Source organism: Anolis carolinensis, chromosome 5 (genome assembly GCF_035594765.1).
Source record: "Anolis carolinensis isolate JA03-04 chromosome 5, rAnoCar3.1.pri, whole genome shotgun sequence".
NCBI lineage: Eukaryota > Metazoa > Chordata > Lepidosauria > Squamata > Dactyloidae > Anolis > Anolis carolinensis.
This window is the reverse complement of record NC_085845.1, coordinates 151,751,752-151,823,840: the sequence shown is the minus strand read 5'-3', so window position 1 is coordinate 151,823,840 and position 72,089 is coordinate 151,751,752. Positions and strand designations below refer to the sequence as shown.

The window sequence follows — 72,089 nt, the reverse complement described above, 5'->3', positions numbered from 1 at the left end:
GTTTCTCCCACATCTATTGCAGGCATCCTCAGAGGTTTTGAGGTCTGTTGGAAACTGACAACACATTGAATGTATAGTAATTTGCTTTAATTTATGTATGATTCTGCAAAATAGAGTTCATTGGTCTAAATCAAATGCCATTATCTGTAAATTTCCATTAATGCTAAGAGTACTGAATTTTCAAGATTTACTACTTATGTTTTGGAATTTCCATGTTCTGATGGGATACTTTGTCCAAGTATCAGGGAAATGATTCCACAAAATAAATTTTCATGTGTTGCTATCTATCGACTCATCTACCTATCTGCATAGACACCTGTATGCCTTCCTTTTATTATATTCCTTTTTATAGTCTGTGATTTAAATGAAAACTTACACAGCACTTTCCCATCGCAGCTCATGTATATTAATGATTATTTTAAAAATTCAGCTGTTCCTTCTGATAGATCCATACAGGGTCGATTCATTTAAATGCTCAAGATGTCAGATGACGCTCTACATTTTTGCCTGTGCTGGGATACGTTGGAAGTAGGTGGATTTAGCACAGTCTTCCTCAATCCGAGAACTTTACCATTGTGTTGGAATACCTCCCATCATGAATGACCTTAAGGATTGGTACTTCTGGGGGAAACCCATTTGGGAATAGCTGATTCAGTGGGTGCTCTGAATCCACGAATGTTTTGGGCTGTGGGGGGAATCGTACCATTCCACATACGTATTTCTATTGATGGTTTGAGGCTAGAGAATTAGACAGATTAGATAAGTTTATGCTATTTATATGCCACGTTTGAGCTGACAAACCTTCAGTGCATGTGACTTACATGAACAAGTATACTAAATAAAAAGAATAATAGTAATCAGGAAAGCATAAGGCAGGCTATGGGAATGCTAAAAGCTGTTGTCTAAAAGAGTAGCATTTCCACATTATGGGATAAATCTGTCAACAATGAAAGAAACCATGGGGGAGGGATGTTTCCTCCTGACCTACGCGGAGTTGTCTGCCCAGCTGGTACTGGAAACAGGATGTTACATTAAATAGACCTTTGTTCTGATCCAGCTGGATCAGCAATATGTTGGTATTTTCTTCCTGGGAAAATGCAACTCTCCCAGTATGAGAAATTTGTGTGAATGGGATGTACACATGGTAGCAGTCCCAACTCAGCAATACATGATATATTACGAGTGCTAACATCCCAGTTATTTTCTCTTTGCTCATAATATCGGTGTTCATTTTCACCTTATATAATTTAAAATGTAAGTGCCATGTGTAAGAAGATGCTGCCGTGTGGAAAGTGCTGATTTTCAGGATTTCAACCCACAAGTCGTCTTTTTTAATCTACTCCATCTACCAGAAACAGTGAAGACATTTGCCCTTGCGCTTTGCTACTCTACTGCTGAATATGCATGTCCAGTGTGGAATACATCTCACCACGTTAAAACAGTGGATGTGGCTCTTAATGAAAGATGCAACATTATCACAGGATGTCTATGCCCTACACCACTGGAGAAATTATACTGTTTAGCTGGTATTGCATGACATGACATCCGTCGGGAAGTAGCACCCTGTAATGAAAGGACAAAGGCATTGACATCTCTGTCCCATCTCTTAAGACAATGCCTTAAATCAAGAAATAGCTTCCTAAGATCTACAGAGACACTTGCTGGAACACCTCAGCAAGCAAGAGTCCAAAAGTGTCAGGTAAAAACCCAGAACCTCAATCTGTGGCTGAGACCAGATGAGAAACTCCCTCCTGGGCGCACAGAAGACTGGCAACTTGGAAGGTGCTGAACAGACTGCGCTCTGATACCACGAGATGCAGAGTCAATCTTAGGAAATGGGATATAAAATGGAGTCCATAACATGCGAGTGTGGAGAAGAGCAAACCACAGACCACTTACTACAATGCAGTCTGAGCCCTGCCACATGCACAATGAAGGACCTTCTCATAGTGACACCAGAGGCACCCCAAGTGGCCAGCTTCTGGTCAAAGGAAATTTAGCATAAGGCCAAGTTTTTAACTTTGTGTTTTTAAAAATACATTATAGCTGTATCCTCAATTTGCTTTTGACACAATAAATAAATAAATCTACTCCATGTCTCCACCAACAGTTTCCTGTCCTCCACTTACCATGCAGTCAATTCTCAGTCCTCACTGAGTGCTTTGAAGACACACTATTCTTCTTTAAACCTGGGTTATGCCTTAGGCCTCTATTTATGTAGAGTGGGTCCTTTGTATTTGCTGAGGTTTGGTTCCAGGAACCCTTATGGATATCAAAATTCATGGATGCTCAAATCCCATAATATACAATGGCTTAGTAAAATAGTGTTCCTTATATAAAACAGAAAAATCAAGGTTTTTAAAATTTAAAACATATTTTTAAGCTTTGGATAGTTGCATCCATGGGTGCAGAATCTGTAGATACAGAAGGCAAACTGTACTGGATAGCTCATAAAGCAACATAACTGACACCCTTTAGCAGTGATGTTGATACTGAGTCTTCTTTTCTTTTAAATTGATTGTAATCAACTTATCAGATTCATTTTGTCCTTTGAAACAGCCTTGTCAATTTCCTCCTCTCCTTTTGACAGACAGGCATGCAGGGCCGGCCCTAGGTAATTTTCAAGTGTAAGCAAACAGTATTTTGGTGCCCCCTCCCAAACCAATCACTGAAAAATAAAAGGTAGAAGGTAGAGTTTCCAACAGACTTCAACCTCTGAGGATGCCTGCCATAGATGTGGGCAAAATGTCAGGAGAGAATGCTTCTGGAACATGGTCAAACAGCCTGGAAAACTCACAGTTACCCAGTGATTCCGACCATGAAAGCCTTCGACAACACATCCAGTCTTTGTTTAAAAACCTTGGGGAAAAGCAATTTTTAAAACATCTAAAGGGATGTTCCTTTTAAGAAGGGAAATTGCGCTCTGAGCCCCGCAGGTCGACTCCTTCGGCCCTCCTCCTCCTTCCAAAAGTTTCTCCAGCATGTTGTCCTAAATGACAACATTCCTATCACCCTTTCTCTCCAGCTTTTAAACATGACTGTTTCTCAGTATACAAAAGCATTTTTAAACTTCAGATATTGCAAAGTTAAGCCACATTTCTGTAGTGGGCATTTTAGCATGAATAAATGGCAGTGAGAATAATGGTTTCATTCAGATTTTGGCCCATATTGTAGATCCTAAGTACAAGAGCAGGAGGTACATTTTACAGGGGATATCTATAGAACTACATTTTAAAGGTAAGGGGTTCAAGCTTTCTTGAGAAATGATCAAACACAAGAGGATCTTGCACTGAACCTTGCAAAGAACATAGGAATTTGTCTTGCATCTGTTACCTGCACACCCCAATTTTCTTGAAATATGTTCACATTGTACCAGTAGTATCAGACTAGTCATGAACATCCATAGTAGTAGCTGTATGTTGCTGTCAAGATAAGTGCAAATCATATTGAGAATGTACAGTTACACAAGAGACTCCATGTAAGTGATTGACAGATGGTTTTAGGTTTCATGAGTGCAGTAGATTTTGTAATAAGAAGAAATTGTAAATCTGTAAAACAAATAGTTATCTGTGAGAAGAACAACCTCTATCTTTTTATTACATGGATGTTAAAGTATTCTTCTTTATATATTATAAACTTAATACATTGCATTTATTTCAGTGGAAGCTTGTAGCTTGCATGTCATGGGGTGGTGAATCCACATTGTAGCCTATACTTCAAACACCCCGACTTTTAGCTTTTAGCTCACGCATCACTGGTGTTAAATCCAATTGCTGAAATAGTTTCATCACCTTACATAGCACCTTTTAAATTCAAGATAAAACCCGAATTGCATTCCCTGCCCTTCTGACATTGAGGTCAACAGCTTCCACTGCATATGCTTCTGTTCCACTGAATGAGAAATTGACTGGAACTATATGCTGTTTTCAGGCACCATGCATGACAATATATTACCTAATAAAGAGATATTCTTAGAAAGCACTAGGTAATGTTTGTAGTGACTGTTTAATTTATTTCAGCTTGATAAATGTTTCCTCATACGACAGTCAATTAGTAGTAGTGAAAAAAATGCTTTTTCCATCTTCTGGAAACCATTCTGTTTCTCTACAATATTGTGACATGACAGTGTCTATATTTTTTTTTTCGTGTCAGGAGCAACTTGCACCAAGTCACTTCTGGTGTGAGAGAATTGGCCGTCTGCAAGGATGTTGCCCAGGGGACACCCGGATGTTTTGATGTTTTACCATCCTTGTGGGAGGCTTCTCTCATGTCCCCGCATGGAGCTGGAGCTGATAGAGGGAGCTCATCCGCGCTCTCCCCGGGTGGGATTCGAACCTGGCAGCCTTCAGGTCAGCAACCCAACCTTCAAATCACGAGGCTTTTATCCCCTAGGCCACTGGAGGCACCCAATAGATTCCATGGTCAAGCAGGAATTTGAATCCAGTACAACACTGAAACCACTACACCATGCTGTCTCTGCTCTGGCTGGAAGTAAACAACAGAATTCAGTCCATAAGCATTAGCAAGGGATTGCTTGCTAACTTTGTTTGATTATTCTTTTTTGTTGCAGGGAATACATTTAAATATTTGAAGATTGGATGACTATTTCACTTTTAATTGACTGACTTCAGGATTCAAATATTTCATCCCTCTCCCAGTAGTGACACGAGAGTACCAAAGTTATTAACAAAAACACTGATAACACCTATTGATGTCCAGTCTGAAAACTCAGTTGCCCTTATGTTCATGAACTGTAAAACAGATTGCTAGATTCTTTTGGGAAAATCAACAAAAGAAGTTCACTTGAAAGAAGTAATTGAAATAGCATGGTTGTTTTATTGCCTAAAGAAGGGTATGAAATCTGGTCTCTAAACTGTGGAGGAGCATGAATGCTGTCCTCCATAGCCACAGGCTCCATGGATTGAACCAATCATGGCTCAAAGATAATTGGGAATAATTCCAAAAAGCAAACCTTGCTTTTGCCATTTTCCAAGCATTACACTGATGTGAAGGCATACCCTGTGGTAGCCTCCTGCCGTTTCACAGCTCTTCAGAATCTCACTAGCACGACTTTGGATTGTTCATCATTTTATATAAAGGACTTCATTTTATTAAGCTTGAGCATCCACAAATTTTGGAATCTATGTCCTGGAATCAAAGAGCTCACTGTATAACATTTCATAATCACTTTTTGTTTATGGATATAAGTATATTGATTTGGTACAAGGATGATTATTGTCATTCAAAAGTCAAGTGAGGACCTTTGAACTTTTACCATTGACTATAGCAGCATGAAGCTTGCAAGCAAGTAAGATCAAAGGGTCATAAAGGGAAGAGATCTATTAAGAAATTAATCATTTCCACAGCAGAGCAGAATTAGGATCCATTATTGAGTTCCCAGGCAAGTTATTTAAAATAAAAGCTTGTATTCATAAACCTGCTTTGATTAGATTCAGTGGCGGTCCAGAGGGGTTCCTCACCATGTTACAAAGCAAGTGTCTAATTGACTTAAGAATAATTGCCTTAGGCAAACCCAGTGTTTTCATATGTGCACAAAAGAGTCATCTGGGAAAATGAATAAATTCTGTGACTGGGTGTATTTTCAGTGACTGGTTCGTTAAAGTCACTATCCATTTTATCTTGACAGTTTCCAGGTCATAGTTGAAAATCAAAATCTGTTTAAGAAAGAAAACAATTTTGTATGACTAGGTATGACTCCTGCCTTCCATAGAACTTCATGGCTTGAAGAAATATTTGCACCTGGTTGTCTTTTACAATGTGTCACTGATCTAGATAGTTATAACACTTTAGGACATTTTGGGCAGTTGTCACAGAAGGAAGGGGAAATGAACAAAAATGATAGGGAGACAGACACCTTTCCATTGCTGGGCCCACCCCGCAGCCCTTCTTTGGACCTTGACACCTGTGATGCAAGATTCTTGCCTTCTATGTCTAAGTCCTGATTCTTTAATATTATTTATATTGGAGTAAAAATATAAATTTCCCTCTGAAGCTGCAGAATATATTATGTAAAAATTAGTTACAAATTAGTTCCTATTTTGAATGTAGGAATGTCAGAAACACCTCTCTTTATCTGAACTTTATAGTGTAGCCTTTGCCCATACCAAACTGGGATATACTTTGTTGTTGTTTTTATTTATTTATCATTATTTTTAATGTTACAATTTAAATTAATAGTGAAATACTACTCTCTTGTTCAAATATCGTCCTTCATAATAAGTGTCACGTACTTCTGATTTTTGTTTTAAAAAATAGCACAACTTGGTGGGCTTTGATACATTGCTAAATCTGAAGCTTGGGGAATAAATGGACTCTATGCTTTTGCAAAGTTATCTTTTGTTGTTGCTCATAGTTTTAACATCAGTTTTTTTAGCTAGAGCAGTCCATTAATACTGTCCAGTTAACATCAGAGGGATAGTTTGAGATAAAATCTTTATGGGGCAATTCTGTATGTTCCTTATCAAAAATAGACAACAAAGAGATCAAGAAAACATTCTTTTGTTTTATTGTTCTATTTAACTACTTACAGTAGAGTCTCACTTATCCAACGCTCATTTATCCAACATTCTGGATTATCCAACACATTTTTGTAGTCAATGTTTTCAATATATCGTAATATTTTGGTGCTAAATTCGTAAATACAGTAATTACTACATAGCATTACTCCATATTGAACTACTTTTTCTGTCAAATTTGTTGTATAACCTGATGCTTTGGTGCTTAATTTGTAAAATCATAATCTAATTTGATGTTTAATAGGCTTTTCCTTAATGCCTCCTTATTATCCAACATATTTGCTTACCCAACGTTCTGCTGGCCTGTTTATGTTGGATAAGTGAGACTCTACTGTAATTCTTTTCCCCAGAAGTCCATAACTTTAGGGCAGAAAACTCAAAGTGCCTACACCTCTATGCTGTCTCCAATTTTTTGAATTTGCATTATTACGGTAATTAACAATCACATTGCTGTTGTCTCTTGCATTTCTTATAGCTTGTTGCCGTGCTGTGGATGGCATATGGTCATCACACTGAGTTCTTCACCATGGTTTGGCATCATAGATGGGCCTGGAGCAGGGATAGAAATCTTTTATGGCATGATGACACTCACGTTTTCCAGTCTAGGTAACGTCCTTAGTCCTATCTAACATTCTCCAGGCAGTCATGAAAGTCTGTGGTTGTAAGCTGAAGACATACAAGAAGGGTGATTTCGAGTCCTTTCTCTGTGCACTCATGACTGCTTCTTCTTTAAAAAGAAAAGGAGGGAGTGGGATGGTGAATATGGGACCTTATCCCATTAGGAAATACTCAATTTCTGGGACTGTTTGAGAATGATTTCATACGGGTCCCATCACATGACATTTGCCCCATCCCGTCAGTATTCTGTCGGAATCCGTCGCAGAAATCGATTATTTGCAGATGGAATTCTCATTGTGTTTTTTGAAATACTAAAGCACCGTTTTTATGTGTGATAGGAAATCTATATGCATCCCATCAGCAACGATACTTTTTAAAAGGCCATAGAGTGATGTAGGAGGAGTTTTGGATGGACTGGGAGGAGCCAGCTTTCCGTGGCATGATGAGTCAAAGCGCAGTATTTTCAAATCATAAGAATCATAATAATCAGGTATGATGAGGAGTGTATGCATCCCGTCTCAATATAGTATTAAAAAATATGGGATGCATACTGATATAAATGGATTATATCCCAACGTAATAAGGTCCATGGTTAATCCCACTCCAAAGAAATACTTCAACTCATTATTTAATATTCCTGGAATGGCTTTTCATGTTCTAAAACATGTAGGTTTATTTACAGTTTTATCTACTGTGGTCTTGAAAAGCAAGTGTTGGAAAATATGTCAATCACAGAGGCACAATTAGCAGAAAGAAACGTTGCTTATGATTCCCTTTTGATGAAGCCGCTGCAGTGTGTGAAACAACAGCACTTATTTTAGCCTCAAGCACACAAGAGTGTTTCCCCCCCAAGTTTGCCAACACTCCTTCAGACATTTTAAAAAGAAAAACAGGATTTCTTTTTGCAGCATTCTGTTTACCAGGGAGAGCTGTCTTCTCAAGCAAAAACTGAACAGATTTGACAGCAGCTGTGCGGAGGACACAACTAGCCGTTCTATGGTGGGGGAGGATGTACAACTTGATAAACAGCCCTAGAAATCCAGTCACCCACACCAGAAGAGAATATGAAATGTCAGTGGCAAAAAATGTGAACAAAGAGCAATTCTGAGATGCTGCTGGTTGCTGCTGTTGCGCCTTGCACCATTATGAGTGAGAGAGACACCACCATCTGAACCAAGGCTCTTCTGTGGAGAGCTGGCTTTTCTGGGAATAACTCTTGAGAAGCTTTCTTTGCCTTTTTCAGTTAATGTGCATCATGGTTTCAGGAGGGAAAAGGGTTTGGGATAAACTCTTTCTCTCAAAATATGTACTGTAATTTGAGGAACCAGAAATCACTCTTTTAAATAATGTGGTGTGGAAAAAACTTTAAGCATGCAGAATTGAAGTTGTTGTTGTTTTCAGTATTATTTTTTATTTGTATGGAATCATTGCAGTAAAAATATTAAAATAGGAGCATGTGCATTTACTTATTTCTCCCTTTTGTCCAAATTCAGAGTCTTGATGAGCAACTTTAAAAAAATATTTGATACCATTTAGGACTTTATATCTTGAGTTAAGCATGTAGAACTGAGGTTTATTATTACTGTTTTATTGACATTTATGGATTTATATTCACTGTACATAAAAACCACTGGAAGTGGGTCCTGGCATGCTATTTAAAATACACAGATGCAGAGGGGAGGAATAATAATATAAAACTATATGGTGATGCAGCGGGTTAAACCACTGAGCTGCTAAACTTGCTGACCAGAAGGCTGACAGTTTGAATCTGCGGGGCGGGGTGAGCTCCTGCTGTTAGCCTCAGCTTCTGTCAACCTAGCAGTTTGAAAACATGCAAGTGTGAGTAGATCAATAGGTACTGCCACAGCTGCCCTCCAAGCAAACATGCCAGCCATATGACCTTGGAGGTGTCTACGGACAACACTGGCTCTTTGGCATAGAAACAGAGATGAGCACCAACCCCCAGAGTCGGACTCGACTCAACTTAATGTCAAGGGGAAACCTTTACCTTTTATACAACTGTAAAACAAATTATCAATATCTAAAAATATAAAGCAAATTGATTAGTACCTGTAATTACAATATAGTATATTGTAAAACAGTATTAAACTAAAATTTCAAAAGTTTTGAAAAACAAGGATGATTTAATCAAGATTTTAAATTAACAGGAGCAATTCAGAAATGGGAATTCCATGAGTGAAAAATGATGAAACCAAGGAAGAGAAAACGCTTGAATGGGTAAGAAGCTTAGAATTCCCAGAACACAGATCTTGAGCAGGCTGGTAAAAAGAAATAAGAGCTGAAAGACAGAGAGGCACAAGGTTGTGTATGGCTTGGAAACAAAAAGCTTGCACTGAATCCTAGAAGGAACGGGTAACGTATCAAATGTGTGGTAATATGATTTAAATCCTCACTTGACCATGAAACCCATTGGGTGACCTTAGGCAAATGGCCACCCAGCCTCTGTTTAAAAGCCTTCAAGGAAGGAGTTTCCACCACACTCCAAGGCAGAGAGTTCCACTGTTGAACAACTCGTATAGTTAGGAAGTTCTTCCTAATGTTCAGGTGGAATCTCTTTTCATGTAATTTGAACCTATTGCTCTGAGTCCGTGTCTCCAGGGCATAATGGGTATTAAATCCCCATAAACCAGAAATAAGCTGAAGGCACACCACCACAACAAGCAGCAGAATGTTGAATGGAATTCAAAGGACTATGGAGAAGACCAATCGAAAGAAGATTACAATCATCAAGGTGAGAAATGACCAATACTTGAACTAAGCAGAGGAAGCAGAAAGAAAAGCTCTGATGTTGGCAGTGTATAACACTGTCAAACAATCAGCATGACTTTGTCACAACCTCAATGTAAGAAACAAAACACAAAAGAGTACAGAATAAAACCAAAATTACTGTGTCAACATATAAATATTCAATACATTTCAGCAGTCCAGTGAGTTTTAATATTTACCCTTCTGTTTGCATGGTAGCTCCATTAGAGATTCCCTAGTCAACATACTGGACGTTTTGGATGTCATGGAAAGTCACAGCACATCTTTAATAAAATGAAAATATGTAACTGAGCATGGGCATCTGGGAAAAGGTTAAAACCGCTAATAGTTTGAGGGTCATTCATGACACAGTTTAGGACAACTTGCTCAGATGGGATTAATTGTGTGTATTCAAAGCAGTTAACAACACTGACATTCAAGTGAAAAATAAATATAATTAAAATTACACCAGGTTAAAATGCAATTAAAAACAGATCAATAAAAGAAACAAAACCCCCTTCAATTAAAATCCATCCTACTACCAATGTTCTACCTAAATCACAGTTTCTGTCTGCCAATAAAAAGCCAACAGGAAAAAGAGGGGTTGCAATGTGCCACCATCTGCTTTCTTTTGGATGTCTCCCATCGCTGTTTGCGTCATGAGGGGACTTTTAATGCAATTATGGCTCATAAGAGAAATGGAAATCATCATCTCTCCACCTGTTGTGGTCCTATTAAAAATAGATGCATTGAATATTGCTAAATGAGCCTTCTGTAGGTTTTTCATCCACTGCTTACCATGGCTATTCCATCAAGCTTCAGAATAAGGAAGGGAAGGGCAGATCCTGTCTATCAATTTGAGAGACCGGCAACTGCTGTCTTCTTTTCTCTTGAACTAGATTTAATTCTACCCCACTGCTATGATGACTCCCTCCAAACCCCTTCCTTTAGGTTGTGGGTGCATCTACATTGCAGAATTAATGCAATCTTATGCTGCTTTAACTGCCATGGTTCAATACTACGAAATCCTGGGCTTTGTTGTTTGCTGAAGCATTAGCATTCTTTGGAAGAGAAGGCTAAATATCTTCTAAATCTACAAGTCCCATTTTTAATCATGTCAGAAGTGACTTGAGAACATATTGCAAGTTGCTTCTGGTATGAGAGAATAAGCTGTCTACAGAGATGTTGCCCAGGGGACGCCTGGATGTGTTACCATCCTGCTGGGAGACTTCTCTCGTGTCCCCACAAGCTAGAACTACAGACAGGAGCTCATCCCATCTCGCAGATTCAAACCGGCAACCTTCAGGTCAGTAACCCAACCTTCAGATCAGCAGTCCAGCTGGCACAAGGGTTTAACCCACTGCGCCACTGGCAGCTCCATGATTCCATACCACTGAGCTATGGCAGTCATAGTGGTATCAGACTACATTAGAAAAGAATAGAATAGAGTAGAATAGATGTTATTGATTAGCCTCTAGGCCGTATCACAATACCAAACCAAACACCAAGGCTTGATAGGACCTGATGACACTCTATATAGAAAGTTAAAATAAGACACTTATAACAATACAGTAAATAAATATGATAAAACTGAATATATACATGGTATTTCTTTATCACAACTACAATTTACCCAGATCAGCCCCACATATGTGATTCTCAAACGCATTGTTTTGCTTAAATACAGAGCTGTTCTATATGTTATTTTTGGGTCTTGGCCACACATAAAATATGTTGTTCTGATGTGACATTCCCAGTACATGGTCCGTTTGATATATAAACTAAAGTAGAAGTCTCCCGCCTTCTGGTACAATTCACAGTCAAATAACATGTGTACTACATCCTCAATTTCAGATGCTCTGCAGATACAAATCCATTCATTATTGGGGATGCTATTAAATCTCCCATAGTTGACTATTGTCTCAACCTGATCAAATCTAGCTCGAGTGAATACCTCCCTAAAATGTTTTGCCATTTGCATTTTTAGATAGTTGGCAATTTGGAAGGTACATTTATATTGACTCAGCCATTTTAGGTTGGCAACATTACTGTATATCTTTTTGTGCTTCAATGTCCAAAATTCTTTGTATAACACTCTTTTTTACTTGATCATTAAAAAGGCAGGAAGGCCACAACTTCTTATAGAATTTGTCAGTTGCATAATCCAAGAAGTCTGTAGTTGGGATCTTACATAGAATTAATGTAGCTTTATAGTGGTATCAAGCTACATTAAATCTATAATGGAGATGCATGCTGTGAACCTAAAAACACGAATTGTTTTATTTCCTTTTGTAAGTTTTTTTTAGTTGAATTGTAAACACCCTTCAATGAATTAAACTGGGCTGAAGCTTGGTATCCATGCTGTGTGGAAGTGTTTGTGATGTGTTTGAATTAAACCCCGGCAGATACCAAAGACTCACTGTAAAATATTTGTGCTGTCTATGAATTTCTGAACATTATGCTTGTCCCAGATGTAGATGTGTGGTGGATGTCCCTTCTTTTACAAATAAAGCAAATGAAATTGCTGAAAAAGCATAGTCAACTTTTGTTTCCCTGCTGCCATACTCTGCTTTGGGAAATAAGGAAACCATTTCAGCAAGAGAATCCACATAAGAGAAAAACAGCAAGCAGAGATGGCATTTCATTGTCCACCCCCATTTTCCCTGCCACTTTTTCAGCTTTGTTTTGCCTTGAAAATGCTACTTAACACTTTTTGATATGTGCATATGAAGGAGGAGAAGGAGAAGGAATCAAGTGGGCTGTTCGCAGAAAGAAAGACTATTCTGAGGAACAAAAGGAAAACTGGAGGGAAACTTTCAAAAGCAGCAACAAACAACACAGCAGTGTTTGTCCTGGCATGAAGGAGGGTGTGATGCTAGTAAGAGAAACTATTACTCAGTGTTAACAAAATCTATCATGTATCAATCATGTGTATATTTATGTGGGAGTCCCATAAAATCAACACCTGTTTCAGTTTCCAATGCAAAATGTTCTTTTGGGCATCAAAAGCAGACCCAGTTGCAGTTAATTTAAAGTTGTCAGAAAGACATTGAACTTTAAATCTGCAAATTCATTCTGGGTATAGACTACCAGTGCCCGTAATTCCCATTAATTTCCAGGGGAAGGATAATTAAACACATGCTTCTCTGTCTCATTAAAATTAATGGAATGTAATGGCTAAGTTTGGCTGGAGTGTGACCTCCATCTAAGCCAATTTAGACAGACGGAGCAGATGCAAGCATATTTATGTCTTTCACGCAGGACGCTGATTCAATAAAACATGAACTGAATCACATTATTGTGGATTTCCAGTGGCATAAAAAGTAAAGTTGTATCGATTTGTTCTCAGATGCTCATCTCATTCACCAATATGTGACAATGCACTGAAGTCTCTTTAAAAGTTTTCTTTCTTCCTGATACCTGCTGACAATTATAGGGTCAAGTTGGGCATTTATTTTATGATTATGCATGGATCATACAAATTGGCTATGGTTACATATCTCTAGACTACATACCCATGACTGTGACAGTGAACTCCAGTTGTTTGGATCTAGGCTAATAGTGCACACCTATATTTGTTTGCTCAGAAGTAAGTCCCAGTAAGTTCAATGAGGCTTACTTTTAGATAAATGGATACATAACTACAGCCTGGGTGCATTTACACCAGTGGTTCCCAACTTTTGGTCCTCCAGGTGTTTTAGATTTCAGCTCCCACAATTCCTAATAGCTGGTAACATGTCTGGGATTTCTGGGAGTTAAAGTCCAAAACAACAGCACAACCAGAGTTTGGGAACCACTGATCTACACTGTAGAGTTAATTCAGTTTGACACCACTTTAATTGCCATAGCTCAATGTTATGGAATTGTGGGAGCTGTAGTTTTACAAGGTCCTGAGCCTTCTCTGACAAAGAGTGCTAGTGCCTCACCAAACTACAACTCCCAGGGTGTTTTTTTACATTGTACCATGGCAGTCAAAGTGGTGACACACTGGATTAATTCAACATTGTAGATGCACCTCAAGGTTCGCTTGACTCATAAGATTAAATTCAAATACAGTAGAGTCTCACTTATCTAACACTCGCTTATCCAGTGTTCTGGATTATCCAATGCATTTTTGTAGTCAAAGTTTTCAATACATCGTGCTATTTTGGTGCTAAATTCGTAAATACAGTAATTACTACATAGCTTTACTGCGTATTGAACTATATTTTCTGTCAAATTTGTTGTATAACATGATGTTTTGGTGCTTAATTTGTAAAATCATAACCTAATTTGATGTTTAATAGGCTTTTCCTTAATGCCTCCTTATTATCCAACATACTCGCTTATCCAACATTCTGCCGGCCTGTTTATGTTGGATAAGTGAGACTCTACTGTACCATATTTCACTAAATCTAAAGCACCATCAAATGTAAGGCACATTCTATTTTTGAAGCTTCAATTTTGAAAAAAACAAACAAACCTCAGACCTATAATATTTTTTAGAATTTCCTCTGCTTGCAGAGCACCTTGTTTTTGTTTCAAATGGGCTTTGTGGTGCAATCGTTCCTGTGGAGTGAGGGAGTGTGAAGAGATCCGACAATCATCTTGTCTGCATGAGTCTATTTTATTAAGTCTACGGGCCCTTTGGGGAGGCAGAGGAAGCAAGGAGTGACACTTAACTCAGACAGACCAGTTAACAGCTATTTGGCTAAGGACAAAATGGTGAGGCCCTGGCAGAGCCACTTAGGGCTGGAGCCCTTTCTCCTCTCTCTCAGAAATAAGGCAAATCAGCAAATTTAAGGTGCACCCTGTTTTTGAAGTCCCTCAAATTGGGAAAAGTGCACCATAGAGGAAAGATATAATGAAGACTTTAGAGCAGCTCTTGATTCACAGTGGAACATGAGCCAAGCCACAGACTAGGAAAGTAGTGTTGCTGAAGGACCATATGCTGGGGATGGGATTTCTAGATGTACGAGAGCTAGGACAAATGTCATGCAACTAGTCTAGTGGTTCCCAACCTTTGGCCTCCAGGTGTTTTGGACTTCAACTCCCAGAAATCCCAAATAGTTTACCAGCTGTTAGGAATTGTGGGAGTTGGGAACTACAGAACTAATCAATGCATAGACAAGTTACTTGGCTGGGGGAAGGGTGGAGAATTGAAGTCCAAAAGGCAACTTTTCCAAGTTCTGGGACTGTTTTTTAAGGGTTTTTAAAGCCTCCATCTTACAAGCTTTCTTCTTCAGGAATCATATGTGCATAGCGCAGGCATGGGCAAACTTCGGCCCTCCATGTGTTTTGGACTTCAGCTCCCATGTCTGAAAGAGTCAATACTTTTCCACAGTATAAAGATTAAAATGAATTTAAAATAACTACACACATAGGTAGTGGTATTTTGTTCCTGGTATTTCCTCCTTTGTTTGTGGGGCTATTGCTATTAACTTAGGGCCTCTTCCACACAGTCATATAACCCAGAATATCAAGGCAAAAAATCCCACAATATCTTCTTTGAACTGGATTATCTGAGTCAACACTGCCATATACCCCAGTTCCAGGCAGAAAATGTGGGATTTTATTCAGCTGTGTAGAAGGGGCCTTATTCTCCCCATCAAGCCATATAGTTAATTTTGTTTACACACAAAATTCCTATTTTAATCAATCAAAATATCTATACAATACAAAATCAAGACCATTAGTAAATGTGATATTACTAGTTCCACTGAATTGTCCTTAAAAAGATGCTTTCATCATCACAATGCCTAAATATACAAAAGAAAGAGGTTTATATAGGACATAAAATTTTATTCTGAAATGATCTCTGGCCACAACAATAAATGTAACAAATATTCACTAAAATTGTCTTAACTCCTGCCATCAGCTATACAATACGTTCAGTATCATAAAACTGGCCACAAGGATTAAAACCCCCTACAATATATTTAATGTGAAGTGGGGCTGTGACAACAGCAGCGTTTCACATAAAATTTTACATACATATATACACAATCCACATTCAATCTTTTTTTTCACATGTTTTTCAGTACACACAGTTGCAGCATATTACAGTCACGTGTCTAAGTTGTTGCTCGGTTTATTTTTAAAAAGAAAGAAAAGAAAACCCAATGTACATCTTAGACATAATTGTAGCAGTTGAGCTGAGCCAAGTAAATACAATGACTCCCTTTAATATTACTTTGTATTTTGTAGAAGAGATGTACACGCTCCTAGAAACAACGTAATTCACAGATGATTTTGAAAATTTCAGTGTTACCATTATTTCAAATGGGCAATGCTAAAATCTTTACTGACACAGAAACCTTTTCTTTTACATTTTAAGAAATGAATTTATAATATTAACCACCCACATTTGATTAAGAGGGGATGTTTCTGATGGGAAATAGACAGAATTGAAAAATTCCGACACGTGTCTAAAGAGTCCAATACAGCCCATTGCTACACAGTTCCTGAAGTTCTGTTGCTATTCCATTCACTTCGATGGCAACTTCACAAGGTTTTGCACAAGCCCCATTCTAATCAATGGAGGCTGCTTTGCAGAAGCCATGAACTACTGATTTTAAAACAAGAAAGAAAAGAAAGACATTCTTTGGGGGTCTTTTATGACCCCCCAAACCACCCATCAAGTAACAGCGACATTAAATGCCTTGCACCCAAATGTGTAAAAATCTCTGGCCACATTTTATTGGAGCCGGACATGTAGAAAAAGGAATGCACTTTGGTTCATACCAAATGCCCTAGTATGAAATCTTACTATAAAATAATGAGTCTGAGGTAATTTTACTTCCTTTTAAAACAAATGTCATTGATTCTGTCTAGTGCTGTTGTAACAAAATGAAAACTAGTTCCTAAAAAAAAAAATCGGTCTGATATTAAGGTTACAGCTAACTACTACACAGTGCCAACTTTAATCTTTAAAGCCGCATGAAAAGTCCTACCACAAAAGTATCTTGTCTCTGAAAAGTTGTACAACTGCCTTATGATCTATATTAAGGCCTTGGAAATGCAGACCAAAATCAACCAGAAACATCTCCTGCTGTTGCCCAAATGAAACCAACGAGAGTCAGCCAAGAATGCAAATCAAAGAGTCTTGAAGAACTATCATTAATTTCACCGCAGGAAAAACAAGGAGAGTCGCTAGGTGTCTTATGCACGAGATGCTGTATTAAGGACAAATATAGTATTTCTAAAAAATAGTTTCCAATCTTACTACATAGCACAGCATTCAAAAGGTTAAAAAGACAATGTTGCATGCTTCACAACGTGGTGTTGTTTGTAACAGAAGGCACATTGTTAACATCAAGGGCACAATTGTATTCTCCGCAGTTCTTCCATGCGTCTTGCATGCTGTTGTCCCCTAGCTGTACCACTATACCGACGCAGCAAATCATCCAACACTTCAGTGGGTGCAAGAGTGGGCAAAAATCAGACTGCAACCAAAAGCAAGACAGTACTGTGCTGTTACTACTCCTGCAAAGAAGCTCAGATGTCCCCTGATAACGGTAACATGTGAGACAAAGCAAAGTTTCCAAGTCAACATCTATTAGCCCAACTAATAAGAGCCCTTAAAAACAAAATCATGTCAAAGCGAGATCCTTTAGAACAGTGGTTCTCAACTTGTGTGTCCCCAGGTGTTTTGGCCTACAACTCCCAGAAATCCCTGCCAGTTTACCAGCTGCTAGAATTTCTGGGAGTTGGCCAAAACATCTGGGGATCCACAGGTTGAGAACCACTGCTTTAGAATGTTTCTTTTTTCCTTTCCTACTTTCTCCTCCCTTTTCCCAATCTCTATATAAACTACAATAAACAACCAAGTGGCTGAACACTCCTAGGTGGCTGTCTCTTTTCACGTAAAAGCATACAGGTCTCATTATTTGGGAATTTTAAAAAATAGTTCACACTGTATTTTGCCCTAAAAGTTTCCGGTGGCATTATGAATATGGTCAATCATATATGCATGATTGGCATTTAAAATCTGGTTGCCTGAAAAGGGTTACTTTAGTAATTTTAGCTCATGCAAATTCCATGATGGTTGTGAATCATCTATGGGGATTTATGTTAACATCTTTGAACTTGTATTGAACAATAAAATGGACACATTTTATTTGAATACAATTAATGGGCTTTCTTGAGGGCTGAAGATAAAACAATGGAGTCCGTCAGGACACCCATAGATAAAGGCGCACTTCTGTGTATATCTGCTTTTCACACACATGAAGGTTTTCTAATTAAATGGAGTCAGTCAGGACACCCATAGACACAGGAGCACTTCTGTGTAAATCTGCTTTTCACACATGTGAAGGATTCCTAACTAATTACAATGCAGGTTGTAGTTCTCTATACAGAACCTTAAAGGATTGCCTTGCCATTTGAATGAATTGGGAAGGTTACACACAAGAGTATATGAACTCCATGTGAGTACTGGAATCAGAGCCATAGTAAACAACTAATCATCATGATAAGCTATGGATCCTTAGATCCCAAAGCCACTATTACTAATACACACACATATTGCATAGCCACACACTACAGGACGGTGTACATTTAATATAAATAATTCAGCATCGTTTGGAGACAGAGTTACATATGCAAAAAAGGGACATTGTTAAGTAAGTTTTCAGAGATTAATAAGCATCTCCTTTCAGTCACAGATTATTTGTCAAGAAGGGGACTCTTCAGCATTTTTGTTCCATTTTGCTGGTTTTTCTTTTTGGCAAGTAGTGTTTCCTGAGAATTCCTCATTTGTTATTTATGCCCATTTCCAACACTTAAAAGTAACAAAAACATTTAAAAGAAATTGACCGGAAACTTTCTTGGCCTCTCTGGGGACCATGCTTTAAGTAGTAAAAAGACATTTTGACAATTATTATAATTAGATTTGTGCATATCAACGTTTATGAACATTACTTCTAAAACTTTCTGCCACCAAACCAAACTGCTTCTTGTTATAGCATCCACAAACCCTTCAGTTAATGCCACAGTCTCCTTAAAAATGATGGTCATAATCAATGTATATGTGACACTGATTTTAACATTGGTTTGCTTTGGAAAGCAATGTTACAGAACTGAATTCTATTAACTTGCTGCTCTTTCAAAATGTTTTGACCATCCTTCTCCATGTAAAGACAGTAGTATGTGTATCAGATTAAACTGCATTTATCTGAAAGTGGTATCTACTGAATAAAGACTATGTCTTTCTAGTACAAAACAAATAAGTGAACAGATTGAGGGGTTCTATCTAAAAAACTCTGTTTTCCAGTCGGGAAAAGAGTGTGTCTGTTTCAATGATAAGAATGTAAACATAATAATGTAAACACAATAATCTACAGAAATGTCTGCTCTTTCCTCTAATTTTGAATAACCATCCGGGTACAGAATTAGCAGGAGATTGCAATTGTCTTTTAATTTTCTGCATATACGAGCTTCTCAGGTATACTAGAATTGTGGAGGATATCCTACAATGAGTACCAGTCTACATTTGGACAGTCTTCAATCTGGAATGTCCCTCATAAAGGAGGACATAGAAGAATAGATGTAGCTCTGCTGATTACCCGAACCTCCTTAAAGATTCAAATCATACCTCTAAATCAGTGGTTCTCAACTGTGGATCCCCAGATGTTTTGGCTTTCAACTCCCAGAAATCCTAACAGCTGGTAAACTGACTGGGATTTCTGGGAGTTGTAGGCCAAAACACCAGAGGACCCATAGGTTGAGAACCACTTCTCTAAATGTTAATGGCAGATCTACACAATAAAATTGTGGGAAATGTCAGCATCACATGCACAGGCAATAAATACACAAAATGTTGAAGTAACGTGAACACTTATTTAAACACTCCATCCTGGCCCATGAAACCCAACTTGGCCCATGTTTTCCAGTTATTTCTACAGGGGTGCTTATATATCTATCCTGCAACAATTGTTAATGGAGAAGCACTTTTATTTAGTGTTTTGCTTTCTAGGGATTTTTTCCCCTTTAAGAACCCAGCTAGTTTACAGAAAGAGCTACACAATGTTCACCTCAAAAGGTTGAAAGTACAGTATGTTGATGAAGTTATGACACATCAGATAGGTCAAATTCAACAGCATGATTATCCACTGAGATGAATGAACATAATGGTGCTCTTGGGCAAGTTTGATGTGATTTAGAAGCTGTACCCAGCAAAATGTATACAGAAGTCTGGAAGATCCAGGTTTGGATCAAACAAATCTCCTGAGCAGACAATGCAAAGACCAGGGTTGTTGTATGTCTTTCGGGCTGTGTGGCCATGTTCCAGTAATATTCTATCCTGACATTTCGCCCACATCTATGGCAGGCATCCTCAGAGGTTGTGAGGTATGGATAAACTAGGCAAGGAAAGGAAATATATATATATATCTGTGGAGAGTCCAGGGTGTCCTTTCCTTGCCTAGTTTATCCATACCTCACAACCTCCGAGGATGCCTGCCATAGATGTGGGCGAAACGTCAGGAGAGAATACTTCTGCAACATGGCCACACAGCCTGAAAGACATACAACAACCCTGTGATCCTGGCCATGAAAGCCTTCGACAACACAATGCAAAGACCTCTCTTTCATGTAGACATAGGATGCAAAAGAAAATAAAAGGACCCAAAATGCATGTCACAAGTTTGCTACGTATAGACCAGGCATTAAATAGTTTGCTTCAAACAATTTTGGCTTTAGCAATCACAATTTTAAAGAATCATTTGTCCACCTCACTTTCATTCATCTTTCCACTTAAAAAAAAAACACCCACACACAATCTACTACCCAAGTATAGATGCTAGATCATTTCTGAATAATATTTTGTTCATATTTAGAGATGTTTATAGCATTTTTCTTAAAGATCATTGTAGAGTTTACTGAAATTATTTCTGCATATATGTGGAGAAATCACTGGAAGGCTTACTGAACTTTGGAAATCTATGCACACACACAGAGAACGCCATATTGGGCTACATCAGTCTTAATTCTGTATCCAGATTTGGAATTCTAGTGTTGTCTGTTGACTTCATCAAGTCAAACACTAAGCTTCAAGCCCAGTCTTGGCAAGTCCATGCAATTAAATAATTCAGGTGTCAGTTCTGGAGAGAAATCAACTCATTTGTGCATTGAGTTATATTAGACCCTACGAATTTGAGTATAGATGTTAACACAAGAGTTGAAACCCAATAAGACTGAATGACTTATATGCAACCAGTTATTCTCAGCCAATTTTTAAAAAGTAGTATGTATAAAACCAATACCATCTGATACCTAAAACCGGATACCTATATCAATGGACCTAAGTGGTGGTAGATAAAGAATCAGGAGCAGTGGTTAAACCTGTAAGAGATCACAAACTGACTCTTTAGTAGCCAGGTGCTTAAGACTGTTAGACCCCCCCCCCCCCATTATCACTATACAGCATAGAAAGCTGATAATATAGTGGTAGTAAGTCTCTGCTTGGAGCCATAGAGTCAAGGCCATAGGAGGACAGCAGATGAAGTGGTTTCTCTTCCCCAAAATCTGATTTTTTGGGGGGAACTGGGGTGGGAGAATCTACTATAAAACATGTTTAGATTATACAAACTACGTTTGAGAGGAAAATTTCACTCAAAACATGTAATGATTTTACCCACAGCACAGGTAACTCTGGAAGTCTATGCGGCCGCATTAGCCCTCTAGACCATCTTAATAGGGCAGCCTACCCCCAAGTGCCCCTCATGCCCTCTAGGAAATACAAGGCTTTTGCTTTGTCTGTCTGGTCTATTGAGGCAATTTGGGATATTTTGAAGCAGATAACATTTGTTCTGCGAAATTATGTTTAATTGGGGGTGGGGTTAAGAAAGACCCCAAACTTGGTGGAAATACCTTTCACTCAGCAATAATTTTTGGCCATTTCATAGCATTTTTTAAAACAAGGTTCTCTTTGTTGGGAGGTTATGGGCCACCCATTGTGCCCATCTTTTACCTAAACCAATAGAAGGCATTTAGGATGGGGAACATGTGCTCTTTAGCTGTTGCTGGATTAAAATGCCCAAGCACAGAAGATGGTAAGGGATTGTGGGAACTGTAGTCCAACAAAACCAAGGGGGGGGCACAAATTGCCCTACCTTGCCCCATATAATGTTGCTTCCCACAATTATATGCTACACCTATATTTTTTAAAAGGGCAAAGATGTTAGCCATAAGAAAAAAAAAAACCAAAATCTGTAGGAGTAGAATACTTTTATTAGGCTAAACAAAAAGTACACACACACACACACGTGTGCAAGTTTCCATGAGTCCAAATCAGGCAAGATGTTACAAAAAGAAAGGGGGTGAGGGGGGGAAGTCGGCCTTCCCCATAACCTTCTTCACTGTACCACCTGATTCTTGTAACATTTTGCTCATGGAACATATCTGGACCCATGAAAAGTTTCAACACATTTAAAAAATTCCAATCCAAGGTGATTTTCTGTACCTAGAGCAGGAACAGTCAACCTAAGAAATCTCCAGATGCCATTGACTATATATCCCATAATTCCTGACCATGTGCCCATGGGTTAGGAATTATGGGATACAAAGTCCAAGGCATCTGGAGACCTCCCAGGTTGTGAGTGAGAATGAAGTACAAAATATCAAAGAGGGTATTGTCATTTTTGCCAGAAAAGCACAAAAGACATTCCTTGTTTGTTAACTGCTGCTCGGCTCCTATCTTTTTTGACTTCTGGCATTCATACTATACAACCACAGAACTATATTCCACTTTGACTGCCAAGGCTACATCCTTTAGAGTCCTGTGGCCAGTAGGTTGGTGAAGCACTAGAGCTCTCTGGTTCAGATTTCTTAATATCCTTCCTTAAAATGCAAATCCCAGGATTCCATAAGAAGTTGGCATAAGTGGAATACATTGCTATAATTGTGTATTATGAAAAGATCCTTTAATTTCATATAGTCCTTTTCACCAATCCTATGCACAGAGTGTGAAACAGCCATCTTATCACAAAACTAAGAGCACAACAGATCTACTGTTGTTTGTTACAGTCAACTTCAATGGAACTTAGTCCCAGCACGAAGAGTACATAGCCCTGAAACCTAAGGCATTTATACTTTTCAGGTTGCAATTCCATATGCATGTATCTGAATCTTATTTATGCATAAACAAGCATATGATCAGTCTGTCCAGTTAACAGATGTGCTAAACAGCATAGTGTTAAATGCCAAGTCACAAATTAAATCTTAAGTTTAAATTTTTAAAGTAAGCATTGCATATATTTCAGTTTTTCTCAACATTTCCACTCTATCCTCTAGACACATTACATGGAAGAGCTGAGTGAAATGAGGGGCAAAACAAGAGGACAGAGTTTTGGGCTACAGCTCCTAAAATGCCCTCTGTCATCTGAGGGATTCTGGAAGTTGCAGCCCATAGGAACAGCTTTCCCAAGCTCTGTATATTGACTAGCATGAGATGGAAGTGCTATATGGGGATGCAAATTTTTATTGTTATATGATAAATATTTATAGAAAGTATTATGCATAAATCTGGCAATTATCCATATTCTGTATGCAACATCGATAGCCATATGGAATCTCACTTGTACCCCTCAATGTTTCGGTATTATCAAAAGCAAAACAAATGCAGGGAAATGTCTGTAGGACTTGGTTTTAGTGCCAGAACAAAAACAAACAGAAATAACTAGGAAAGTGTTACAAATCCACTCCAAAGAAAAGCCAATATGAACTATGGGGTGGGTAGGGACTCAGGCTCCCTCCCCATCAAGCTATTAGATACGATGGTTCATCATCACCAGTGGCCTGCCACTGACACTATTATTATTGTGCCACACTAATCCCATAGTAAGGCTGACTATTATTTATAAGAAAAAACAATTCCTTTAAAAAAAGTGTAAAAACTTAAAGCATTGTCCCCATGTTATTTTTTATAAAATCAAACCCAACTTTTCTTACACATTTAAAGTGAGTACTGAAAAAATACAAATGTTTAAAGTTACCAAGCAAATAAAAATAGAAATCTGAGCTGCTTTTCCATATGAATAAGGCTCAGTGATGTAGTATCTCTTGTATGTTTATTTATCAGCATTGGATTATTCAAACTCAGCTAACCAGTTTTGGCAATACTGTCCTTTGCTGAATATTCCCATTGGCATCTGTCATCTGTGCCAGATTAGTCCTCAGTTTGGAAGCTGAGTTTGAGGTTGGAGGTAACTTGGAAATTGACGTGATAGCACCAGTGCTTTCTGTTATTCTTTTTGCTGACGTCTTCTCCCCAATTGGAGGCTTTGGCAAGCGCCTCCTTAGCCAGGGATGCCGTAAAGCCTGACCCGGTGTCATGCGCAATGCAGGATCCCACTCTAAACACTGTTTCAAGAAGTCAAGGAAGTGAGGATCATCACATCCTTTGAGTGCACTCCCCCACTCTCGACTCTCTGGTGGGCCACGCAGTTTGCCACGCCGGGAACGACCACCATTGAGCACTACAGATCCATCGGACAAGGTAGTAACGGTACAGTATCGGGGATAACCCTTTGAGCTCACAAAATTTTTTGCTCTTTTGGATGAATCTAATAGTTTCTGGGAAGGCATGCCCAGCAGTTCTATCATACAAGCTAGCTGATCTCCCTCATCTTCTCCCGGGAGGAGAGGATAACCTGTCAAGAGCTCAGCTAGAATGCAACCAAGGCTCCACATATCTATGGGCATCCCATAACGAGCACCGAGGATGACTTCTGGAGCACGGTAAAAACGTGACTGAATGTAAGTGTAGACCCGCTGATGCTCGTAACAGCTAGAGCCAAAATCAATAACTTTTATCCCACTCCTACCCTGTTGTTTCAACAGAATGTTCTCTGGCTTAAGGTCACAGTGAATGATTCTGTTTTTGTGCAAAGCATCCAAGCACTGCAAAATAGAGTGGGCGAACTTGCGAACCAGCAGCAGGCTAAAGCCCTGAAATTTGTTTTTCTTTATAAGCTCATAAAGGTTCATGCTCAGCAACTCAAAGGTCATACAGATATGGTTGCGGAATGTGAAATTTTCCAGCATATGTATCACGTTCATGTTGTTATCCTTATCCTGCTTTTTTAGGTGCTCCAGGATCCTGATTTCTTCGGCAGCCTGGCGGTGAAAACGCTTCTCGTTTCTCACCATTTTTAGGGCCACGTGTTGATGCATCTTGTGGTCATAGGCCTTCACCACTTGCCCAAAGCTCCCTTTTCCTATCACCTTCAAGACTTCATATCTGTACGATATATGATCGTGGGGTACTTGTATATAAGAGCCCTGGTCATCATCATATCCATTATTGTTTGGACCACCAATTACACCTTGTCTCTTCTTTGCATTTGGACCCAAAAAGTATATTTCAGGGTAACTGAAGATCTCATGATGCTCAAAGGCGGTTAGCTTTTGCATGTATTGCTTCATGGCTTGCTCAGGTGTCATCAGAGAGGCTTTCAGCTTCCCAGGCCCATCAGTCGACTTTAAAGAGCTGGCACTCGCCTGCCGCCTTGCAACAAAGTCGAATAGTCTCTCTTGCCCAATTGGCAATCCTGATTTTGCTACTGTTGTAAGCCCATTTGGTTGTGTTGTCAGGACCGTCCTTTTGTTGCTGTTTTCTTCAAACAGCTGCTGGACCTGGATTTGCCCATGGCTTGTGACGTGGAGGTGCTCATTCATCGTGTGCTTATTTCCTCCAACCTAAAAAAGAAAACACAATTTTCCCATTAAGAGAGGAACAAGCTGCAAGTACAGAAACAGAATTTATCTTTCCCGCACCCCCAATTCACTTGTCCACCCCAATAATAAACTCAGCTGGGTTGAATCCAGACCACCAATGGGTACAAGTTCACCATGGGACTCTTCTGCTGGAAAAAAGCAAGGAAACATCTTTGCTGTTTTCCCATTTCTTTCTGTAGCTTGCTAGGTCTCCAAAATCTACTCCCAAATTTTGTGTACCCACTGGAAAAGTATAGAAAATGCTGCTCATACACATATGGTGAACATATGGTACTCCAGACTTTCCAGATGGTAAATTCCATCACACTTAGACAGTACAGACAATGGTTAGGACTGATGGGATTTATAGTACACCATCACCCATAGGACTACACATTCATCATCATATGTTAGGACTTGCATGGAGATATGGCAAAATTACCTTCCCCTCTTCTTCTGGTGCAAACCTATGCTGGATCCCATTTGATTTCATAGTGCATCCAACTGATACTACCACAGGCCCACTGCCATTAGCCAGGTAATAGGCTTTTTATCCCAGAGATTATGCTTCTAGAATATTTTCCTGAAGCCATTGGATCTAATTATACCATATTCAATTAGTTAAAACTAATGTAAACTCATTGTATTGTTGCTGATTCTGTCAATACATATGTAAACTCAATTGATTCAAAAGTGTTAACTCTATCTGGGACTAGGTCACTGTTTTTAAATGCTTGGTAATGTGGTTTGACTGTTGGCTTACAATTCTAGAAACTAGAGCTTGAATCTCTGCTGAGCCATGAAAACCCACTGGGTGACATTGGACAAGTCATACTCTCTCAGCCTCAGAGGAAGGCTCTTCTGAACAAATATTGCCAAGAAAATCCCATGGTAGGATTGTCTGATGGTCCCCATAAGATAGAAGATATTTTATCCTGAAATATACATTTTAATATATACATTTTTTCAGATGATAAATGAATTAGAACAAAAGTTTGAAAAGTACAAAATTCTGAGGAATAAATAGATATATAAGTTCAGCAGATTAAGTCACTTTGCACCAGAATTTGCAAATACTGAATTCATAAATTCATCTCAGTTACAGTATAAGACCTTCTGTTTCAAAGCCATATACATTCATTTTCTGGCAATTTAATCTGACTTGTCATTTGGGAATTCCTGATCTATGAAATGAATCAGTCTTGCTTCTAGAAGAAAATCCTACCTGTCTATCACAATGTGAAAATGTTTCTCACAAAGATGTTCATGGCAGATTAATATGGAGAGGTCCAACTTTAATTAGCCCAAAGCTTGCCCTAAGCTGGCATCTTCCATGTAGCAGTTATAGTACATCTGGTACATATTCCCAACCCATTCAGATAAGAAGAACCATAAGGAGAGCATGGCAAGAATGGGAACAAACCACTGGGTTTCCATCACAGCAAATTCAAGTTTCTAAATGGCATCCAGTTTTTCTTAGTTGGTTTTCCAGAAGCAGAAAAATTTTTGGTACCCCCAGAATCCAAAGTAAACATTTTATGACTTTGAAAGGCTCATGTGGGAACATCCAAAAGGATCCCAGGGTGCTGGAAAATTCTGCTGGCAATTGCTTGGGTTTTCAGGTGTGCTCACATTGCTGTGGAAAGCACATCACAAAATATTACTGGATTCGTGTTTCATTACAGAGGAAGGACAATATCCCTATCAGTGAAAGTCTGACAACTATAATGACTTGGTTCTTGGACTCATTACATATTTTCAGGCTGTCTTCTTTCTGGCAAACATGCGAGACTGGTCTCTCAATACAACCATTAAGGAAGGGCGACTTACTGCAAATATTCATGTATACTCAACCTTATACATAAGTCGATTATACTATGTAACACATTTTTTTGTTCCTGGGTTATAAATGTCTAATTGGTTCTAAAATAAAAACATGGGAAAGGTTTATTAAAATGCAAAAACTTTTGTTTTAGGGGTCTGCACAATGGCATACTTTCATTAAGGAAAATTACAAACTTGGGTTTCAGGTAACAGAAGGACAGAAAACGAAAATGAAGTTTCTGGAGTATAACAATTACTTTCAAAGTAAGCAATGCACAATTAAACAGGATATAACAATTTCAAACCAGAAACAGAACAATTTTCAAATTTTGTTACATAGTGTTATGTATAAGACCCATCTCTTCCAGCATGCCTACCCAGTTTTAATCATGAATTCAAAACTCATGTCTTATGCTTAATCTTTAGTTCTGTATATTTTAATATGTATTTTATAGAAATATAATATGTGTATTTCATTTTAATATGTGTATTTCATATAAATACATTTAATATGTGTATTTTATAGAATGTTTACAATAATTAAGTGTTTTTAACAATGTTGTAACCCGCGTTGAACCACGAGGAGAGGCAGACAAGAAATAAAATTATCATTGTTGTTATTATTGTCATTATCATTATTAGTCAATGACAGGTTCCAGGCCAAACCTATGTGTGTGTGTGTGTTTTTTTTTTTTGTATGACCTGTGAGTAAGTTAAGGCCTATTCCACACAGAGGGGAAATCACCAATTCTACCTCAGAGTTCAGCGGTCCCGGCTGCTGCCACCATCATTTTCCCACCCAGACATTCAAAAAGGCAGGAATGACACCACAGTGAAAAGAGTAGAGGGGCTTGGTGCTGCTTTTAGGTTGAACCTCATATTATGCAGTGATGTAGCCTGGAAGTCTCGAACTACTGTTCTCACAAGATTTTAGCTGACGGGATGCATACTGATTTTCAGATCACATATAAAAACAGCATGTCAGCAACGTATAAAATAGTAGTAAATAAAAACACACAACTAGAATCCTGTGTCCAATTATTCTTTTTCTGCTAAGTTTTTTCAGATAGATTCCGAGAGATTAATGACGAAATAGGGCAAATCTCATGCTACTTGCAATGCTGGACTTTATGGGTGTTGTAGTCCAATAGCACCTGGAGACTCACATGTTCCCCAGTTCTGATCTATCTAAAGTATCAGCTTAAGAATTCATGCCATTAAAAATAAGGTTGACTTGGCAAGCCTTGCTCTTATTTTTATCCAAAACTCACCATCTGGCAGTGTACATGAATAGAGATAGTTAAAAATATACATTCAGTGTGGGGGGAAAACATGCATTCGTCTCACTGGCACACATTCAACAAGAAAAGTTAATAAAACATTTATATTAATTTAGAATAAAGGAAATAAGAATTACAAAACATTAGGCTACCAGGATTTTTCTCACTCCAACCTTCAACCGAATTTGTCATTGCAAGGGATGGGGTAGGATGTGTGAAAGGAAAGCAACTTGTTATTTGTTTTACATCTGTTTCCTGGAAACTTGTTTTGACTACAAGAATAAAGATGGTGATGCCTTTTCATTAAGCTGAAAGCCGTTGAATAGATCTATTTGCATTTCCACTTTCTTTGTCTCCCGAAAACAGACTGAAATTGGCAGTACGCTGTCCCTAACAGCTTTAGATTTATTATATAACAGCCGCCCCCACCCTTTAGAAATAATGGCACAATGGTGATAGACAGAAAAATCGGTTAACCAACAAATGCTAATTTCCAACTGCTTGTGAAGGAAATATATTGCAGGAACTTAAGACATTTCTAGCAGTAGGGATAAGAATAAAATTCAGTTATCATCCTGTTAGTATTTTTTTTCTATGGATAGGTTTGAGCAAGTCTTCTTACGAATGCTTGAATCTCTTGGTCCAAGCATTGATATTTAAATACTAAGTAAATCAGTGTCTGTTTTCCAGCTTTCTTTTCCCTGCTAGTGCAAGAATGGGCAGCCTGCAATGATTCAGATATTTTGGCTAAATAGCAACAAATCACATTCAATTTGCCAGTTTCCATTCAGGATGATTCATTTCTCTACCCTCTGATAAGTATAATCAATGCCACAATTTGTTAGAGAGAGCAAAAGCGCAAACAATGCCCCCTCCCTAGAGCTGGAAAGTAGGTGCATTCCAATCTATATCTTGGGGGAATGGACAGTAAAATGAGAGCATTGCCCTTCTAAATATGAATTCTCCCACCTCAGTGTCTGCATACAAGATGAACATAATGCAGTGAGCTACTTGAAACACTACAACCAGGCTTATTTATCTCCTTATATGCCATTCTTGCAGTTTTTGGCTGTTTCAGAAAGACTGCAGTTATTGCATGACATTCTGAGATAACTTCACAGGCACACATTTATGAGCTATATATTGCAGAAATAACAACATCAGAATTATGAACATTGGTCTGAGAGCTTTGGCTACACAGTGGCTAAAAAGTTGAATGAATCAAAGGTTTTGCTGCACAGAAAAATCCAATAATGCAATAATATGATTATGGGACACGTAATCTAATTATTTTATCTCAATGTTACTCAGCTATTATTCTATCACCTGCATCTGGTAAGAAAGCCTACTTCATCATGTGATAGGAATATAGATATTAATCTGCTTAAAAGCCCATACACTTTACAGTTCATTCACATTCAATCACAACAATGTCTGGCCTGTGACTTTCACCCAAGAAGCACAATGCACAGCCTCACAGAGAAAGATACAGTATTTAGCCTTTCTTCAGATACGTCTACAATGCCATAAAATTTAGTTTGGAACTGCTTTATATGGTGTTTGTAGACCCATACAATGCAGTTTAATTGCACTGGATAGTATTATATGAATCTACAGTGACCATATAATGCAGTTTCAACTACATTACATGGCAGTGTAGATAGGGCCTTGCCCCAGCTCATACAAGTGGTCCATCTTTAGAAGAGTTTAGAGAAAAATATAACCAAGACCCTCAAATCAGACATGTTTCCGTCTGAACCTGAAACACAGTTCTAGCAAGTTGCCCAGCCCATTTCCACCAGTTGGGCAACATCAAAAGCAGAACCTCCTGTGGAGTCACATCACAACCCCTTGGTGCACCATCACTTGCTGAAAGGAAGGGGCTAGATGTCTTTTGGTGCAGCCAGCTAGATTCTAGGGTAGGTTTCACAGTCTTTTATGATCATGGCAATGGCACTATGTTTATAAATGTGAATAGGATCCAGTTACAAGGTTATAAGTATAACTTATAACACTGGAACTAACAGGATGCCAGTCAATATTTTTAGATTACAACTTCCAGAATAATCTAGCCAGCATGGCCAGGACTAGTTGCCATTGATATTTAAGAAGAAATATAAAAGAGCTAATTTTGTAAGAAAGCTATGTTGAACTCAATTAGTAATACAATGATAACAGCAGCAGCAATGAGCTACTTACATTTTTCTAATCTATGCCCAAGATTAAACACAACCCTGACTGCAGACTCAGTTTCTTGTCTGTTCTATCATTGGATCTGCCCATGCTGACTTTTGGTTACTGGCACTATAACTGAAAGAGATGTCTGCATATAAATGTATTTATTTCTAAAACATCATTTAGGAGTTCTCAAAAAGTCCCACTAAGAGTACTCTCTAACAGAAGTCAGTGTGGAAAAATTGTCATGTCCGTCTTTAATGGGTATGCATTTATCTGAAGTCAATATTATTACTATTATTATCATCATTATCAGGTCCCAGATTCAAACCCCGGGAGCAGCCGCTGTTAGCTCCAGCTTCTGCCAACCTAGCAGTTTGAAAACATGCCAATGTGAGTAGATCAATAGGTACCGCTCCAGCGGGAAGGTAATGGCACTCCATGCAGTCATGCCGGCCACATGACCTTGGAGGTGTCTATGGACAACACCAGCTCTTCGGCTTAGAAATGGAGATGAGCACCAACCCCCAGAGTCAGACATGACTGGACTTAACGTCAGGGGAAACCTTTACCTTTACTTTATCATATTTATTTATACCCTGCTTTATCTCCCCAAAGGGACTCAAATCAGCTTGGCATAAAAGAATTAGTATACAATTTAAAATATATTAATATGTAACAATTAAAACAGAATGAAACACAGACAGCACTAAAAATTCATAGATAAAATCCATCAAAACATATTCAAAGTTAAAAATCACAGCATACCCTGACTAGATCTTAAATACCTTCATCTTTAGAAGCCTGCGTGAATAAGAAGGTTTTAGCCTGTCACCAGAAAGATAGTAGGGAGGGCGCCATTCTGTCTTCCCTGGGCAGGGAATTCCATAGTCACAGGGCAGCCACTGAGAAGGAAGGCTCTCTCTCTCTCTCTCGTTCCCACCAACTGAGCTCGGGATGGGGTTGTGACCGAGAGAAAGGCCTCTCCTGAAGATCTCAGGGTCCAGGAAGGTTCGTACATGGGGATGCGGTCAGTGAAACAGCCTGGATCTGAACACTTTGAATTGTGCCCGGAAACAGACTGGCAGCCAGTGGAGCTGCTGCAAGAAGGGGGGTTGTCCGCTCTCAGTAGTCAGCCCCATTTAACAACCTGGCTGCAGCTCTTTGGACCAGCTGAAGATTCCGAGCACTTTTCAGAGGCAGCCCCATGTAGAGCACATTACAGTAATCCAGACAGGATGTAACTAAGACATGTACCACCGTGGCCAGATCTGGCTTCTCAAGGAATGGGCACAGTTGGCGAACAAGTTTTAATTGTGCAAAGGCCCTCCTAGCCACTGCAGATACCTGAACCTCCAGGCTCAATGCCGAATCCAGGTGGACCCTCAAACTGTGGACCTGTGTCTTCAGGGGGAGTGTGACCCCCATCCAGCACAGGCCGAATCCCTATTCCCTGATCTGCTTTACAACTGACCAGGAGTACCTCTGTCTTGTCTGGATTAAGTTTCTATTTGTTTGACCTCATTCAGTCCGTTACTGATGACAGGTACTAGTTTAGTATAACGTCAGCTTCCTTGGCTTTAAGTGGAAAGGAGTAGTAGAGTTGCGTGTCATCTGCATATAGGTGGCACCATACTCCAAACTCCGGATGCTGGCATAGATGTATCTGCACATCCATATGACTGGAAGCAGAATGTGAGCAGTGACGTTCAATTAGGATGGCTGTAAAATGTGAAACTAAGTGATAAACTCGGGATGTATTTTTCATTAATACTGAGCCTGCCAAGTCTGAAATGAAGTAGGACCTGGCTTGGAAAATATATTGTGTGGGAACGATTATAACCCTTGAGTATTTTGATTTCTTTAAGGTTTTTCTGTTCATTTTAGTTGTACTCAGTAGTAGTTTTCATCCTAAATCTGTTTCCTTATAGAGTATATTACCAAGGGAGAGATTTTTATGAGACCTTATTCAAGAACACTTCTAGAGGGTAGGAAGATAGCAGCCTACTAGGAGTTTTGTAACCCACAAAACGAATCCTTCTGAATCTTTGAAGCAAACTAGCTGCACAGCAATTCCATAAGAAAAGAATGAATGTGACTTTTTTCAGTATCAGAAGAAGCATTCTTTTTTCTTTCAGCCATTGTTATACTGACACCCTACTGGAAGATTTCCAATATGCAACTGATTGTGTGCAGTATGAACTGAATGATACCCCATCACACATGAATCTTCTTCTGGCAGGGAGTATGTGATTTCAAACTTAGTCTCTTTAAGAAATGACGTTGACGTACAGCAGAGATGAGGACCTGCGTCCTACAGAGGTTTCCCATCTGGTCCACAAGTTCCAGCAGTTGTCTCTAATATGATGTATTCAGATTTTGAAAGCTCAGGAAGTTGCTGAATGTAAATAAGCTATATGTTGCAGTCCAAGAAGTTGTAAATCACATGTTTGTTAAGTGTCGCTTGGCCAGAGCACTGCAGCACTTAAAATCAATACAGCTGTGTATCTGGCCATATGGTTAAACTGTGAACCCACCCCATAATGCCTTGATGTTTCCATCATCTTCCAAGGATTAAGATAAAGTTACCTCCCGTTTCCCCTTGCAAAGGGCGGGATGTAGAAAACTCCTATTTTTACAAAGAAGAAGATACAGTGAGATTGATATAGTGATTCTTGTAGGAAATGTATGGCTCTCTAGATGTTTTGGGATTGCAACTCCAAGTCCAGTCCAGTGGTAGGACCGATAGAAACTATACTCCAACATGAACAGGAAAGTCCTATCCCTATTCCAGGTTTGCTCAACTTTGAATTGAAATAACTGTTGGCAACCATACATCTGTAACAATAAACAAATCTGTGTGTCTGCTAGAGATATAGCTACAAGATCATGAAATATACATACCAAAAACTTGGCATGCCAATAAAGTGATCAAAAGGGATGTGCATTTTGGTTTTCTTTATGGCTCATTGCAATATATTTATCCAATTAAATCTCTGATATGCTTAAAGTCTTCACTTACTGGGTGGCAGACTTCCTCAAGCACTGCATATTTCTTGGGGAGATACACCGTACTTCTTTAATTACAAGATGCCATTGATTGTAAGACACACCCTAATTTCAGTACTATCACCATCAAGAAAAATACATAAAACACACCTGCAATTCTAAGACATGGCCCATTTTTATAGATGTTTATATAGGAAAAGAAGGGGTATCTTAGAATTGAAAGAATACAGTACAGTAGAGTCTCACTTATCCAACACTCGCTTATCCAACATTCTGGATTATCCAACGCATTTTTGGAGTCAATGTTTTCAATATATCGTGATATTTTGGTGCTAAATTCATAAATACAGTAATTACTACACAGCATTACTGCGTATAGAACTACTTTTTCTGCCAAATTTGTTGTCTAACATGATGTTTTGGGGCTTCATTTGTAAAATCATAACCTAATTTGATGTTTAATAGGCTTTTCCTTAATGCCTCCTTATTATCCAACATATTCGCTTATCCAACATTCTGCCAGCCCGTTTATGTTGGATAAGTGAGACTCTACTGTAGTTTGAAGACATAGGCAAATAGTAATACACAGGGACATGAGAGAGGCCTCCCACAGGATGGTAAAACATCAAACATTCGGGCGCCTCCCTGGCAACGTCCTTGCAGACGGCCAATTCTTTCACACCAGAAGCGACTTGCAGTTTCTCAAGTTGCTCCCGACACGAAAACAAAAATTAACACACAGAGGAAACAACATATCCAGAAAGCTCCAGATGTATTTTTCAGGCATCAGTGTATCAGACTAAGGGCTTCTGTAACATGTGAAAAATCATATACATGTTACTTTAGAAATAAAAGTATACTCGAGTATAATATGAGTTTTTCAGCCCTTTTTTTAAGCCCTTGGCTTATACCCGAGTGAGGCTTATATTTGGGTTGGCTTATATTCGAGTATATAGGTAATTAGAGTTGGACGGTCTTCTCTGATTAAAGTCTTATTATCTTAAATTACAGTTTTAAGTTAATATTCAAAAACATTTTGCCTACTGATGCCTCAATTAATGCAATCTTATTGACAACTGTTTTTATTTTTGAAATTTACCAGGAGCTGCTGCATTTCCTATCCTTGTCTTATACTCGAGTCAATAAATTTTTCCAGTTTTTTGTGGTAAAATGAGGTGCCTCAGCTTATATTTGGGCCAGCTTATACTCGAGTATATATGTTAATTCAAATTAGATGTCCATATGCACATCCATGATACAGTAGGATAGTCTTCATGAGGGAAGTGGCTAAATAGTTATAAGGCTGGAGATGAGGGGGGACTGTAGTCCAAGATATCAGGAGGGTGCCAAGCTCAGGAAGGTAGCCCTGCCTATTCGGCCAAACCCAGGCATCCTGAAAATCTTTAAGAAAAGAGACACTCTGCTACTTTTAGAACATGAATAAGACAGAGGAAGTTAATCACACACTCACTAACCACATGCTGAATCAAAAGTCACTGGTCAGTCACTAAAACCGCCAGCTGCCTGAATAAGCATACCCTGAGGGTTAACACAGTGTTACTTCTTCACTAAAAGGTCAGACCGATGAATGGGGCAAATCCTAGGCCCCTTCCATACAGCTGAATAAAATCTGACATTATCTGCTTTGAACTGGGATATATGGCAGTGTGGACTCAGATAACCCAGTTCAAAGCAGATACTGTGGATTATTCTGCCTCGATATTCTGGGTTATATGACTGTGTGGAAGGGCCCATAGAAAAATTTTCCACTAGTCTGTCAGTATGAAAAACACCACTATAGCAAACACTTATTTTCAAAAGGTAATTTCCTACGTCCATACAAGATCCAGAGATAATTTCTTCTGCAAAGACAATTGCAGCCACGGAAAAGGTTTAACTCTTACTAGGAATATATCTTGCACTTTCCTACAACATATTCTATGCTTGCATAACTTGAGACGTTAATTTTGGGAGTAGTAGAATGTTTTAACAGGATGCTTTTATCTTACAATCAATTTACCTAAAACTTTACAAGAGACTCTAGATAGATGTTGCCACCTGCAATTCAAAACCTCTCAGGGCCTTCCCAGCTTTTTTTCAATTGCCATTACAGAGAGCAAGAGGGAACAGGTGCCTTCAGATTGGTAACACCAGGGGCCATTCACCTGCAAACACCTACATTCTTTCAAGGAAGTTTGCCTGACATTATTAATATTTCCACTGAAGAATTCTGGATAAGCTTGTGAAGAATTGCTGGGTATTTCTGGCACTCAGTTTGAAATTGCTACAAAATTTTAATGGTAAGTAGGGAAAACACACCAAAAATATTAAAGCAAGCAAAAATTCTTGTGTTAAATGTTTTTCCCTAGCTGAAATATGCTTTGCTAAATTTTTGAGAACTTTTTGAGTTTGCAGTTTTACTAGCTAGAGCAATGTCTCGAGTTATGTCAAAACACATATTTCAGAAAGGAACAGAAATAAAAATATTGATGGATAGGAACATCCAACATCCCTTTTCTCATCTTATCTATATGCCTAATGAGCAACATAGATATTTAAAAATTAACTTACAAGTGAAAATTGTTTTGACTTTCTGAAACAGCTGATATAACAAAAGTCCTGCTGGACCAGGTGGAAAACTTATCTAGTCTCCCATCCTGTTTCCTGTAAGGACTGACCAGCTGGGTACAGGAAGCCCACAAAGCCAGACATGAAAGAAGCATCCCATTTCTTCTGTTGTTCTCCAATACACCATCCACAGCTTGAAAATTATTATTTTAAATGTCCCAAAACCAAAACTTTATTTTGTCATCTTATGTCAGTGACAACATTTTACTATACCATTGTATACAGGGTCTTTGAAAAAGAACTCCCTAGTTTTAATGTATTTATACTTAAAACTAGGGAGTTCTTTTTCAAACAACCTGTATATAATGGGACTTGAACATTTTTGGATTTTGGTATCTATGAGACTTCCTGGAATGAAATCCCAATGGATAACAAGTCCCACTGTATGCAATCTTGGACCCTGGAGACAGCATACAGATCTCACAAAGCACAGTGTTTTAGTCCTGAATACATAATAGAAATTCAGGAAAGGGGGGGGGGGGGGAGAGATAACCAGGGCAGTTACCTCCACAGAAGCAGAGACAATATTAAAGGTCTCCAATAAGAGCTGATTTCACACAGTGATGGAAGTCTGACATCATCTTTAGTTAATTCTGGAAACAGACTGTAGATCAAAAAGATTAGAAGCAAAGAGTGGGTGTCAATCTCTCCTGCCTCTCTGAAAGAAGAAATTCCATCTGTCTGTGCTAGACAAGGCAGATCCCACTGCGGGAGGCCTTGAGCCAGGTGATTACTGCCCAAAGCCTGTCTATGTGACAGGCACACTGGCCTTTCATGACATTACAAAATGAGGCCAGCCAATAAACAGATTCAATATGAATGATTTCACTTATCCAAGCTTCCAAACATATTTCCCCCTCAAAGTGTTTGTGGACCTGTCTTGGTCCTCTATGATGAGCTTCCAGCCCAGGCATAGACAATATATAGGATTTGCTATTATTCATGGCTTCAGGAGCCTTAGGCCCCTTATACACTGCCAGATAATCCAGGTTATCAAAGCAGAAAATCCACAGTATCGGAACTGGATTATTTTAGTCTACACTGGCATATAACCCAGTTCAAAGCATATAATTTAGATTTTATACAGCTGTGCAGAAGGGGCTTTAGATCACACATTATGTAGCTACAGGGCCTGCAGAGATACTTTTCCAACCCCCTCCCCCCCCCAAATAATGCATTTTACAGTCTTCTAAGATATATATATATTTGCGAAATGCAGTTATCTTACAACACAGACTGAGAAATCATAGTGTAATCATATTTCCCACTAAGATTAAATAATCTCACAAAAAGTTCACCTCAGCTCACGCCAATCTCCTCACATTCAAATAACTTCACATACCCTGTGTAGGTTTACATCTTATTGGAACTTTCCAATCATGAACTTTCAGATTGATGTTATTAAATGTTTGCGTTATTCCTCCTATCAGCAGTCCTGAACTGAGTTTTAAGGGCTATTTTAAGTGTATTTATTATATTTTAATCTGTTTTTACCTTAATTCACACTGTATTCTTTAATTGTTTTTTTTTTATTTTTGTATTGTTCTTTTTAAAATGAGGACCAAAGTGTGGGATTATTAGCAGGGCCATAGCCAGAAAAAATGGGGGGGGGGGACTTTTTAAAGCGAATAATGAAGAGTAGTTCCATAACGTAAAATAATCTAGAAATCAGGCTCCATCGATAAACTTCAGTGGACACTCAAGACGGATAAACTTCAGTGGACACTCATGGGAATTTGGTTAACCAGTTAAAATTCATACGTAAACCAGGTTTTCTTTAAACCTGAAAATTGGGGGGGGGGGGGGTTGAGCTCCTAACCTCCCCTCCCCCAAGGGCTACAGCCCTGATTATTAGCCACCTTGAGTCCCCATAAGGAGAAAGGTAGGGTATAAATAAAGTAAACAAATACATACATACATTTAAAAAATATGGTTCTATATTTTAAAATATGATATGAAACATTTCCCTACATATGAAGATTGGGGGAATTTTCACTTAACTGGAATAGGTGGGCGGGCAAATTCTCTGGGTGGATAGCAACATATGGATAGAAACTTCCCTTGTCCTTCACTTTCTTTCTCTGACCCCTTTTTCTCTATCCCTGTCAGTGTGCCATCCTTACTTCAGTTCTGCACTAATTGCTTACAATGATATTAAGTTGCACTCCCTTCTTCTACAAACATGGACTGACAAGACAGGAAATAATACACAACACCAAGCTATATTTGGAGATTTCTTTCAATTATTTGAATTTCCAAAGGAAAGTATCAGTAAACAAATATGCTATATTTTTCCTGGGTTGCTGTGAGTTTTTCAGGCTGTATGGTCATGTTTCAGTAGCCTTCTCTCCTGACATTTCGCCTGTATCTGTGGCAAGCATCCTCCGAGATTTGTTCAGACAAACCTCTGAGGATGCTTGCAGGTGAAATGTCAGGAGAGAAGGCTACTGAAACATGACCCTACAGCCCGAAAAATTTACAGCAACCCAGGGCCCTTCAGCACAGCCCTATATCTCAGATTATCAAGGCAGAAAATCCCACATTATCTGAGTGTGGACTCAGATAACCCAGTTCAAAGCAAACATAGTGGGATTTTCTGCCCTGGTATTCGGGGTTATATGGCTGTGTAGAAGGGCCCCCTGCAATTCCAGCCATGAAAGCCATAGATTTTTTGTACCTGAGAAATTCCTATCAAAAATGTACAAATAATTAGCAATGATGGCTTTGACAATTCCACATCACTGATGATTTTAACAGAGGCTCCTTCCACACAGCTGAATAAAATCCCACATTATCTGCTTTGAACTGGGATATATAGCAGTATAGACTCAGATAATCCAGTTCAAAGCAGATAATGTGGGATTTTCTGCCTTGATATTCTCGGTTATATGACTGTGTGAAAGGGCCCCGAGTCTCCTAAATGGACTACAATTTTCTCATGGAACCCAGTGCAAAAAAAAAGAGCAGCCAATGAATCCACTGTGGAATGTATTGCTACTCTTTTGCAGAAGCTCTGACATGATCTAATTTCATAGGCCCTTTCCACATTGCCCTATACCTCAGGATCTGATCCCAGATTATCTGTTTATCCCAGATTATTTAGCATTATAGACTCATATATCCCGGTTCAAAGCAGATAATATGGGATCAGATCCTTGGATATGGGACAGTGTAAATCCACACATAGAGTTTTCTTGTTCAACGTGAAGCATATGCTGGAGGAATAACAGTAAAATCCTTAATGGATATACTATCCTTGTAGAAATAGATCCATCATTAATGCTATGCTATATTTTTTATCAACCCTAAATACTTCTTATGTGTTTGCCTTTCCAAGAGACATTGTACCTGAAGTTCATTAAAGATAGGGCAGAGTAAGTGTTGTTGTCATTGTATGCCTTTAAGGGCCCCTCCAGACCGGCCCTATATCCCAGCATCTAATCCCAGGTTTTCTGTTTATCCCAGATTATCTGGCAGTGGATAAACAGGTCTAAAGCAGAAAACCTAGGATCAGATCCTGGGATATAGGACCTGTCTGGAAGGGCCCCAAGTCATTACCAAAATATGGTGACTCCAGGGGCCCTTCCACACAGCCATATAACCCAGAATATCAAGGGGGATGATCCCACAATATCTGCTTTGAACTAGGATATCTGAGTCCATACTATCATATATCCCAGTAAGCAGATAATGTGGGATATTATTCGGCTGTGTGGAGGGGGCCCAAAATGAACTTTCCATGCAGTTTTCTTGGCAAGGTTTGATAAATGCAGATTTGCCATTAAGTTCTGAGGCTGAGAGAGAGTGACTTGGCCAGTGTCACCCAGTGGGTTTTCATAGCTCAGCAAGGATTCCTAACTTGTCTCCCAGTGTCACAGGACACCACTCAAACTATTACACCATGTTGGTTCTTAACTTATGTTAGTATGTGTTATGTTAGCTACAGCTGGTTGCAGGGATCATACAACTCCAATGTTTCAATAGATCCTCTGGCTGCTAGTTCATTTTTCAGTATTATTTGAAGTACTTGTTATGACCTATAAAGTCCTAGGTGGCTTAGGTCCAGGCTTTCTGGCACACCCTATCTCCCTGTGGGTCTGTCTAGACCCATGAGATTAGGAGAGATTCCTCATTCAGTCTCACCACTTTCAGAAGTATGGCTATTGGAACACAAGTTAGGGACTTTTCAATGGCTGCCCAGTGGCTCTGGAACTCCTTCCTTAGGGAAGTCAGAATGGTCTCCTCCTTGTGGTCCTTCTGTTGGCAAGCAAGTACTTTTTTTTATTCCAACAAACTTTTTAAGATTGAAAGGAAAAGCCTTAAGAGGGTACTGTTTTCAACTACTTTTTATTATTTTAGGTATGTTTTCAACTATTTTGATGTTGTTAATAGTGTGATTCCTTTCTTTCTGCATTTTTCTTAAATATACTGTGCTTATTTTGATTTTTAAGATGCCTTGTATTCTAATCTTGGGGAAAGAGCATGGAACAACAGTAATAGCAACAATGAGGTCCGGAAAGATCGCACCAGCTAGGCAATTCTATATTTTTCCCAAACTTATGAATATGCCTGAGGTCTCAGTATCCAAAGAAGGAGATAGGCTGGGAAGGCAACAGTATGCTTGCAGAAAGACTATTCTCTGAGTTACTTTTTTCTCTCAGATTGTTCAAGACAGCTGGTCGCAGCTGTGCTGGTCATCATATACCGGAGCTTATGGGGGTATCAGGTGAAGTATGCTTCTTTTCCATTTATTTAATCTGCAGTCTTGGGGTATGTGAGCAGGGATGCTGGTGAAAGCACACACAGAAGAAAGATAAATACAATATTTTAACAAAAAACTCTATGAAGATAGATAAGTTCTTTGCTCTTTGTTTCTTTTTCTTTCCTTCTTTCCATTACCCTTGTGATCTGTTTTAATACTCCTGAATCTATGTGTTTCTTTTTCTTTCTTTTTTAAAAAGCTATAGCATTGTAATTCATTTTAGTGTCTTTAACGTTGTAATTATATCTCTGCTTTGGAGCCCCTGATGGCATAGTGGACTAAAGCCTCATGACTTGAAGGTTGGGTTGCTGACCTGAAAGCTGCCGGGTTCGAATCCCACCCGGGGAGAGTGTGGATGAGCTTCCTCTATCAGCTCCAGCTCCATGCGGGGACATGAGAGAAGCCTCCCACAAGGATGGTAGGTAAAGGTAAAGGTTTCCCCTGACGTTAAGTCCAGTCATGTCTGACTCTGAGGGGTTGGTGCTCATCTCCATTTCTAAGCCGAAGAGCCGGCGTTGTCCGTAGACACCTCCAAGGTCATGTGGCTGGCATGACTGCATGGTGCGCCGTTACCTTCCCACCAGAGTGGTACCTATTGATCTACTCACATTTACATGTTTTCGAACTGCTAGATTGGCAGGAACTGGAGCTAACAGCGGGCGCTCAAGCCACTCATGGGATTTGAACCTGGCACCTTTCGGTCTGCAAGTTCAGCAGCTCAGCGCTTTAACACACTTCGCCACCGGGGCTCAAAGATGGTAAAACAAGTATGGTAAAAACATCAAAACATCCAGGCGTCCCCTGGGCAACGTCCTTGCAGACAGCCAATTCTCTCACTCCAGAAGCGACTCAAGTTGCTCCTGACACGAAAAAAACAATATCTGCTTTGTCACTGGAATTACTGAAAGCTTCAGAGAAACTCTGTTCAAAAGCTTTTACTTATTGTTATTGTACAAAACAAGAAAATAGATAAAACTGTGTTTCTGACTGCTGATTTGCCTATGACGCCTATTTCCTTTAATGTATTGTTAAATAAATGTGCTTCATTTGTTGCCAGTATTCTAGGAAATTATGTAAACTTGAAGATACAAATGAGATGCATATTTCTCTGTTTCTATCCCCAAAGGTTTAGGCCAGTAGGAAATATGGAATGTATTTCAGGAATAAGGAATGTGTGATCCTTTGAAAGTGTTGATTATAATTCCCAGTATCCCTCATCATTCACTGTGCTGGCTACCACTTACTGGGGTTATTGTCTAACACAGGGGTCCCCAAACTTTTTAAGCAGAGGGCCGGTCCACAATCCTTCAGACTGTTGAGGGCCAAATTATCATTTGAAAAAAAAATACAAACAAATTCCTATGCATACTGCACATGTTTTATTTGTAGTACAACAACAACAACGAAAGAACAATACAATATTTAAAAATGAAAACAATTTTACCCAACATAAACCTATTAGGATTTCAATGGAAAGTGTGGGCCTGCTACTGGCCAATGAGATAGTCAAGTTAATTAGGATTGTTGTTGTTGTTGTGTGCCTTCAAGTCATGTCAGACTTTGGCCGAGCCTAAGTCTAAAATTAATTATTTATTTACTGCATTTATTTACTACATTTATATCCCACCCTTCTCACCCCGGACTCAGAGCAGCTGTATGTACATACAATATATTATATTATTAGCATAACACAATATTAGCATTATACATTACTGTATTGACCTATACCACTATACTATTATATAATATGTAATATATAACATATAATTAATATTATTATATGGTATTACTATTAGTATTATATTGTATAACATAAGATTATTATCAATATTATATGTATATACAATATATTATATTATTAAAACTGATATAAAATATTATATTATAAAACTGAGGGCGGGGGCCAGGTAAATGACCTTGGAGGGCCGCATCCGGGCCCCGGGGCTTAGTTTGAGGACCCCTGGTCTAACATCTGAAGAGTTATATTTTCTCAACCATGAACTACAATTTCAGATTTGCAAAAACAATTTCTTTTGAAAAAGTTCACTTGAGAAGTAGTAGAAAAAGAAGATAAAGCCAGATTGAATTAGTCATGTTTACATCCTTCTGAGATCAATGTGAAAAACAGACACTGACTAACTTAAATCCCACTGATTTCAGCGGATTCTAGCAATAGTTAATTTAGGCTGGACTGAACCCACTTTTTTCTTATCCGACTTTTTAAAAATTGTATCAGAAGCGACTGGAGAACATGCTGCAAGTTACTTCTGGTGTGAGAGAATTGGCCGTCTACAGAGATGTTGTCCAGGAGATGCCCGGATGTGGGAGGGTTCTCTCACGTCCCTGCAAGCTAGAGCTGACAGATGGGAGCTCACCCTGTCTCATGGATTTGAACTGGCAACCTTCAGGTCAGCAACGCAACCTTCAGGTCAGCAGTTCAGCTGGATAGTCAACTACTATTGCTGTTTACCAGGAAAGTCTGGGCTTAGAAAGGAAAAATCCACTCATCCATGTGAAGAATTTTGGATTTCTGGACAAACGGTATGCAATCTGTATCTTAATTTCTCATAATAGGAACATTTATGTCTCTTTCTGCCAAACAAAGGGGCAGTAACTTCCTATCTTATGTTTAAAACCATACCAGAATTTGATTAGATAAATGTTCTACTTATAACAGTCTAATTCATATGCATATTTAACAGGGTAATGACAACTTTCAGACTCCCTCAGCCAGTATGACCTCTGTTTGGACATGGGCAACTTCCAGAATTCCTCAGTCAGGATAGGCACTGGGGATTCTGTGATTTGTAGAATCAGGTTTGATATTTATTTTTATATATGTTCCACCCTCATGAATGAATCTCATAAAAAAAAACACAGGACTACACAGGACTAACTTTCAAATAACTGATGCTGCTTAATTATCCTTGTATGTGAGGAAAGAGGGGGAAATGTCTCAGAGAAGACACCATTCTTTAATATAAAAGGCATGTGAGATACATGTCCAAAAGTTTAAATCTCAGGTTGTATGGGTGCTCAATCTCATTGCAAATCAATACGTTCTGCAGCAGTTGTTATAGCAACCAGCTGGTAATGCTTGTGCAGAAATATGTATTTCATGATAGAGGGCCCTCATGTAAACCAACAAGTTTGCCTCTCAATTGATCATTTAGAAAGTTTACTGATCTGAAAAGGGGAAGCAATTCTTTTGCATTGTAAAGATGTCATAAATGACTTAAAGAAGAGGAGAGATGTTCAATTCTAGTTCCTACTAGACTGTAACAGTTGTTCAACACTGGAAAAGACTAGCTTGGAGGGCAGCAGACTCTCCTTCAATGAAGGCTTTGAAGTAGAGGTTAGAAGGACACCATGTATTTCACACCTTAGTTGTTTGATGCTATGCTGGCAGAATACTGACCTCAAAGCTATAATTCCATGATTCTCCTATTAGATTCAGGAGAGAAAAGTAGCTCAAGGAATAAAATTCCAAGAATTTCCTATCCAATATGGTTAACTCTGGAATAGCAATCCTAAAAGCTGTAGTTAGAAAAATAACTTTCTAAGCTTTGGGAACTACATGTTACATCATAGTCTAAGATATCTAGTTGTTCTTAGACTACAATGAGTCCTTGCAAGCAAGGCCAGTGATCAGAGATTGGGAACCACGGGCTGGGGAAAGATGCTTTATTATCCTCTAAGTTTTGTATTTAGGCATTTTTTCAAATACCAAGACATAGCTTTATCAGTCCGCCCAGATTTCATACTTCTCTACCGACCAAATGTCAATCATCACAAAGATATCACTACACAGAAGAGACAATGGACAAATATTTGACATACTATAGCCATTATATAGGTGGTTGATGCATAGCAAGTAGCTCATCCTTTCCACTGAAAGAACTACAAACACCAAATCTGGCACAGCTTCCATTCATAATGGACCTGACATATCATCCAGCCAAAAGGAGAGCCTGAATATGATGAGAATTGTTAGAACAAATGACAAAGAAATGGAACAAAGTATTTTAAGAAGAAGCAGGGAAAGCATGAGATGACAGATAGAGAGCAATGCATATGGAAAGGGCAAGTTCTCAAAGGTGGAAGCAGAAATGTTGACATTTGGTATGAAAAGAAAGAATGATGAGAGTGGAAATAGAACATTGCTCTGCACAGAAAGTGAGTGGAGAAATCATATTTCCTTCAGTATATTGCAGGGATACCAGAAACAAGCTGGGAAGCTGAAGGCAAGCTAGATGCAATCCAAGTAATAGTAAAAACGATCACAAATTATCTTTATTATAATTCATATTCCTGCTACTATTATAGTAGAGTCTCGCTTATCCAACATTCTGGATTATCCAATGCATTTTTGTAATCAATGTTTTCAATTTTGGTGCTAAATTCGTAAATACAGTAATTACTATATAGCATTAATGTGCAATGAACTACTTTTTCTGTCAAATTTGTTGTATAACATGATGTCTTTGTGCTTAATTTGTAAAATCATAACCTATTTTGATGTTTAATAGGCTTTTTCTTAATCTCTTCTTATTATCCAACATATTCGCTTATCCAACGTTCTGCCAGCCCGTTTATGTTGTATAAGTGAGACTCTACTGTATTACCATTGCTCTCACAAAGTTCCTTTAGAATGAAGGCATAAGTGACAATGGGCATTTAATTTCCATTTTACAGATGGGACTAAGGCTAAGAAAGGTTCACCAAAGGCCACCTACCAATGTTTATGTCTGAACAGAGTCATGGCATTCTATCCAATTAATCATGTTGTTTAGGAAAGAGGTGGATTGTGAAATAATGCCCCCAAAGTAAAGAATCCATAAAATAAAAGTGAGATAGAGCCTTAAATATGAGAAACTCCCTGACTGCAATTGCAAGGCAGTGAAAATGTGGGCTGGGGAACAAACTGTAGTCTCAAGAAAGCTCCACTTGCAACACACAGATGACCATCTGCTTAGCAACACAGGTTGCCATAAATACAGAGCAGAAATCCCAGTTTCTTTTATAGTACACAGCAATTCCCCACATGAGCTCACTCAGGCATTTCAGAAAGCTCAGACTTCAAGCTCCTGTACTTTCATTTGATGACACAAATCAATCCCATTTAAAGGGACAATTTTTGAAGACAAAACAACAGGCACACTAAATTAATCAGACAGTCAATATTTCATTCAGGAATTTTTAAAAATGTAACTTACAAGTTCATAACACAAAACCTTAATACAAAAAGTATAATATCAATCATTTCATCTTTGTGTGGTTGTGAGAAATATTATGCCAATGGCACCAGCTTACTGTGTGAAAGAGAAACCTCAGAGATGGAAAAAAGGTGAGAAGGAACCACTCTTGGAAAGAGAGCTTGATGGGGAAAGGGCCTTGTGGACACTTACAAAACAGAAAGGGGACAAATCAAAGTGAAATGTGAATTGACAGTCATGCCTGTATATTTATTTCTCTATAACCTTGAAATGCAGTATGAATCTGGAATATTTTGGTCTACTTAGAATATTTAAATGGCACATAACCCTTTCCCCAGTTTGATCATACAACATGAGTGCAAAACATACTGATGTGAATATGTGCATTTCTGCATGGCCACAGTTTTGATGCAAGTTATGCATTTCCCCATACCAGTAGCCAATGCACAACATGCTCCTTGATGCACTGGGTGCACATCAAAATGATTAACTATTGAAGGTGATATCATTCCAATGTTGTTGCAACCCTGGAAGATCACCCGATACTGAAGTCCGAATGCAGACAATATCTCCCTCTCAACACAATCCTAATTCCAGCCACAGCTTTGCGAGGCTTGGCTCTGGAACAGATTTTCAGTTCTAGGGATCAGTTTCAAAACATGTAAGCTAGAAAGCTGAATGTTCCTAAATATATGCAGAGTGCCACAATGCCAGCATTAAATCTATCAGAGAAGGGAGATTTTAGACTGAGGAGCTGCACCAGATGAGATCACATTTAGATTGTAAAAACTCTTTTACATACCAACACAGATTTTTCATGTTTGATGCAACGGCTAGAAGCAATGCATTAAAACCTCATCAGACCTTATTTCTATCCACCTAGATATATATTCTGTCCTTCTCCACCCTCCATAAATAGATCATCATGCTTGAGAAGGTCCCTCCCTTATAGCAGATTAGCTGCAACTTGAAGATTATGTGAGAAACCACAGCCCTGCAAATAATGCCAACACCTGTTTCCCTAGTGAATGGTGTTTACAAGGGAGGTGCCACACTCCAGTCTACTTTACTGTCTCTGGCTGTTCCACTGGAAATGGATCATCAGGTCTGGGGTGGTCTAACAACTAGGAAAAATAAGAACTTTTTTGGGTTGCTGTGAGTTTTCTGGGCTGTATGGCCATGTTCCAGAAGCTTTCTCTCCTGGCATTTCACCCACATCTGTGGCAGGCATCCTCAGAGGTGTGAGGTCTGTTGGAAACTAGGCAAGTGGGGTTTACAGTGTAAAAACAGAGGAACTCCAGACAAGAAACAATCAGGGCCAGCCAACACCTTCCAACAAAGGATTCCCCCAGGCTTTGAATCAGCAAGGCCATTAAATGCAAATCAAGGTGATCAATTGCAACAATCACACCTGCCTCAAACAGTCAAGAATTCTTTCTCCCACCCTGGACATTCCACAGATATATAAACCCCACTTGCACAGTTCCCAACAGGCCTCACAACCTCTGTGGATGCCTGCCATAGAGTTTGGCGAATGTCAGGAGAGAATGCTTCTAGAATATGGCCATACAGCCCAAAAACTCACAACAACCCAATGATTCTAGCCATGAAAGTCTTCAACACAACATTTTTTTTAGTTCTGAGAGGTGAATCCTTCCTCATAAAATGACTAACAACATCCCCGAGAAACACTCCTGTAACCACACTGCATAGACTAAAGACTTGTTACGAGAATGACAGCCACCAGAAAGATAACCAAATCAGCAGTGGCTTTTCAGTCCAACCACAAGGAAGTTCTGTCTCACCTTGACAACCTCTTGAGCAGGTACCCCTTTAATTTCATTTGCTTCAAATCTACCACACAGCACTGAAATCTTGAATGAGCCCCACAGAGGAATATGCAGAAGCCTGCTCCAGTTGCAATGTGAGCGATGCAACACCCTTGCATCGTTCACACAGGTGACCTGACTTGAGGGTTCAATCTCTCCTTGCCAAAGTAGCCCAGAGCTTGCTTTCATCAGTCTCCATAGTGTCTCCAGATCTTGCTTCTCCCTCTTTCCCTTATGCCCCCCTACAATGAAATCACAAGTACCTGTTGAAACCAGACGGGAAAGAGGACTAGGACGTGTTGAGACATGCCGGCGGCGGGGAATTAATGGGGCTCCTCCATGCCCTGGAAAGCAAGCTCATGCCCACCTCCCACTCAGACAGGCTGGCTGGCAGCCTGACTGTACCTTGCAGATTTCTTGCTATTAATACCCAGGAAAAGGAGGAGGAGCAGACGCAATTGGGGGAGGCAGTGGGGGGGGGGCACTTTTGAGAGGCTGGCATTCAAGTCTTCTGGGGATGGAGGGGAGGGAGCAGGGTCCAAGGTTGGCACTGAGCAGATCATATATATATACCTATCCCCCACAACCAGACACACTGAAGACATCTGCCCTTGCGCTTTGCTACTCTGCTGCTGAATATGCATGCCCAGTGTGGAACACATCTTACCACATTAAAACAGTGGATGTGACCCTTAGTGAGACATGTCACATCACAGGATAATTTTCTTTAAGCTAGCTGGCACTGCCCCACTTGATGTGTGATGGGAAGTTGATGCTAACTGTGACAGAAATAAGGTTGAACACTGTGAAAGCCATCCACCGCATGGCTATCAGCCTCCTCCCAGTAGACTCAAATCAAGGAAAAGCTTCATGAGAACCACCACTCCTCTTAACATTCCCCCAGCAACAGCAAGAGTATCCCTCTGGGCAGCTAAACTAGGAAATCCCAGTTGGATGACCCCCTACGAGGGCCCGTCTCCAGGGGCAAACCAAGAATGGGCAACTTGGAAGTCCCTGAACAGACTAAGAAGCGGAGTGGGCAGATCAAAAGTTGTTTTTCTTAATCTGTTAATCTTATGCTTATATTATTGATGTACTTTGATTGTTGTTATGTGATTTTAATATGTTGTAAGCCGCTTTGGGTCCCATGAGGGAGAAAAGCAGGATATAAATAAAGAATTATTATTATTATCAAAAGACAACCTGGCATAATGGCACTACCTAAAATAATCCCCCACCTTGTGCGACTTTGGAGCAGAACAGACAACTCCGCATCTGTACTTGTCCGCAATGTCCTGCCTCCTGTACAGAGGAAGAATTGTTCGAGGCTACAGACAATGCAGTCGCTGTTGCCCGTTTTTGGTCAAAAGATATTTAGTCACTTGTGCTCCTTCTATTCTTATCAGTTTTATACGAATTTATTAATGCAATGCTTTTGATACAGATAAATAAATAAATAAAATCACAGGTTGCCTGCGCCCCAAACTACTGGAGAAATTATATTGTTTGGCCGGTATTGCACCACCTGACATCCACCGGGAAGTAGCAACCAATAATGAAAGGACCAAGGCAGTGACATCTCAGGCCCATCCCCTGTTCGGATATCAGCCAGCACGCCAACGCCTTAAATCAAGAAACAGCTTCCTACGATCTAAAGGAACACATCAGCAAGCGAGAGTCCAAAAGTGGCAGGCTAAAACCCAGAACCTCAAGCCATGGCTGATATCCTCCTGGGCAAACAGAAGACTTCGAAGGTGCTGAACAGACCGCAAGGTGCAGAGCCATCTTAAAAAATGGGGCCACAGAGTATAGTCCGCGATATGCGAGTGTGGAGAAGAGCAAACCACAGAACACCTATTACAGTTTTGGGCAAACTTTGTTTTGCCCAAAACAAAGCGGCTGAGGGGGAAAAGGAAAGGGCCTGAGGCGGTGAGGAATGGTGGGAGTTGAAGTCCAAAATATCTGACAGGGCCAAGTTTGCCCATGCCTGACCTATTACAATGCAGCCTGAGCATTGTACAATGGAGGACCTTCTTGTAGCGACACCAGAGGCGCTCCAAGTGGCCAGCTCCTGCTCAAAGGACATTGAGTATAAGGTTAAGTTCATAACTTTGAGTTTTTAAATGCATTACAACTGTACCCTCAGTTGGCTCCTGACACGATGAATAAAAACCCCTCCAAAGCCCCCCTCCCACCTTCCCCAAATTCCCGGCCTCGCTCTTGCTCACCGTGTGGGCAGCGCTGCTGGGCTTGAGCGGCGGCAAAGCGATGGGCGAAGGCGGTCCGGTCCGGGAGGCGCCTCTGGCCGCGAGGCCCGGCGAAGAAGGCTGGCACTGGCGGGCGCCCTCCCCTCCTCCTCCTCCTCCAACTCCTCCAGCTCCGGCCCTGCTGCCTGCGGGGGGAGAAGAGGCCAGAAGAGAGCGGCTGAGGGAGGAGAGCCGGAGAAAGGGGTGGGTGGGAAACACGGGGGGAGGGAGCTTTTCCCCATCGCATGGGGCGCCCTTCATCCACGATCAAGCCGGGGAAAGAGGTGATAGCCCTCCCTGCTAACAATTAATTCAGTTCCCAGAGATCTCCTGGCCTGGGACCGTCCAAGGCCAAACCTAGAAATGAGGGAGATAGGACCCTGCAACGCAGAATGGAAGCGTCGCTCTCTCTTGCATCTTGGGCCTATTGGGGGCCTATTGGGGGCCTGGACCCCTCCCTCCCGGCCTTTCACTCACTCATTCACTCACTCCCTCGCTCTCTCGCTCTCTCTCACCAGGAGCAGCGGCTCCTCCAGCCCCGGCAGCAGGTTTCCTGGTGGTTAACATGGCCGCTGGTGGGGAGGGCTTGGGGAGCGCATCTCAAGGCTGCTGCTGCTGCTTCTCCGTGTCCTCCTTCGCCTCCGTCTCTTCCTCCTCGGGCTCCTCTCCTCCTCCTCCGCGCTGGGCCCCGGCGTTGCCTCGCAAGCCCCCAGGCGCCGGCCCCTCCGCCGCATCCGTCCCCGAAGAGCCCGGCCTCCGCTTTCGCCCTCTCCTCCTCCTCCTCCTCTTCTTCCTCCTCTCCGCCTTGCTCCGGCCCGAAAGGCATCACCCGGGCAGCGTCCAGGGTCCCGCGGTGCCTTCGCGGGAGGACGGGGAGGGCGACATGAGGGGCTGCCTTCTTCTCCCTCCCTCCTCCTCCTCCTCGCCTTCCTTCTGGCTCTCCTCCCCTTCGGAGAGACAAACACAGGCGGAGCGACGGCCTGGAGCCCAAGGAGGGGGGCTTCCGAGCCAAGCCAAGACAAGCCCCGCCCCTTCTCCCCTCGCCCCGCCCCTCACACTTTCCCCGAACCCTCTCCCCCTCACGCTCGGATCTGACAGAGTGGCAGCCCCTCCCCTCCCGCCCTTGGATTGAATTGAAAGGCGAGGGAGGTGGCAATGGGCAGCCTCTCCCTCTTCCCGCCCCTTCCTCCTCCTCCTCCTCCTCCTCCTACACACACGTAGGCAGCGGCTACTGCTCGCCCCGGGCCTCGCAAAGGACGGGGCGAAGGGCCTCGTTGCCTCCTTCATGGACTTCTCAGGTCCCCTCTCCTCAGGCGGCCCTTTTTCTCCCGCCCACACCTCCACTTCGTAAGGAGAGCGAAGAGAAACAACGAGTTCGGATGGTGCAGAGGCCAAAGAACGCGGTTCCCGTCCTCAACGAGAAAGGGAGCCGCTCTTCCCAATGGGGCTCGAGGCCATAGAAAAGGGAGTTAGGAAATGCAATCAGAATCTGTTTAGAATCTGTTCATAGTTTGCGGCCCCCCGATGGCGTAGTGGACTAAGGGACTTGAAGGTTGGGTTGCTGACCTGAAAGCTGCCAGGTTCGAATCCCACCCGGGGAGAGTGCGGATGAGCTCCCTCTATCAGCTCCAGCTCCATGCGGGGACATGAGAGAAGCCTCCCACAAGGATGGTAAAAACATCAAAAAAAATATCCGGGCGTCCCCTGGGTAACATCCTTGCAGACGGCCAATTCTCTCACTCCAGAAGCATCTCAAGTTGCTCCTGACACAAACAAAAATTGTTTGCAGTGAGTTTTCCAGGCTGTATGCCCATGTTCCAGAAGCATTCCCTCCTGATGTTTCGCCCACATCTATGGCACGCATCCTCAGAGGTTGTGAGGTTGCCTTTGAGGACTGTTCGGAAGCTCCAAATGGTCCAATGGGAGGCAGCCGGATTGCTCACGGGAGTATAAACCCCCACTGCAACATCAGCTCCACTGGCTACCAGTCTGCTACCAAGCACAATTCAAAGTGTTGGTGTTAGTCTATAAAGCCCTAAACGGTTCTGGCCCAGTTTACTTGTCCAAACGTATCTCCCTCTATGGACCATCTCAGAGTTTAAGATCATCCGGGGAGGGCCTACTCTCGGTCCTGCCTTCTTCACAGGCAGGGGACAAGAGACAGGGCCTTCTCAGTGGTGGCCCCTCAGCTATGAAACTCCCCAGATCAAGCCCCTTCCCTCTTGATCTTCCATAAAAGAGTAAAAACGTGGCTCTGAGACCAAGCTTTTGGAGAACATGTGCAATAAACAGTTATAGAATGACATTTTATGACTATAGGAACGGCCCGGTTTATGCTTGTGGATCATGTGATCAGTTGTGACTCTTATTGTTTTAATTGTATTTTAGTGTTCTGTTTTAAATGTTCATTTCGTTGTGTATTGTTGCTGAGGCATCAAATATCTGCCTTTGCATAAGGCCACCTTGAGTCCCCTTCGGGGTGGAGAAAGGCGAGATATAAATAATGTAAATAAATAAATAAATAAATTGTGAGGTCTGTTGGAAATTAGTCAAGAGGGGTTTATATATCTGTGGAAGGTCCAGGGTGGGAGAAAGAACTCTTGTCTGTTGGAGGCAAGTGTGAATGTTGCAATTATTCACCTTGATTAGCATTGAAAAGCTTCAAGCCCGGCTTTGAATGCAATTTCCTGCTTCTTAGCGGGGGGGGGGGGGGGGGGGGTTGGACTGGATGGCCCATGAGGTCTCTTCCAACTCTACTATTCTATGATTCTATTATTCTATGATTCCTGCCTGAGGGAATCCTTGAACAACCACCATGGCAGACTACACAGAGAAGCCATTGAAACCCACAAGCATGTGGACAATTTCAACATAAAAGAGGAAACCATGAAGATGAACAAAATCTGACTACCAGTATTTAAAAAACTCTAAAATCAAGACAGTAAATAAAGAACAACACTCATAAACAGGGGAATTCTAAACAAGAAACAATCAGGTCCAGCTGACACCTCCCAACAAAGGATTCCCCCAAGCAGGAAGCAAGCAGGCTTTGAAGTTGCAAGGCCATTCAATTCTAATCAAGCTGCACAATTGCAACATTCACACTTGGCTCAAACAGACAAGAGTTTTCTCCCACCCTGGACCTTCCACAGATATATAAACCCCTCTTGCTTAGTTTCCAACAGACCTCACAACCTCTGAGGATGCCTGCCATAGATGTGGGGGAAAGGTCAGGAGAGAATGCTTCTGAAACATGGCCACACAGCCTGGAAAGCTGACAGCCATCCAGAGAGGGGAAAGATGGACTGTATTTTCCTCTGGAGAAAAGAGGCTAGACCCTGGGGAAATCAAGGGAAGCTTCATTCTATTATTATCATCATTATCATCATCACCATCTCACAACCAAGACGCAAAGCTGACTCTTCTTAGCTCTCATCTATGAGGCAGGTTGCTTTTGAATCCACACTAAGAGGATGCCCACCCCAAGCAACTTCTTCTGTGGCCATAGGAAGTGTCTCTATGGTGAATAGGAAAATCGTGTTCCGCCTCCCTTCTCCAGAGCCCAAAGGAGGAAACCTCTCTCCCCCTCCTTCATCTGGTACTTGAAGGAATCCCTCCCTCTCTTCGTGGGCGGAGGGTTGTTTGTAAATAATGCACTGAAAAGGCAGAAGGAGGAACTTCCTTCTGAAACTCAGAGAGAGAGACTTTAGTCTGAGATAAGCTAGCAAAGCAGGAGAATGAAGTTATCTCTTATCGTTGTTTGGGTGTGCGCTTTCCCTTTCGAAGGAGGGCAAAGGAAGGCTGGGGAGGCAGCATAGTGTATTGGCTTGAGCGTTGAGGCTGTGGGCCATCTACACTGCCCAATGTCTTCTTAGCAAGAGTTGTCCAGAAGGGGTTTCTTATGGCCCTCCTCTGAGGCCGACTGTGTGGCTTGACCTATGTCTCCAGGTGGGTTCCATGGCTTGAGATTGGAGCCCTGTTCTCCAGAGTCATAAAGTGTATCTCTAAACTATAGAATGAAGACAATTTGACACCACTTTAACTGCCTGGAGATAATGCTATGGAATTCTGGGAGTTGCGCTTTGATGGGGGCACCAGTGCTCTTTGGTAGAAATGTCTAAAAACCTTGAAAACTGCCATCTTCCGTGATTCCATTGCATTGAGCCATGGCAATTAAAGTGTGAAACTGCATTCATTCTACACTGTAGATCAGGCATGGGCAAACTTTGGCCCTCCATGTGTTTTGAATTTCAACTCCCACAATTTCTAACAGCCAATAGGTTGTTAGGAATTGTGGGAGTTGAAGTCCAAAACACCTGAAGAGCCGAAGTTTGCCCATGCCTGCTGTAGATGAACCTTGTGACTCTGGAGAGCAGGATGTGAGTCTCCTTCAAGCCATGGAAACTCACATTAGGTAAGTCACACACTCTTGGCCTCAGAGGAAAACCATGGCAATGCTCTTCTGGACAAATTGTGTCAAGAAAACCCTGCGATAGTTTCGCCTGAGGGTAGCCCTAGGTCAGACATGACTTGAAGGCTCATGGCAACAGCAAAAGAAACGTTAAGGGAGATATCTTGTTTCTCTAACAAAACATACACTTAATAAAACACAAATATTCCCACTGTGGAATGAATAAAAGTATAAGCAGTGCAACACTTACTCCAGCAGTTTGCCAAATTATTATTGAGTGAGCATGTTTCTTTTAAACTTGCTGTATATGTGGCAGATAGGAGTGGCCCATTTACAGGATTGCTGTAAAGAGAGAGGGTGATAAGGATGTGCGGGTGAAGAAAGAAGGAAAAAGCAGCTGTCTCAGTCTAGATAAGTAAGAAGTAAGAATGGTAACTCAATAATAAGGAACTCCTGAGGAAATAGTCAAGAGTTCCAGTTTTTATTCTTCATTCCAGAGCAAAAGTTCAGGCAGAGTTAAGTCAGAATAATGTGAGAGAATAAGTCCATGTATGTGCTGAAACTGTCTCAAGCATATTTGATCTTGTAGTGGCCACAGGACAGAAAAAGCAGACATACTTTGATAGGAAATATTGTCAAACCCCTTTGCTATATCAGAACTTTTGGTTTTGTAATGGAATATTTCTTCAGAGGATTTTAGAGGGCCGACATGGTGTAATGGTTTGAGTCTTGGACTATGACTAGGGACCAAGGTTTGAATCCCTGCTCAGCCATGGAAATAGCTGGACAACCTTAAGCAAGTCACATTCTCTCAGTCTCAGCGAAAGAATAGGCAATTCTCACCCCGCTGACATTATCCCAAGAATGCCCTGTGATAGGTTTGTCTTAGGGTTGCCATAAGTCAGAAACAACTTAAAGGCACACAACAACACTATATAATGTTCCAGTTAACAGAAGCTGAATGTTTCAATATCTTCTGGGAAATGTCACATATTCAAATTTCCACAGAAGAGCTATCACTTGAAAACTACATTTTAAGTGTCTTCGGAGTATAGAAACATAATAGCAACTAATATTTTATGGTATGGCCTTGGCATCCACTGGAGTTTAGTTCCCTGATCCCTCCATGGATGCTCAAGTCCCATTATGTATAGTGGTGTAGTACAATGTGGCTTATAGAAAATACATTTGCTGGCACTTGCCACTTCTTTTGAGAATTGTATGCATTTATGTTCTGATTGAGAAGTGGAACTTTCATCCTTTAAAAGACAAAGAGAAATGATGGGGACATAATGGGGAGTTGTCTTGTTACTCTGAACCACAATGCATTCCTGACACTGGGATTCTTTGTAGTCTGCAGGGGTGGTTCTGCTAAGTGTGGGAGAACTGCAGTGCTTTAATAGCATTGTGAGAATATGAACATCCTAAAACAGAACCACTTCTTTGAGAAAAGACACCAATATTAAAGCATTTGCTGGAAATTGGAGCAATGGCTGTAAATTTGCTGCAATATTAACCAAGGGTCACTGAAAAGACCTCAAGGGAAGAGAGTGGAAATGTACTGAATGCTGCATTAATTACAGAGAGAGAGGCCAATGTTACAAAGTTAAAAATTTACCTTGAACTTTACAGTCTCACAGGAATAACAAAGCGAAGAGACAGTGAAGAGCATAAATGTAGGCACCTCTTCTCTGTTTATCAATTTGATTTGACAACACAAGGGTTAATACCTTTTGAAGGTACTTCAGGTATTTCAGAGGACTCCTAATCTTACCAATCAAATGGCACCATGCATCCCTTCTGCTTCTTTCTCAATGCATTTTATGTGATAAGAAAGAACATGGTAGTAACAACAGGACAGGATAGAAATGGGAGCCTTGGGAAACTCTGCAAATGGCCCTGAGTGATTGCACAGTATAACCTCACCGAGAGAAGTATGTAAGATCCTGTTTAAACGGAAGAAAATAATCCTGGACTTTTGGAATTGTGGATATTTCACAGCAATGTGTCTGAACAGTGACCTTCCTTGGTGCCTCACATTAGAGATACCGAAACGTAATCTTTTGGGTTTTGAGAAGTACTGTCAGATTCAACTGACAGCAGTTATTAATGCTGATTTGGCTTTGAAGTAGAGGAAAGAGAAAGTATTTGCATTGCACAACATGAGAGGAAACACCTGGCAACCTATATATCAACAAATGCTACCAAAACAATAGTGCACAGGAAGTGCAGTAAAGAAAGAAGTACAATGTGGTTTGATAAATGAAATGAAGTATGTTTTCATACAAATCAGCTAACTAAATTAGCAAGTATTTAAGTTTAAAACAAGCTTGAAAAGGATAAAAAGCAGAGGAAACAGACTATTGAATCACATGGGATATTATTGGTATAATAAAATACATGTTTCAGACAATGCCACCACAAGGTACATAAAGCTTCAAATGGCGAAGGAGATAGTGTCTTTTGGACCCACTTTTTCCACAAAAGCTCTCAGTGGACATAATATTTCATTTTAAAAAAACATGCTTTTTGGAATGATGCCTTCTGCTCTTTGAAAATTTATCATTTTTAAATCAGATTTTGGCATGGGGGGAGTATTCATAGAATCATAGAATAGTAGAGTTGGAAGAGACCTCATGGGCCATCCAGTCCAACCCCCTGCCAAGAAGCAGGCCCAAACAGCCTGATCTACACAATTAGCCCCATATCTACACAATATTCACATTTGCAATTAATGAACCTTCAATCCACCCCCTTCCCCAGTGCCACCTTCCAGCAACAGAATATATCTACTGGGAATTTGGAGAAATCGATTCTGCCATGAATAAAAAGGATGCTATGACTCTCATTAAAGCAATTTATACACTTCGTACAAATTGAATGAACAGCAGCTCTTCGAAAAAATCCAGCTGAAATTTCACCTTAAAAACACACACGAGGAAGACTATATTTCAGAATGATGCAGTTCATTGATTCATAAAGCAGGTGTCCACCTTATGTGCCTGTGCGATTGCAGATTTTGGAGCAATCTAGCAGTTCCTCAATCCCTTTTTGGTCTGGCTCTTTATTATATTCATTTCTGTTTCATGGGAAAGAATCCCTTACACATTTTGTGATGCTACTCAAAACAGGACTTAAGTTAACTTTATGTATGGGATCATTCTGAAAAACATTCAATTATCTGTGAAGGGAATAATAATTGTTGGTATCAAAGATGCTTGATATGTTTCATCTGCTTTTTGCTTTTTTTCCTTTGCTCTCCCTCACCATGAACTGTGAATCTGACATGGTCTAGTTTTTGCTGGCGACATGACAAGTACATTTAATCAATTTTTTCCACAAGAACTTTTAATAAGCCATTGCTCCTGGACCCTGAAAACCTACTAATCCTAATGGGATAAATTCCCATCAGGATTAGTAAGTACAAGTTTCTTCAGGCATTTGTTCAGTGCTTTAATGATATCTCATATTTAATTCTTGTTCCTAAGCTCTTGCCTACTTGTCTCTTAGGAATGCTGTCACTTTTATAGTGCCATTAAGATATAATAATAGGTGTTTTAGTGGTCTGTGAGGAGTCCCCTCAGAGGCATTCTGTGAAAACATGAGATTCATTTTCAGTCCAAGGTGATGCTAACCTGGAAAGCAAACTAGAGTAGCTTCATAAAAGAATCTCTGTAGATGGTGTTTTTGTGACCATGTCTGCATAGACTATAGTGTTGAAGCCAACAATGAAGCTGATGTCAGTGTATTGGTGGCACATGTAGAATCTGTACTCATTGATCAGACCATGCTTTTTTGAGCACATGCAGCAGGATCACAAGCCCTAGTTGAACTTCTTGGGAAGGCTCCAAAAGAGCCACTGCTGCATCAACTGCTTTGGCCTCATTAGATGTGTATGTTGTTACTGTCCTCATCCTTCCACCAATAAGGACAGTGCAGATTTTCTAGGACATTCAACCTTCGACTTCTTTTTTTTTCGGGGGGGGGGGGGGGAGGAAGAAGAGACAAGATTCCTGCATATCTGTATCCTCAACACTGCAAAAACAAACAAACAAAAAAACAAAAACAAAAAACGTACAAACAACCCAAATATCAGAAATACGACAGCAATGCTTTTTGTCAAAATCCACTTAAAATCCATATTTTTTTAAAAAAAATGGAATGGAGGTTATGCGTGTGCACAAAATGTGTGTTAGTGAAACATATAATATGAAAATAGGTAGAAATGTTCATGTGAACTGGAAAATTCCCAGTGAAATGCAGAATTGGGACAGAATCAACTTAGCCTTGAGAAAATGGAAATTGTGGGGCGGGCTGGGGGTGGGGGGACCTAGCTTTGAGAATAAATTGTCTGTGTCTGAGTTCCATGCATGCTGAACTACTGTACTAGTGAAGATATTTCAGTCCCCACACCTACATGTCAGTTGTATTTGTTAAAGCAGTTTTGCTAGCTCTTTCAATATATTCACATTTCAAGACAGTTTCAGGTTTACAAATTTAAATTGGCTTTACCCATATACATCTTTTCAGTGTGTTCATCTGGTATATCTCAAGTTTTTTGTACTGATAGTCTCTTAAGGCTGATATTCATTTTTAAAGTCCGTGTGTTCATTTTTATATTGTGCTGTAGAAGTAAATGGCTGGATACTGTTGATACTGCTCAGATGCATAGAAATTTCTGTTGCTTTAAGCTCTGTGTTAGGACTGAAGGAATGGTAGTTCACTGGACAATGGAGTCCAACTCATTTTTCCCACAGCCAGCATGGCAATGATACAGGATTATGGAAAGGGAAGGCCCAGAAAGGAGGAGAAGGAGGCGGGGGGTGGCGCCATCCTCCCGGGGCCTCGACAGCGCCCCCAGGATGATGGTGCCACAGGCAAAAGCCTACCTCGCCTAGCGGTTGGACCGCCTCTGCATATCGCAAAACTTATTAATGAAGAGGAAAACATAAAGCTTTTGCCTGGCTTAAAAAGAAGGGCAAGATTCCTCCATCTTGTGTTGTTGAAGGCTTTCATGGCTGGAATCACTGGGTTGCTGTGAGTTTTCCAGGCTGTATGGCCATGTGCCAGAAGCATTCTTTCCTGATGTTTCACCCACATCTATGGCAGGCATCCTCATTGGTTGTGAGGTATATTGGAAACTAGGCAAGTGGAATTTATATATCTGTGGAAAGTTCAAGGTGGGAGAAAGAACTCTTGTCTGCATGAGGCAAGTGTGAGTCTTGTTTTCCTCTGCTAAGTACATTGAATGCAAACTACGTTGGCACTTTGAACTAAGTTTGCAGCAATTAAAGTAAGCAGAAGAAAAAGAAGAAAAGTGGGAAGAAGCCACTGATGATGGAGATTGTCTCTGCCATGTTGGGACAGTTGGACAATTTGCTACGATCACACAAGTAGCAGAAAAAAGATCATGACAAAAATATGGCTGAGCCTATTACTGTACTGTAGTCAGGAGCCCTGGTGGCGAAGTGTGTTAAAGCACTGAGCTACTGAACTTGCAGACCAAAAGGTCCCAGGTTCAAACCCTGGGAGCGGTGGGAGCGGCCACTGTTAACTCCAGCTTCTGCCAACATAGCAGTTCGAAAACATGCCAATGTGAGTAGATCAATAGGTACCGCTCCAGCGGGAAGGTAACGACGCTCCATGCAGTCATGCTGGCCACATGACCTTGGAGGTGTCTACGGACAACGCTGGCTCTTCGGCTTAGAAATGGAGATGAGCACCAACCCCCAGAGTCAGACATGACTGGACTTAACGTCAGGGGAAACCTTCACCTTTAACTATTACTGTAGTCTAAGGGGCTGGGATGATCAGCATGGTATATTGCTGGCTGGGGCAAAAAAAAAAATAGTATCCCAAGCACACCCAAGATGCTGCAAATACAGCAGATGTACACTTTTCTCTCCTTCATTAATGCATTACTACATTTCTCAACCATTGCTCATTGAACTAAGACCAATTATATGGACCTTGCATTTTAAGTAAATTTGTCTATAATTATATAAATTGTTGTTTTTATGGTGATTTCTTTGTACTCTGTAACTTCTAGTCTGTAAATATTGACATTTGTATCTGCAGGATGGTTTCAAAGTCAGCAGCTGTACATACAAGCGTGGGTGTTTCTATGCAATAGAAACTACTGTAATCTTTATGACTCCCATACTTTATCAAAGAAGGAAATACTTCACTCAAGGGGAAGGAGGAAAAGACATGAAATAACCTTTCCATACCAGTGTTGTTTAGTAATCTGAACGCCTGGATTTGCCTGATGAAAAATAGTTCCACTCTAGATCAAGGTGAAATGAGGCAGTCAGTCATCTAGATATTGTTGGATTGCATCTCCCAGCATTCCTCAACATTTAGTATATTGACTAAAACTGCTGCTACCTGTGATCCAATAACATCTGCAGAATTGCAACTGTATAGCCAATGAATAAAGAGGAAAGGATTCACATGAAACAAAAGCCAGTCATTGTCAGTAACACAGATCACTTACAATTTATATTGATACTTACAGATCAACCTGTGAACTACACTTTTTTAAAAAATCAATGTGCATGCTAGGGCATAGCATTTTCACATTCAAATGTATTCCATACATTACAGTAATGCATCAACCTGGCATGGGACTATAAATTATGCCTTCTCCTGCTTGGGGATATTGAACTGAAGTGAGGAAAGTGGAAGAGAGATTCAGTCCTCAGAGTCCACACCTGCCAAATACAGCTGTGTGTCTGAACTTAATGGGACTTGGAAAGGGGGGACTGGAATGCCTGCCATCCATGAACAATAAACTATTGCCCTTAAGGAAAGAATTTGCATAAAGGCTGAGGAAGAAAATGTCCTTGCTTTTCTCTGCAGATAAGGGAGGGGAAGAGTAGACACAACAGGCAGTACAAGATTTCCCAAGGTCAGACAGAAGGGAGCGAAAGAAAATTATGCTGATGGATGAAAGGGTAAATACCCTTTCACTTTCTAGGCTCCGTTCCTGTCCTGTACATGTTAGCATTGCTTCTTCTATTCTCTTTTAAAACTTGCAATTTGATTTTATTTTTATTTTTTTAAAGCCCTATGCAAGCCTAGTGTCCTTTCAGACTGCATCCTGGTTCCCCAATCCTGCTTCTTTTCATTCGAATCATTTGTTTCCTTTTCAAATGCCAATGTGTGGGATTAACAAAATGTATGTTGTTATTCTGTCTTCTGTCTCATGATTCACCAGTTCTGAACCAGCAATAGCAATTTGAAGAGCTCAGGAAGAGTTATTATATTTGACAGTCCTGATCCACCTATGTTCATGGACTTGAAAAGTTTCTTTGCAGTGAAATTTTTCCTTTTTAGATGATTTATATATACATTTATTACATTTATAGTTAAATTTCTCTTGAATGAGAAAAGGCAATGTACAGTGAGCCCTTGATATCTGCTGGGGGGTTCCTAGTGGATACCAAACTCCATATATGTGCAAGTCCTACTGAATACAGTCACATAGCAAAATGAAAAAGGCAGAGGAAAGAGAGACCAAATTGCCAATATCCACCTTGTCTGTCTCCTGAGGAATCTGTATAACGATCAAGTAGCAACAGAAAGAACACAGACCATGGAACAACAGACTGGTTCAGGACTGGGAAAGGAGTACAGCTGGGCTTTATCCTCTCACCCTACCTATTCAACTTGAATGCAGAATGAATCATGTGACGTGCAGGGCTTGATGAATCCAAGGCTGGAGTTAAAATTGCTGGAAGAAACATTAACAACCTCAGATATGCAGATGATACCACTTTGATGGCTGAAAGCGAGGAGGGGCCGAGGAGCCTTATAACCAAGGTGAAAGAAGAAAGTACAAAAGCTGGGTTGCAGTTAAACATCAAGAAAACCAAGATCATGATAACCAGACTGACTGATAAGTGGCAAATAAAGGAAGAAAACATGGAAGCAATGACAGACTTTTTATTTCTAGGTGCAAAGATTACTGCAGATGCAGACTGCAGACAGGAAATCAGAAGACATTTACTTCTTGGGAGGAGAGCAACCTCAATAAAATAATGAAGAGTAGAGACAACGAAGGTACACATAACTAAAGCAACGGTATTCCCCATAGTAACCTATAGGTGCGATAACTGAACCATAAGGAAGGATGAGCGAAGGAAGATAGATGCTTTTGAACTGTGGTATTGAAAATTCTGAGAGTGCCTTGGACAACAAGAAGATCAATCTAGTCCATACTCCAGGAAATAAAGCCCAACTGCTCACTGGAGGGAAGCATATTAGAGGTAAAGATGAAGTACTTTGGCCTCATCATGAGAAGTCAGGAAAGTTGGAAGAAAATAATGATGCTGGGGGAAAGGAAGGAAAAGAGAAGAGGGGCTGACCAAGGGCAAGATGGATGGATGGTATCCTTGAAATGACTGGCTTGTCCTTGAAGGAGCTGGGGGTGGCGATGGCCATGAGGTCACGAAGAGTCGGAAGCAACTGAACGAATAAACAACAATATCAAATTCCAAAATCAAGTGTTACTATTTGGAAGGTTTTTTAAAGGAATATTTTAAAGCCATGAAAGGTTGAGTCCGTGGATGCTGAAGGCTGGCTGTACAGAATCTGTGGATACATAAGGTCAGCTGTATAAAGGTCTGCTCCTCCCTGCTTTATTATCACAAAAATGTGTTGCAGTAGGACAGAATGCATAAGAATGAATGTATCCACAAGATAGTCTAGTGTTTTCATGACTTAGTGTTGACTTGAACCTGGGTCTTTTGGACCACAGCTCAGCACACCAATTACTACACATATTGGCCCTTCCTGGTTCTAATAGCAATGTATCATTAGGAAAAATCCATTATTCAAGGGCCTCATCTACACTACTAGCAAGCTAGTAGGTCTCTACATCAGTGTACCTGTCAGTGAAAATGTTTTGCATTCTTATATTTCTCTTAAGCTTTCTGTCCCCTTCCTCCTCGTTTTGTACATTTATGACAGCATGGAACAACTGTTTTAGACCTCCTGAGACTTGCTGCAGATTGCAACTCTCTTAAAATATATTTTAATCCTTTTCTAAAACTATAAATAATTAAATGTATTTTTGTAGGGAAAACCAGGAAAAGGTATACCTATATCTTGCCCTAGAAGAAAGTAATCACTCCTAATCTTTTTGAGGAGACATTGTTGCCTTGTTTGAAACCCGAGAGTTCATTTTCAAGGGTAGTGAGCAGTTTTCAATTGATTTAGGAGACTCTGATTTCCCATAATGTTTCTCAGCTAAAGACTAGGATGTCTGACATTTGAGGTTGTCATGATGCAAAACTGGTTAAAAGATCTGGATTATGTAGGTATGGTCACCTGAGACATCAGTTGAATAAACTCACTCCTCTACTTGTGAATAAACAGATGTCAAATCATTATCACTTCTGAATTTGTATTATTACATCATGGTAAGCTAAGCTGGAGTGCTGTCAAGGTCCATGTCTGGTTTGCAAACACAATTCTTCCTATCTCAGGAAGGTTCTGTAAAAGCTCTTCAATAATTAGCATGGTCGTGAAATGCCTTTGTTTTGATTGTCATGATATATGGGTCTGAAACCTCATCAGTCGTCACAACAACAGAGAAGAAACTCAATATTACTCAAAGGGGGCATCTCTATCTAATTAGAAATATCAAGTGACATGACTTTCATGACTTTCAATATTGTGTCTCTGCAATAACAGAATGATTCCTCTTTTGCAGTTGCTGAGCAATTCACCGCATTACTCAGAAATAAGTCCCAGTCAATGCACAAAACTAAACATATTCTAAGCAAAGTTACATTTTGGATGTATGATGTGATGCTTGGATAAATTATATCATGGAAAATGAGTTATTCTTCATTCATTCTTGCTACCTTCTGTCAAATCAGCTTCAACTTATGGCAACCTTGTGGATGAAGAACCTACAAGTCATCCTGCCATCAGTAGCCCTGCTCAGGTCCTGCAGATTCAGGGACATGTCTTCCTTGACTGAGTCAATCTATTTATAATGAGGTCTTCTTCTTTTCCTTCTGTTTTCTATCTTAACAAGCATTATTATCTTTTCTAGTGGATCATGTCTTCTCATCATATGTCCAACGTATGACAGTCTCACCCTGAAATCAGCCTGAAACTGGAATCTGGGAAGAAGACCAGTAGGAGGGTCATTTGGAAGTAGTATAAAAATGTGTGAATGATCCCTATGGAAACAAGTATGTAGTATCTCCTGTTTCTGTCAAATACAACAGCCCTTAAAAGGTGCCACTCTGGATTTGAGAGATGGTTGGTAAGTTTAGGAAGCTGTATGGGTGTAGGGTGAGTATTGGACAAGGGCTGAATGTTAACAGTGGATGCAAAATAAAGTGGGGTCATGGCCAAAATCAAAACTTGGAGAAATCACTTTCTTATAACATTGCTCTCAGTATTTCCTAGCCAACATTGTCATCTCTTGTAGCCCAAGAAGGGTTTATTCCAAAGTGGACAGACACCCATCCTTGTTCACTTACTTTCTGACATCTCTTTCACTCGCTCATTTTTTGAAACTGTTATATCATGCTCCCCACCTTCTCTTCTTTTTCCTTCTCCTTCCAGCAGACTAGCAGATTGCCATAGACCTAATGTGAACACATATGAATGCAATAACACATCTTCTATTATTCTCTAGACTTCTACATCTCCTGTCCCTTAACATGTCAGATATGGACCCAGAATTCCTGAATTCAAGCTCCTTCAGATAAGCCCGACTAATCAATTGTTGTCACACCACTGGAATTCATTCACTTGCTAAGATGTGAAGAGGCCAAAAGCCAAAGATTTTCATATAATACTACCACGATATCCTTCCAGCATCCAAAGCATTCTATGAAGCAAAACCTGGATAAACTACTATTTTCAGACAAGCATCCCCTAGCCACCATGGCAAAAAAAAATATTTAAACTCTTCTATGAAAATTATGAATGTTTGAGGTCCCCTATTTAAACAGTTTGAGGTTATCTGTTTGAGATCTGTGCTCAGATTGTTACTTAGCTATTGTGTTTCCGAAACTGAATTCAGTGTGCCATTCAACAAAGCTAGCTAATAGGGACAACTTTGCCCATTAATGCTGGAGCCTCCGATGGCCTAGGGGATAAAAGCCTTGTGACTTGAAGGTTGGGTTGCTGACCTGAAGGCTGCCAGGTTCGAATCCCACCCGGGGAGATTGCGGATGAGCTCCCTCTATCAGCTCCAGCTCCATGCGGGGACATGAGAGAAGCCTCCCACAAGGATGGTAAACCATCAAAACATCTGGGCGTCCCCTGGGCAATGTCCTTGCAGACGGCCAATTCTCTCACTCCAGAAGCAACTCCGGTTGCTCCTGACACACACACAAAAAAATATTAATGCTGAAATTGGATCTATGAAATGAAGTCAAAATGTGTTCTGTTCCCCTTCATGTGGCTTTACATTTTAATCATCTGGCTTGGTATTTATCAGCAATTTGGGAATATAATTAAGTACACCTTGGCAGAAAAAAAAATACCAGCTGACATAAATGCTCTCTCTAAAAAGGTTATTCAGCATCTCAAATATGTTAATACATTACTAACCATATATTGCATATTTGCCCAATCAATGAGGACTCAAAAATAAAAGTTATCAGTCAAGGCAACCTAATCCTGTCTCAAATGAAGCCGTAATTATAAGGATGTTTCTTTAGCCTTCACATTTAAATGGAAATGGTTCTAAAATATATATGAGCAAGTAAAGCTGTTCTTTGCCAAGTCAGGAAAACAAAGCAATGCTCACCTCATGTGCAAATCTTCATTGCAAGTTATGCTAATGTGAGGAGAGCGAGGAAACTAACCTTGAGCAACATATAATCTCCCATGTGGAAGCCTTTTTATCTCCTGTCTTTCCCCATGTTCTCTGATGTGAAGGCCTTGAAGTGACAGTAATTGCCGAAGAAGAAAAGGAATGGTCCAAGGGCATCACCAGAGACTCAGACCCAGGGGCTTTCAGCTTGTAACAGCTCTGAAGATGACATTGGGCATATACACACAGCGACTGGTTTCATTGTGAGAAACTAGTGTAATAAAACCGCATTAAAGTCACTCTTGCTTCTCGTTCCACAAACATGAACAATAACATGTAAACAATAAAGTGTAAATACAAACATGAACAATGAAAGGTAAACAATGAAATGTGATATTTTTTAAGTGACCATGCATTTGCATAAAAACATTTTGGCATGATCCATTTATTTATTCACAAAGAAAAATACTCTGGTCTTTCAGCTGAAAAGATACACACATACACATACATAATATATTGAATGGAATTGTAAGTATCATATTTTTAGATCTAGTTATTTCATGTAAAGATCTGCCAGCACAACCCTTTAAGTGTCTACCTAGAAGTAAATGTCCCATTGAATTCAGTGGATTTTTGTCCTACATAAGCATGCATTGGATTGCCATTTTTAGAAGTATGCATGGGATTGCAATTTGGGGAAATTTACATGGAATTACATGGTTGCCTAACATACAGGAAAGACATTTTTTTCTGTTATATTCCTTTATTTTAATTTTTGTAGACACTTTATTTAAAGCTAAACCAATATTTTTTTCTTTGTTCTTCTTTAGTAGCCTACACAATGGATGACAACACATGAAATGGTGTTAAGATTGGTTCTACTACATTGCAATTGGCTGGATCATTTAGTCTAGTTCTCGAAAGATCTGACTTGTAATCCTTTACACAGTCAACCAGAATCTCATTGTTCATTTTGAAACTGGGAGGAAGACTGTAGAATTAGATTCAATCGTATCAAATATTCTTTCTTACTTATTGTGTTGAAGATCTATACTAATATAGATATTCATAGCAGAGTTATATGTCTAGAGAGATGATGTATTCACAATATAGTGGAACCAGATTTAACTGACAACTGATGTGTCTTTGGTTTCTTTCAGATTACTCAAAAGTTTATGCTTCAGGCTTTCATAGGTTGTTTCTGATCCTCTACCCATGGTGTCCTGAATATATCCAATTTTTTTGCCCTGGTTTTTTGCCCTGGAATTTAGCACAATCCCCATCTACATGTTTCATTTCAACCATTCTTAAATCTGACTTCAGAGATGTGGTGTGTGTATGGCTTCATGCTATCACGCTGTTCCATGAATTTGACACTTATTCCCCATGCTCTGCCTTCAGTATCCATGTCCCAGTCTTGAGTGTTGTACTACTTTCAAACTATAATTGTCAACAAAAGGATGAGGGGAGGAGGAACTCAACTGGAAATGTAATAAGGGACTGCCATAACTCAAGCTTTGGGGTCAGAAGATTCAGATGATTAGGAGGAGGCAGACTGCCTGAAATAGTATTTATGTTTTCCTGCCCTTGAACTGGCTGTGATTTATGGTTCTGTTTTACCTCTTGTTGGTTTTGTTTATCTGGATTTGCTGAATGAACTTTTGACTAACTGACAACCACTCTATAGTTTCCACCTTTATCCGTTCTGGATGCTCTTCGATTGACCTGGGCTAAATTAATTTCTCAACAGCTCTTACACTCCCAAGTCACCTGGTTCCTGGGTTACTTGCTAACACCACAGCATAGGATCCAACCAGAGTTAGTGAAAAACCTAATGGCACTTGCCTTGTACTTAGGCTGTTGTGTGGGCATCCCTCCATTTCCACCATTCCTTCCTTGTATGCCAGTTGTAAAGGAAATGTATAGTATAAATAAAGGGATTAACTGATAGTTGACTTCAGCCCTTATTCCCATACTAATTCCCCACTATTCATCTTCCCTGTTTTGCATGATAATTGTTTAAATTTACTTATTGTATAAATAGAGCTATATCAAGAGCCTAGATATTCTAAAGGCACCATAACCTGCCTGATCCTAGAAGCCAAAAAGGGTCATCCCTAGTTAGTACTTGGATGAGCTGAGGTGGCTCAATGGGTTAAACCCTTGTGCCGGCCGAACTGCTGACCTGAAGGTTAGGTTGCTGACCTGAAGGTTGCCAGTTTGAATTCACGAGATGGGGTGAGCTTTCGCCCGTCAGATCTAGCTTGCGGGGACATGAGAGAAGCCTCCCAGCAGGATGGTAACACATCTAACTGTCCCCTGGGCAACTTCTCTGTAGACAGCCCAATTCTCTCACATCAGAACCGATGTGCAATATGTTCTCAAGTCACTCTGACACAATAAAAAAGTGCTTGGACAGGAGACAATAGTAATATAATAAGAATAACTTTACTCTTATATCCCACCCCATCTCTCCAAGGGGACTCGGGGCGGCTTACATGGGGACCAAGCCCAGTAATGTACATTCTAATTACGATAAAATTAATGCATAAAATATATAATTTCATAACATACTCAACAACAACCTAACCAGTAGCCAATGTCCAGCAAGCAAAGAATGTCAGGTGAAATGTGTTGTCGAAGGCTTTCATGGCCGGGATCACAGGGTTGTTGTATGTTTTTTGGGCTGTATGGCCATGTTCCAGAAGTATTCTCTCCTGACATTTCGCCCACATCTATGGCAGGTGCTGTAGGTTATATTTCAGAGAAAGGAAATGATAAACCCACCTCTGAGTATCCCTTGCCTAAGAAAACCCTTAGAAATTCATGGGATGGCTATAAGTCAACAGGTGACTTGAAGGCAAACACACACACACACACACACACACTTGTCACTTCAACACTATGACTCTAAAATAAATGCATTATTGGGGTGGGGAAAAGAACAATTCAGCCTGATAACCAAAAATATAATGATGAATGAAGGTCAGCAGAAAATTTCCATAGCAGATCATTCAAAGAATCATCCGTGGGACCACCCAAATGTACAGCAGGGGGAAGTGAGAAAATTGATACGCTTAGGTGTGACACTTAATCCCTGTCTGTGTTGGAATTTTTGGGACATTAAAAAAACACCCACATCCTGCAATAGGGGTCTAAAAGCTGTTGCTAATATTGAAAAATCTACAAGAGAAACACTGGGACAGAAAGAATGCAATGTAACACCCCCATCCTAATAATTACAGCTGTATCCCCTATAAAATCCTGATGCTTTTTATCAGTCTGGAAGAGCCCCTTGTGTGCTGTGTCTAGCAAAATAACAACAACATAGTGCTCTAGTTACTGAAGGACTGGGTATTGATTTCTTAACAGCCGCTAGGCCTGGGTCAGAACTCTACCTTGGGGGATATTACCATGCTGCATTCATTTTCTTGCATTTGCTGACATAATGGTCTTGATCATTCAGTTTCTGATAATGACATCCTTAGAACTTCTTGGCTAAATAAATCCAATTTCTATCTACTCTACAAATACAACAGAATGTAGGAGTAAAAATAGACTGTGCCCCTGAAGGTGCATGAATCATATTTTAAAATGTTCTCTTGTATTTAAAAAAAAACTGTGCAAACGCAGAGCCAGAATAACTGGCAAAGGTCAGAGGCAGCAGTGTTGCTTATATAAAATGGCAAATCATAAGACCCTCCAGAAGTTACTGAACTGCAGTTCCCAACAGCCCTAGCCAGCATACTCAATGATGAGGAAGGCTGGGATTTGTACTTCCAGAACATTTGAAGAGTCACCCAGTTCCCATCCTGGCCTAAGTTACTAGTCGCAACCATAGCAAATTAATTAAATCCATAAGATTTACACATGTTTTGATTTACTATTCAGCAATTGAGTTAATGAAGCTATCTGGATTTAGGTGAAAGAAAACAGGGAAGAATGAGAAATCTATTATTATTTGGGATAATTCTTCTGATTTCTATATAAATACAGTAGAGTCTCACTTATCCAACATAAACAGGCCAGCAGAATGTTGGATAAGCAAATATGTTGGATAATAAGGAGGTATTAAGGAAAAGCCTATTAAACATCAAATTAGGTTATGATTTTACAAATTAAGCACCAAAACATCATGTTATACAACAAATTTGACAGAAAAAGTAGTTCAATATGCAATAATGCTATGTAGTAATTGTTGTATTTCCGAATATAGCACCAAAATATCACGATGTATTGAAAACATTGACTACAAAAATGTGTTGGATAATCCAGAATGTTGGATAAGCGAGTGTTTGATAAGTGAGACTCTACTGTATGTGTAGACTGACTGCTGGCCTTTGAGGTTGGATGAAAAAATCAAGTAAAATTTAAGATGTCTGAAACATGTATGATTTCCGTCCTTTCTCTTTAGTTTGAAGCTTGAAGGTTCTTTGCTGTTCATCAGCTAACCTGTAACTTGGAGGTCTCTCTCATCACCATATTGCAATCGGGGCTCCTAATATGTTTAATATTTTCTCAACAGATTATTTTCTCATCTTTGTTTTGGCTTAGATGGCTTCATGCCCAGATCTAGCTAGTAAACTTAGATTCTTAATATTCTGTTAACATCCTACTTTTTACTCTAAACAGAAACTTTTACTTTATTAATACTCAGGCTGCAGAGGCCTACGTTTTTGGAAACATTTACCCAAATAGTGCTCTGCCTGTAATATCTAGCACTTTGCCAATTTTAAGAAACTGACGCATTTGCATTATATCAAAACATTGTACCACAACAATTCTCTTCTTTAAAAGCACTTGGTTCTTCTCTCTTTATCAGATGCAGATCTGTGTTATCAATGGTTCTGCCGTGAACATTGCACTACAAAGATCTGTTTGGGTTGTGGGATAATAATAATTATTAATAATAACTATTTTATTTCTTACCCGTCTCCCCTCATGGTTTGAGGTGGGCCACAGCACCGTGAAACTATAAAAAACATTGCAAAAATTCTATAAACACACATATTAAAATGTTGCTCTATTAAATTACATTTCTACAACATCCTAAGGTATCTTCTAGTAGTGATGCATAAATCAAATAGATTTTCTTGTGTTAATGCAATTTGTATTACCATATTATTATTAATATGTAGACACCCTATGGCCCAGGTTGGACCTTGAAAAATGACTGGCCTTGACTATTGGAGGAGTGAGACAATGAACAGCTGAAAGAGATATCTGCAGGGGAGGCTTATGCCTTGACGCCAACACCAGTAAATGTTCAAGGTTAAGGAATATACACCATTAAAGAAATTAGTTG

At 40.0% G+C, this 72,089-nt stretch overlaps 1 protein-coding gene across 2 annotated transcripts; it reads right to left on the bottom strand.

The window, feature by feature from the left end:
* Positions 1 to 15,680: 15,680 nt before the first annotated feature.
* dyrk2 (dual specificity tyrosine phosphorylation regulated kinase 2) lies at positions 15,681 to 51,586 on the bottom strand. 2 transcript variants are annotated; one of them, XM_062982590.1, is made up of 3 exons: positions 51,101 to 51,586; positions 50,568 to 50,731; positions 15,681 to 25,598 (listed from the first exon to the last, which is right to left on the bottom strand). In XM_062982590.1, the coding sequence occupies exons 1-3, from the start codon at positions 51,150 to 51,152 to the stop codon at positions 23,997 to 23,999; spliced, it is 1,818 nt and encodes a 605-aa protein (XP_062838660.1). In that variant the 5' UTR covers positions 51,153 to 51,586; the 3' UTR covers positions 15,681 to 23,996. The 2 variants fall into 2 exon arrangements, with proteins under 2 accessions (XP_062838660.1, XP_008114797.2); XM_008116590.3 differs by lacking the exons at positions 50,568 to 50,731; positions 51,101 to 51,586 and adding an exon at positions 48,603 to 48,745.
* Positions 51,587 to 72,089: the final 20,503 nt, after the last annotated feature.

Coding starts and splice junctions, on each gene's coding strand:
- dyrk2 (XM_062982590.1), bottom strand. CDS start 51,152: ATGTTAACCACCAGGAAACCTGCTGCCGGGGCTGGAGGAGCCGCTGCT. Junction 50,732..51,100: donor TGGAGGAGCCGCTGCTCCTG/GTGAGAGAGAGC, acceptor CTCCCCCCGCAG/GCAGCAGGGCCGGAGCTGGA. Junction 25,599..50,567: donor CCAGCAGCGCTGCCCACACG/GTGAGCAAGAGC, acceptor TTTCTTTTTTAG/GTTGGAGGAAATAAGCACAC.